General features: G+C 40.9%; 1 pseudogene; it reads left to right on the forward strand.

The window, feature by feature from the left end:
* Positions 1–26,257: 26,257 nt before the first annotated feature.
* Positions 26,258–48,127, forward strand: LOC143157276 (glutamate decarboxylase 1-like; annotated as a pseudogene).
* The last annotated feature ends 23,962 nt before the right edge of the window (positions 48,128–72,089 follow it).

Genomic DNA, 72,089 nt, shown 5'->3' on the forward strand with positions numbered 1-72,089 from the left:
AAATAACCACTAAAATTTGTCTAGAGTCTGTGAATGTCACCTCTCTTTCTTATGCTGTCTTTAATCATAGAGTGTTAATACCGACTTAATTTTACTTTTTACCTCTGATCAGATCTGTTAATGGAAATATACTGTTGATGGGTACAGTCAACCATATGCATTAAAGTGAACAACAATATTTGTGAAGAACTAAAAGCCTCATCAAAGGTTGTAAAAGATAAATGCCAAAATCTCAGGTTCCTATCAACATAAAAATGCACTTGAAATATATTATCAAATATTTTGGGCAAATAGTGGTTCAGACTTATGAAGGCATTGTTGGGTCTTAATATTTTTAACCATTTAGTATAGCAACTAAAAGGGACACTCGGAGCAATGTACCCTGAGAACATAAGGTTAAATTTGGAATGATTACATTAGTTTCCACTTAATTCTAAGATAAGCTATGAAGATCAAGTTCCTGCTGCAAAGTTGGTGGGGTGGTAATAGCAATAGATTATGAAGCAGTGAGAATGTACATGAAACCATTCATTGCTCACATCCATTTTTTTTTTTTGTAACTGGGACTCTATTTCAACATGTAGCATTTTTAAAATCTCAAGCTTGCTTTATGCTAGCTGAAATCTCCATGGGAGAAATTCCATCTCCATTTTTAGGCCACGATCTAGAACCCTGAAGAACCGTACAGCTGTGGCTTGAACCTTTTACAGCAAATGTCACTCAGAAAAATTTAATTCCAGAAAGGTTCACTGTGTCAAACTGATCCAGTGTGGTTTAGTTGAATACATATTTATTTCCTGATTTTTTTAATATGCTATTTATGTCTTTAGCTTCATTAACATGATCACTCTTACAAATGTTTAACTCTTGCTTCTATTAAAAGCTTTAACACTGATAGCACTGATAGTATGTGGCTAGGCCATCTTTAGTGCACCTTTTCTGTCTTCATGGAGCTCCATAAGTCACTTTTATGAAGACATGTAAAGTTCTTGAATGCTGACATTTCTTACAGCAGTATTTTTAATTTAGCATACTCCCCACTCTCTAGAACCTTTCATTCCAAGCAATGCCTCAAATGTTACATTAGAGTAGCCTCTCTTTTCTGCCTCTGTCCACTTTACACACCCCCAGTTGTTAATGCTCTGAGTTGTTCTTTAACCCTTTTTCTTCTTATCATAATGGATTTTTCCCAAAATGCTGAGTTTAATCCTTTCACAACTTCGAAACACTTTCTTTTTTCCTCCGTGACTGCTCCCCCCCTGCCAAAAAAAGGTCTTCTTTTGATCTTGCAAATTTATTTCTGTGGACTCTGGTACTGGTAGAATGAAGCTAAAAATTTCAGTGGAATGTTTCAGTCAAAATGCTAATTTGAATAAATCAGAGTATTCCATAGGAACTACTGATTTGTTAACTTCTGCAAGAAACTATTACAATAGTTTGAAAGCTAGAAATACTGTTTTGGAAAAAAATGTGTCTTGGGGTTTTCTTTCTTAAAATGGGACTTAAATATTTACCTGAATGTGCATATCACATTTTGCGATATTAAAAGTGCAGATATATCTCTCCTTTTTGAAAGTGTCATAAATCACTTATTTTATTATGCTTTAGCTTAAAGCAAACCATAACTGTGAAAACTTCCTTCACAAGCCTGAAGCCAGGTTGATATTTCATCAGGGAATTATCTAAGTATCTTTCACTACCAGTGTGTGCATTAAACAATGCGAGTCATGCCTCATTTATGTTTTCTCTCTCATCCTTGTTGCTCTAGGAAAGCAATTTACTTATACAAGTGGTTTTGGGTGGATTTGTTTTGCTTTTTTTTCATTTTGGGGAAGATTTTTTTTTTTGTGACTCACCTCAACTCTGCCTTTCTGAAGTTGCAAATAGATGAGTTATTCTTTCCTCCTATCCTGTATGTGGGTGGTGGTGGGGGATGTTGATTTCATTATTCCTCATCCACTTTTGGATGTCTGGCCCAGCCTAAAATATCTTCAATTATCATGAGTCTGCAATTTGACTTGGCAGCTCCATTTCTTTACAGTGAGTAAAATTCCCTCCCTAATGTTTAGCTTCAGTATTCCCTGCAGGAACTTCACTCCATGGCTTTGTTCTGCCTGCAGTGACTAATTGCAATGGTCATAATCTGTGGCTAACTGCCTTTTTATATACCTGTATACTAATATCATGTCTGTCTTTTCTGTAGGCTGAATGTTCCCAGTTTTATCAACCTTTGATCACATTTGATTCTATTTTCTGCTTTCTCTTTTATTTAGGTGCAAGTGGCACTCAGAATAAATACCCTTTCAGACATGAAGTTGGACCACACAGCACAGGGTAAAATAATTCCAGTTGTGAGAGCTATTTGAATATCTATCATTTCCACCCCAAAAGTATTTTCAGTGTTTTCAAAGACTGTTATTTTTCCCCAAATTGTGATGGAAGAAATTAAAATACTAAATGCGTGGGTGGAATGGAAACTTCTGGAAAACATACAGTTCAGAGTGTGAAAAGCTGGCCCTGAAATGTCTCATCCAGATTTACTGAAGTAAAAGGAGACTTTTCTTTGTGCGTGGGTTTGGCAGAATGTGCCCTAACTGTCCAAAACCTGTCTTACATGTCCACATTAGTGAAAGCCATAATTCAAGTGCTTTAGGCCATTTTCCCATTTCTGAATTGTGTCTACCAGCCAAACTACATCACTTGCACTGGCTAAAAATTCTTGGTGGGCTTTAATAACATGGTACTATCTAAAAAATACAGATATTGCCAGGAAAGACTGTCAAGCTGTAAATAGCTTCACTGCAGGCAGGACCAGCAATAACAAGCACGTCCTGCTGGGCAGTGAGCCTTCCCCTCTTGGCTTCCTGACTTGGAGAAAATAGCAAATATACCTGAGCTGGCCCACATCATTAAGGAAAATGATTCACACAGCAGATCTGGGGGGGAACCGATGTCGAAGGGCCTGAGACTGGGACAGGGTGGTGGGGATGTTGCCCCCTGGCTAAGCTTTAGCTACAGTGGGACGTGTGGCCGTCCCCTCACTGCTCTCCTCTCCTTGTTGGAAAATGCAGCTGAGCACCTGTAAAAGCCTTTTTGTGATGTATTAAATTTCTTCAGGAGAAAAACTCAGATGTCTGCCTAAAAATGGTGCTTTCGAACAGCTAGGATGTTCTCATTTTCATCATTCACAAGGATTCAGGTACCTACACTAATCAGTGGTTAATAACAAATAAAAAAGCTATGTATATAGTAATCTAAAGACAATATGTTTCTTGAGTTTTCATCATCTTGCTGAAATCAATGTAACCATGAATGTAAAAAAATGACAGATGTTATCATATGAACCATAGTTTCATATAACCATATAGTTTCATATAACCTTAGCTAATGAAAAGCCTGGTCTGATTTTGAGTTAAATTATTTCAAAATATTTTTATTTTGTTTTTCTTCACAGGGAAAGAAACCCTCTAATACCGTGCCAGAGGAATTTGTAATCTACAGTATTTTTATGATAAATTTAAAAGGATACTTTTGTCCCCACACAACCTTTGTTACATCCCCAGTGTGAAAAGTTCAGAGTAAGACAGGCAATAAACCTTCCTTCAGAGTTGCCACCAGCTGGAAGGCACATTTGGTTTCTTCCAAATAAGAGGATAGGTACTGTTGCCAGGTCCATATCGCTCTGAGTATTTGTTTTCCATGTTTAAACTTGAATTTATGCAAAAATGCATAAATTGCAAGAATTCACTAGCTCAAAGTTAACCTGAGTGTGGAACCTAAGGGTTTGGAGTCTGGGGAGACTAACTGCCATCCGACCCATTTGTTTTTCATGAATGGATGGTTTGTTTGTATTTTAATACTTATTTGATTACCTGGTTTGTCCTTTTGATTATATAGCTAGACAGTTACCATCAAAGAGCAGGCTGGAGCTAGCTGTAGTTGCAAAAAATCTTGGTATGTTTCTGACAGATGCAAATGGTGCCTGTGTAGGAGAAGAAGTGTGGCTCCCTCTGAGCTGGTTGCTGGAGCCAGGGCACAGGAACCTGCTCTTAGTTCTCTATGTACCACCACAACTGGGACATACAAGCAGAAATAAAATCAGTGAAGTCTGAGCTGTATGTTTGGGGTTTTTTTACACAAAAAGAAACAATAGGTACTGACCTCTTGAGCAGCTTGGGTTCTAAACTGTAATTTGATTACACTTGGGCTCAGAACAACAACTCACTTAACTAAATGGCTTCCAAAAAAGGCATCTCATCTGATGTGAAAACACCAAGAGATGCCAGATTTGCTGCTATCATTATTACAGTTTGATTAGTCATTTAAGCAAATTAGTCAGTCAGCTTCAATGAAACTTCAGTGGGTGCTACTGGAATTCATTTATTCCTTGTATTTCTTCTACACTAGACTGAAGAACTCTTTAAAATTTTTAGTATTCTAAATTCCTTAGCATTTTCTTACTGTAGAATTAGATACTGAATACTTAATATTACTCTTTGATTTCTCTTCGCTAAACTTTAGGAGTACAATCTATGAAGCTTTCTCTGTAAGAACTCTTTACCACCAGTCAGATCACTTTATCCATAATTTCTGCATCTTTGTCAGTTGCCTAGATATAGTTAAAAATGGCAGTAAGGAAACACATAATAAGGAAATTGCATTTACACCAAATTTTAAAAGGCGTTTGAAGATAAATTTAGTTAAAACACTAAAAGCATGCTTGTTTTACAATATGTTGTGACGTGAATGGTCTAATACAAGGAAAGTAAATCTCAGGCTTCGTGAAGTTCTTTTATCGATGCGTTTCAACATTTTTAGGAAATACAATTGGTCTTGCTTCTTATTATGTGTGCTCAGATGTAAATGGCAAGAATGCACTGTTGTGTCCCATTTCCTTAGCTGAATCAAAACTAGCTGTTCAAATACTTTGGGAAAAAATGGTTTGCCCAATGCCTTGGTTTTAATGATGTAGAATTCAAAGAAAATGGTTTAAAAGTCAGTACTAATCTATCCATGATATGAAAGTAATAGAGGCTTTTGTAACATTCCTAAAGAAACGAAATTGGCATCCTGTTCCATTCGTATGGAGACTGTAGTGTCTGCTTCATGTCAGGTACAAAAATAAAATGTATCATTTGTCAGAGGAATGCTCTAATGAGATATACTGGACAGCACAGCTTCATAGAGTTGGAGACCAACAGCCAGAAAGAGAGGCTGACAGCATTGTACGCTCTCTTTCTCCACTCAGTTCCAGTTGAAAGAAGTCAAGGTTGCGGGAAGGGAGACCTGGGGTGGGGGTAAAGCCCCTCTGCTGATGAACAAACACCCTGTCAGAGAGAAGCTGGTGGTACAGCTGGCTTCCCACTGGTCTGCATCTCCTGTGACAAGCTGAAGAACGAGTGAGCCGCATCCCGAGCTGCAGTGCACCTAAGCAAAGCAGCCTGCATCCTGGCAGTGACCTGGAGGGGCAACCCAGTGGTGAAATCAAGTCTGCAGAGAGGAATGAAGCAATCCTGATGAACTGTGACTAAGGAAAACACATGCCCTCTGCCTCTCTGACCTTACCAGAGTCTTTGAAGTTGCAGAGAATACTTGCCAATGCTTAGTGGCAGATTTCCCTTCATAAACCATGGGAGTTAATTCTATTGTAAATAATTCTCCATCACATCGGAAGGATGTTGTGAGCATTCAATGCCACACGTGAAAGACATGTCCATCCCCTGCTCTGCTTGATCCTTAAAATGCAGTGCTGCACTTCACACTCTGCTGGGTGCTGACATAGTTACAATCAGATGCCCTTTCTGCTTGAGAAGGAGTATGATAGTTTGAGAGCTAACTAGACTGTGCCACTGAAAACCTAATTATGCGTATGCTTTATCTTGCCAGAGCTGACAGCAGGTTGAAGCCTTTGGCAGAGTGTTTCATTTCCATAACTATCTGCGTGCTGCTGTGTGTTTCCTACTGAGCACACACGGTACCTGCTTGTCTGATGACTATGAGGGTGGCCAGCCGAGGTGCCTTCACTGTCTTCTGTGATCACTACTGGTGAACTAAACAGCCTCGGATATGGCAAGACGCACTTTCTGCTTGTTTGTGCATATAAGTATAGTAGGGGTTTTCTTGCAGCCAGGAAGTAAAATTCGTAGGGTGAGAAAATAATTTCTCTAGTGTAGCAGTGGATACAGCAGAAAAAAATGGAAGTGCTTTCGGGTGCAGAAGCACACTTAAAAATGTAACTGGATTGAATTATATGGGATTTATCAGCATTATTTATAAGAAAAGGGCAGACCTAGAGACAGGATCATGTGAAGGGCACTTTTCTGAGGAGACTTCTAGTTGCTCATTTTAGCACATGCTACAGTAATGTAAATGGGAAAGTAAACTGTTTACAGCAGAAAAACTGCAGGCTGCCATTTGGTATCTCTGGGTTTCCTTAGGCATTACTCTTGCAGGGGGGACAGGGGGCTGAATTTTCTCAAAATTAGCTGTTTGCAATAAAAAGTGAGATAGCCCCAAAGAATGCGTGATTTAGTAAACGTTGTCCGTTCTCTCATCAACAATCTTTGCAGTGTTTAGTTGTTTGTTTGCTGTGAATCTTACTGGGAGAAGCAAGTGCAACCTGAAAATGAAGTGGAGGCAGGCAGCCTGCAGAACTCCCAGCAGCTCAAGTGATTACAGCTTGCTCTGCAGGTGTGCAGCAATGACAGCCTATTTACACATTTAACAGATTTAGCCTGTTTATAAATTGTCAGGCAATGGTAAGAAGGGGTATTTATTGCTGGTTGGTAGCTGAGACCATTCTATGCATCCCTATTTCAGTATGAGATTGAAAAACAGCAGTAGATGCTGCCCTGATACAAATGTGGGGAGAGATTATTTGACTGCACCATGAGGCTTGTTATACTTCTTGGGCCTTCCTCTTCCTTCTCAGTAGACCTTATCCTGCAAACTGAAGAAGGCTGCACCTGATGGGTCATCAAAAATGGGTGATCTAGTGCTGCTGAGGCTGGCTGAGTTATAAAAAGAGAGCTTCGATGTGTCAGCACAGCTTTGATTCTCTGTAGAAGAAAGAAGGAGATGATGTCCCATAACTTTGAGGAGAATCAGCAGGAGGTAAGTAAACTGATACAGAATTTTAGGAACTATCAGGAACCTCTGCTTTTTCTCAGAAAACTATTGTGGTTGTCTTGAGGAGCTCCATATGTAGCATGGACCCCTTCTCCAGAACTTCACAGCCAGTTGCTGTTGTTGCTGCCACCCAGAAAAGATGTGAAGGTTGTGGTGGCTGCTCTAAGCAGCAAAAGGATCTTGTATAAAGTAGGCAAGTAAGGATGTACATGCTGGGAGTGGGAGCTGGCGTCTGCTTTGCTTGTCCAGCTCTCTTCCTATGCACATCAAACTACCTACTGCTGCTGCCTGTGCTTGAATTGGCAATCCCTGAGCTGCCATCCTGACCAATGGGGTTGTAAACCACAAGCCCCAGAGAAACCTGGGGAGGGAGGCCTTGAGGGAAGCATACAGGGAGAGGGTGGTTGCAGCTGGCCAGGGATCCCCCTGTTCCTGCTAGTAGAGAAGCCCGGGCTGAGACAAGCAGGTGGTCCCAGGGTGACATTGTGACCACAGCTGCAGCAGCTCCCACCAACTTGCTGCTTCCCCCAGGTAGGGACCGGGGCTATCACTGGGCCCTTGCCTGAGTTACTGCTGTCAGTTGTATGGTAACCTGAGCTCATGAGGAGCGTACTGTTTAAGAAGGTTGTATCAGGACGCCACCAGCACACTACACCACCACCACCCCTCCCCCCCCCCAGCAAACCACCTTTCCCCACACAGAATTGCTAGGCAGAAAGATGAGGAGCTTTGAGTGATAGAGCCATCCTCAAGTGAACTAGTGTCTGTAGCTGATGATATCAAGCTGTTAATATCAGTTTTGAAGTCTGGACTGTCTTTTTTTTCTCTGCATGCGTTGCCTGCTCTTCTCTCCTCTTATCCTTGCCTTCTTGTTCAGTTTTTTTCCTTTGGTATCTCTCCTCTCTTTCTTTTACCCAAACCAGCTTCTGCACCCAGAATAAAAATCACTGGAGGGTTTAATCTGGGGAATTCTGTTTACTTTGATTGCCTGTTCAGATAAGGCATATACAGTTAAACAATGCTTAGAGCTACTGGAAGGTGCTTAACACAGGATTATTTCCAGGTGCCTTTGTTGAGCTGCCCTTAAGTGAGGGGAAACAAAAGTATCTTATTTTACAGCTGTAAAAATTCACATGCTATCCTTAGGCTAGGACCACTCCTGTGGTTACTGGTGTATGAAACCTGTATGCTCTGGCAAGTGAACTGCAGGTGTTGGGAGAAGCAGCAGCGGATGTAGCTATCTGTATTGGAAAGCAATCTATTCAGGTGGGGTCTGATGTGCTCTTTCAGCGTAAGCTTACAGTGATGCTATCTCAGAGAAAAATAGCCCCTCTGTGCTTTTTCCCTTCTGCAAGCAAGGATGTGGTTTTTATTTTTTTAAGAATAAAATGTGCTCCCTTCAATTTAGGTAGGACACTGATCTCAAACTCTTCCTTCTATTCATGAGGTGGGTAAGGGCTGAGGAAACAATCTACTAGTTCTAAACAGGCATCGCAAGTCTCTTTCTGTAATAGTTGGTAAAATATGAAATGTTTCAGAAAATCAGACAGCTAATAATAAGCCTTAAAAATCTCCTACCTCAGTAAAGCCAGTATAAAATTTCACTCAGTTTTGGGCTGACTACCTTGTCACTGTGCTACAGCCTACGTCTTACAAGGGCGTTCTGTTTGAATGAAAAGATTTCCAGTAATGGTAATTGCCATAATCTGTTCTCATGTTTATCTGCCTCATTGTTGGAAATACTTGTCTTTTACAGTAGTAAATGTTCTAGCTTCAGCATTATGGTGATTGTTTTGTGTGCTATATGGGTGCCCTCTTAAATGCAGTGTGTCTCCTCCTTCTCTACTTAAGTCATTAAATCACTTTGTACCTCACCTTTGTACCTTGAGGTCTAGTGATTAAATATGACCTCCCATTTCAATTTCATACACTACTATTGAAAGGTTTCTTTAAGTTATTGGAATTGTGTTTGGTCAGAAGCACTATATAATAAATTTCAGGGAGCTGGGAAGACAAGTAGAAGATGGGGAAAGTTTTCTCAGAACAAAGAAATGTGCTTCAAATTAGGTCTATAACTGTTTTTGTTAACATAGCAATGTAATACCATGACAAAACTCTCTACAGGCATTGTTCCAGGTAGCGTACCTTCATGGTTTCTCATGGACATTGAAAGACCCATCCACAATATTTTTCCTTGTCAAATCCCAGAGTGCGGGGCTCAAGGAGAAGGAAAATTCCACTTGTGTGGTATCTTTTGGTGTCTCTTCTTTGTAGGTGTCTTTATTAGTAGCTTAAAGCATTTTATCACAGGTCATTGCTATATGTATGCTTTGATTTCATTCTACAAGTATAGCTGGCATAAATGTATACAAATCTACTGAAATAAAGTAGAAGGGGATAAAACCATGAGAGGAAACTGCTTATATCATAGATAGAAGTTCTGAGGAACTGGGATATGATTGTAGACTATGTGAAATGCAGTTAGATCAATCAGAAGGCGCTAAAAAAATTCAATGGAAAGCTAAAGTGCTGGAAAGGTCCACCACTTCAAACAAAATAGGATGTCAGACATGTCAGTGCGAGCCTGGTTATTCACCAAAGCCAAGGTCAAAAGACAATGATCAGCTAAAAGGTTAGGGAGAGATTGACAGTCTGGGAGGACTTCTTGAAAAGGGGAGAGAATGTCAAGCAAGGCTGGCTGTTGTCCCAGCTCAGATGGATAAAGCAGACCTATCTCACCATAGAGGCAAAGACAAGCTGGTGACCTGGTTCAGCTCACTGGCTTTCCAGCACAGGTCAGGCTGAGCTCCAGAAGAGTATACTGGTTGGATTGACTTGCTCTCAAAGAATTGTCTGTGGTAAAATTATTCATCAGTGAAAAGAGGTGGTTATAAATGGAGCCATTTAGGAGCTTACAGTTCTGTCAAAGGAAGAACTGCAGGATAACATAGCTCTGCCATGATTCAAAACCTTTGGCTGAACTTCAGACCACCTTGTATTAGCCTGACCTTTGTTTTCTGATTTGTTTTAGATGAGAACGCATAGGTGCTAGTGAGTCAGCTTATTGCAATTGAAGTATCTGTAAGCTCATAAATGCTAGTCTCAGTGTGTTGCACTGCTGTTTCTCAGTAACAAACTGTTACTGAGTTGTCATCTATACAGCCATTGGTGTTCTTCCATTATACTGAAAATTGGTCCTTTGCCTTGATGGACAAACCTTAATTTTCTGATCTTACAGCTCATCATTTCAGCTGTCCTCATATAAACTAATAATCAGCTAGTTCTCTAGAGTTGAGTCATCTTTCACCTTCCCTTATTCCCAGCAACTGGACATCAAAGTGTGTACTTCAAAAAGTCATAATGGAAAATGGCTGTTTTTCCGCCTTCAGTGATGAACTTTGAGTTGCCAGACATTTCCTTTGCTTTTCCTTTCACTAAGCATGCTGTTCCTTTTCCAGCATGCTGTTGGAGCCAATCAAGTAATCATTTTTTTAACATTTTAAAATATTTGCTTTTAGGTTTAGACATTGCATTTGTACTAATTTAGGCACTGTATTTGTATTACCACTGTGCTGGTCCTGAATCTACTGAACTGAATCTCTTGTATCAACTCATTTTCTTGCAGCGTGGTTTACAAAGGATTTCTGTCATCATCAAGGCACGTGTGATGCAAGGGGCTGGACACTCAAACAGGTGAAGTTCATGTCCCACAGAGCTTGTGATCTAAATTACCACATTAACAGGGGATACAAATAAATGAGCGTAAAATGCTCTGTGCTTGAAATACGTGCCTACTGAAAAGCGTGCAAAAGAGTAACCTTCTCTGTTCTTCTCAGATCAAGTTAGGCAGCTGGTAGGCAAGCTCTTTTCCTGTTTCCTTTCAGAAAAGTGCGAAGACAATGGTTATTGAAGTCCCTTAGTGACTACTGAAGCCAATTCACATACTTCATCTTTCCTACCATCACTCAGCCAGGGCTCTTTGTTGCTCCTTTATATCTACACGGTACAGAAGAAAATATGAAACTGCCACTTAAAAAATGTTTTTGTTCTGTTTTTCATCTAGCATTCATCTGCCATTTCTTTAAAAAACAAACAAAAAAACAACCCACAAATGCTAGCATGTCTTCGTGGCAAAAATCTCTACCAAGGGAGTAACTCAACATAACACTTGTGTGATAACTTATCCAGCCAGAATGTTCTCAGCTGTCTCATTGCTGCACTACGGGCTCCTAAGAGAAGAGCTGTGAGCACTATAGTGCAGAGTCTTTACCTTTCTCTTTTGAACTCATGTATGTGCTACAAATACTCAATGTCAAAATAGAATAAGATAAAATTTGTAAAACCATGTAAAGGCAGCATAAGCTTTCATTACTCAGGGGATGTGAACACCTTTAAAAAAAAAAAAGAAAGAAAATGCTTCTATATGACATGGAATCTTTTGTTCTTATACAAAAAAGTAAATCCATTAATAGCATGAGGGTTGGATTTTCAGTCTTGTCAGTCTAATGTTCAAGTAGCAGCTGTTCCTACCTGACTGTCATAAAGCCAACTCAAGAATAATTAGGAGGGAAGGGTATATTTTCAACTGAGTTTTTGACTCACTACCTAATTTTTAGCCTTTAAGATACATCAGCTATATATTTCAAATGCTTCTTCACAGCCATGTTATTTGGGCACGGAGGGGGAGAAGAAAGGGGAACCTATTCCTCCCCCTTCTCCTCCCGCTCCAGAAAAAAGCTTCCAAGAACTGGGGCTTCTAAAAATTGCACAGGTGCTTGGACTTAGAAAGTATTTATTTCTTCTTTTTAAGCCATCTTCCACCCACAACAGGTGGAAACAGAGAAAAGCCTTTGGCTAGCAGAAGCTGATTGGCTCCCTTTGTATCTCTTCACTGGGATACTGATACAGAAGAAATATATTGGAAACCTGAGCAAGACAGCATGAAAGTAGTAACTTGCTTATTGAAAGGCTCAAGCTAAAAATTAGACTCTCTTGAAAATTTAGGGCAAAATATGTATTGGAGAATATTTTTTAAGTGTTTCTTCCCTTTCAGTCATCCATCTATGGACCTGACTACTTTGCCCTGCCACTTTTCCTTGCTTTGAGGGTGGTAGTAATAATATTGACTCCTGCAAGAGAAATGGAAAATGCCAAACTTTGTTCTCTATGCTTCATGGTTAAAAAAATGAGGCCAACAAAAAGTCTCCATGCTAGACTGTTACAACAAGAGTTGATCTTATAATTCCCATGATGCTTAAAACTTACAGCTGGTATCAGGCAGTGAAATGAATGTTTTACTTGCAGGCTTATAAAATAGAAATTGGATTGCTATTAAGACCGTGAAGCTGCCATCGACTCATCTTCACTTTTACAGGCCTGAAAGTGAGTTATGATTTTTTTTTAGTAGTATTTGTCTTTAGCAATTGACAGTAAATATCCTGAGTTTCAGCTATAAGACCCAGTAAAAATACATGGACAATGCCTGATTTCAGAGCTGTACGAAGACCACTGTTAGATGCTCAGTGCAACAGCACCCTCTATGTCCTATGACTTTAAGCGCATCTAAATACATCCCTCGCTCTAAGGTGAGCTGCGTCAGGTGACAATATTATTGATACACTTTCTGGGCATCTACTGGCCTTTTAGTCTGACCTCAACGGCACACAAAGATTAAAAGCAAATTATAAACATAAGAATAAAGGCATGGAGAACAAAGTAAAAAGGAGCATGAGTTCACCACCAGGAGCCTGTTATCTTTTTTTTTGGAAAAAACAATAATCCGGGCAAAGGAACTGAGGCAATGTAATTCATGCTGACTTCAGTGAAGGGTTTGGTATGATGTTTTGTGAAAAGTTACTAATTTACAGAAGATGGAAAGTAGTATGGGCACTTGGACAAAGGGTCAAAGGAGACGCAACAGTGGGTTTTGCTGAAATGAAAATAGGGTGCTGGAGGACAGTTACTTGAGAAATTAACTGCGTATAGTAGTCGTTTGCAAGATAGGGACGCAGGAGGCACACGGGGATGGGAAGGCAAATGTAGTTCTAGGCTATATGAAACATATTATTTCTGCAGAAATAAAGAATATTGAAGTGCTTTGCCCTTGTACAAAACATTGTTAAAACCTTCTCTGGCATACAGTATATAATTGCCTTTTGATTTTTTTTAAGTAACAGTGCAAAATCAAGTTGGAACAATGAAAGAAAATGTATAGTGGGAAAAGAGGAAAAATAGCGAACTTGTTTTCTGAGGGGGGAGCAAAGGCATGCTTGCTGTCTCAGTTTTTGATTAGATTATAAATTTTAAATCTTCATATTTAAATAAATTATCCTACTTACCACAAGCTCTTTGGGATTTTTTTTAAACTAGAGGACGCTTTCTTTTTATGTTACTCTGAACTGCTCTGAATAAGAATCTTCAAAATTTACTATTAAGTGAATGTGGGGAAATCAACTTCACTGTTACTCCCTCCTAGTAAAGTTAGTGTTTCGCTTACTCCGTGTTTTTGGTGGGGAGAGTAAACAGCAAAACCTCATGGCCATAAAAAAGGCAGAGAAGGCATGGAAGTTTTCAGCTAATTTTTTTGACCCACCGATTTTGCTTATAGGTAGTAGAAGAGCAGCTGTCGCTGTTGCCAGTGTTTTCTTCTCCGATGATACCTTTACCACAAGTGGAGTTTTCTTTATTGAAGGGTAAATAGCAAGGCTTCCTCTTCTGTAAAGCAATATTCTGTGACCAGTGGTTTTATGAAGTGATCCAGCTCTACAAAAATTAGTTGCCTATGTTTTCGTCTTTGCGGACAAAGCTAAATAAGGTACTGGGCTTAAAGTTCTACTGCTCTAGCCTTGATATTTCACTGGTATATGGGCTTGCGTTGGCATAACTATTGAAAGGGAAGGATGTAAGCTACATTATTGTAAGGAACTCTTACACTTGTGTATTTGCAGTCACATCAGGGCTTTTCCCAATTTAATTATTTCAATGTACAAAATTGCTCTATTTAAACTGTGTTTTGGTGATGGTGCTCCATGTGTGTGTACGAGGGATACAGTGGCTTTACATCTTATTTGTTTGCCGGGCTCCAAAGGGGTATATTTGTTCTTTGACTGAAGTAGCAGAAGCCGTCAAAGATTTTTGTCATTTCATTCAGAGCTGGACAACAATGCTATTGATCTCTCCACTGCTGCAGGGTTGCTCCATTCCCAGTGAGGTCAGAAATACAGCAGTTTTGAAGGTATGGCTATTATTTAGAAGAACTGTTGGCAGACCCTATGCTGGAGGACTTTGGTAACACTCACAGTATTTGTTTGCATATTCAATATACATAGAGGTAATTTTTCTGGTCTTCATTAATTCCTGTATTCTTTTTGAATGACGTCTGTTTTTTTTTTTTTTTTTTAAGATGACTTTATACACCCTATGTGTTTTGAATCCAAGCTTCAGAGCCTTTGCTCATTTTACTAGTCATGCTCTAAGTCTGATCAGTGTGCTTCCAACTGTATCTTTAGTCTCTTCAAGAGTATTTTTAGGGGAAGCTCACAAGGTGGTGCTGTATCGTTTTCCATGTCAGAGTTGGGCTAACTACTCCATGACACTTCAAATTTCCGTAGACCAGATTCTGCCTCCAAGGGTGTCTTCTGTCTATCTATGTTTTTCTGATGTTTTTTTGGTGTGTGGTTTTTTTTTTTCCCTTTTTCTTGAAGCAGAAGCCTCTGGGAATTGTTTGTTGGTACAGATCTATGAGGAAAGGGGTCAACTCTTTTTGATAACCTCTGAAGTGGCGGATAAGAAACTAAATCAGGTTGTGTCTGGGGTACACCCAGAAAACTATATTGATTTCTCCTCTCTAGGCATGCTCCCAAATACATACTTAATACTTGCTTATTAGTGTTACTTTGAAAAAGGGAAACATTATATTGAATAACTGCACAACAGAAAGTTACAATCCAGCCAACCAAAAATGCTCTGCACATTCGGATGGCTTTAGGGTTGAAATTTTATAGGGGGGAAAAAAAAAATGTGGACAGATTTCAGGTTAAAGTCCTAGAAAACACTGGGATAAGCCCAATACATTTAAGTGAGGAAGCAAAGAATTTGGAAGCTCTGCTCTGACCGCCTAGGTCAGGGAAAGAAAGAGCAAAAGATTTAATTCCCTGCAACACATTTGTATTTTGAGAAATCTTTCCCTTTCCTCTGCCCTTAGTTAATTGTTAACTGTTTCATTCCATGGGTTAATTTCAGTACACTAACTTCTTTTATCATTTTCTCACCACTGCCACCATGCCCTCCAGCTCATCTGATTTGTTGTGTGCTAACAAGCACTTTGAAATAAGGTAGCTCTAGTATTATGAGAGCAAGGCACACATCTTGCCCATTAAAAAAGGGAAGGGGTCATACATGCTTTCAGGTACAGAGGCCCTTATACATTTATAATTAATATTGCATTCATATAAGTATAGTTATATTACATCTTATGTCATATTTTACGCTTTCATTTTATGAGGTTATAGTTACAGTAGCCAAACAGCATGATAGGGAAGCTATGCTTTGTAAACTTCAGAAAATGAAGAAAGTGAGCCCAGAAAAGTCTCTGGCCTCATTCCTTTCTAAATATGCAAATAAGAAGAAGCAGACAAAGGTGTTGAATGCTCTGTGCTTACTAAAGCAGCAATGACTGACGAATATCCTTCCAGCCTGGAGATGCTGTGTGGCATGCTCCTTAAGAGGTGTGGACAGAACTTGCATATTGGTAGCTCTGCTTTCCAACAGCATAAACAAAATGTTTAAATTATATCTTCTTTTGGAACATCTTCTGTGCACAAAATGTGGTTGTAGTGCCAGCCTAAAACATTGTATAAACCACTTTTTAAACAGTGCATGAACATGTAATATCAATTGGATAACAACCTTGCAGAGATACCTTCATGTACTTTGCCTTTGAGCACACTTCAGTAAGAAGAATCAATGAAAACACTAGAGCTGTTGACCAAAGATAAAATGCAGGAGAAATTATTACAATCAGGTTTTTTTTGGGGGGGCAGAAATTAACTTAAGCTTTTAAAAAAAAAAAAAAAAAAAAAAAAAAAAATTTCTTTTAAAATGACTTTGTCTTTAGAAATTAAGCATGATTGTAACGATACATTTTAACCATGAAATGACTGAAATTGGTCAAAATATGTAAACAACTTTAATTGTTCTAAGTAAGGCTTTATGAAAAAAGTGATATTTTCCTTTTTCGTTCTGATTTCTGTTATACCTTTTCTGCTATATTTGTTCTAATATCAGTCCCGGAATAGGAATAAATACTTTCACTCAAAGCGCAATCTCTTAAAATTTCAATCACTATCTTTTAAATAAGAAATTATTTAAGTTTTAATTAAAAAAAAAAATTGAGCTGAGGAAAAGTCATTCATTGTATTTTCCCAATTTTCTATAAAAAATTAAAAACAAACAAAACAATAAAGCACTTTATTAAAAATCAATTTTAAAACACTTATTTTTACTAAATTTTTAAATTAAAAGCATGTTTATCTATTATCAGACTATTTTTATTTTACAACCTCATTTTTTCATTATTCAAGATAATTGCTTCCTTGCACAACTTGAGAAACTCATTATTCTGTGATGCATGGAGATCGCCTGATTCCCGTTTAGTTTCAGGTGCCTTTCAAAGCATATCTTAAGCACCAGTGCTATGGCTATTGCTGTACTACAGAACATTGTTTAACTGCGTGACTTAGTGGGATTGAGTGGGGAATATTTCTGGGTGCAACACACATTGTTGCATTTTTACTCTACGCATGAAAAATGTTTCACAATGTTACTTGGGTTTTACTTTTTTTAAAAAAATACAATTTGAAGTGTAGCTATATCATCCCAATGATTAGGAAAAAAAAAGTATTAAATTATTGTAGTTATAAGAACTTAGACATAAGTGACTTATTTAAAATGTTGTATAAATTTTCCTAAATGTCTGAGTACTATGAGCACCACAGGAAAATGTGCAGTTTTCCCTTGCAGAAGTGCTTTATTTATTAGTTGTTTCATGTCTCTCTGGCTGGTGTTACTGCTAAGTTTGTGTCATTATAAAGCACACATTTTTAATTTAGCTTCTGTTAATGTGTGATTAGTGGCTTTGATTTGTTGTTTCCAGCTGCTTGTAGGTATGTGCTGATTGAATTGGCTTAATTCATACACCAAGGAGAAAAATGCTGTACACTGACATCCAGTGTGCATACTGTTTTTTAAGCAGTACTGGTTTTCCAAATTACTGTGTTAGCAGCATCGCTCTCCAATGGACTGTCTGAAGATGCTCTGCCTCTGTCACACCTAACTCAATTATAGGCCAATTATTTATCTGCATCATAGTTCAGTGCATCAATGAGAGAGAAACTCTGTAGTATTTTCACTTCTCTGCATGATCCATAGCATCAGCTAGGGAGCTGATTTGGGGGGGGGGGGGGGGGGGGGAGGTCAGGCTGTGCCCCAGGAACACCCTGGGAATAAAGAAGATGTATCCCTGGGGGAGGAGGGCCCCCAGTGCCCCATCTTCAGCTGCCACCGGCAAGGAGTCAGGAGAGCTGCTTTCCCTTTGGAGAAGCAGACACAGAATGAGTAGGGGGCAGAAAAGTCCCTGGGGTATAAGACTTGTCTGTTGAAGCCAGGACTGGTTTTGGTTCCTAGTCTACAAACCATAATTATTTGACTTAATTCTTTTGTAGGCCGGTCTTATTATTACTAACCCACTGGTGCTTTGAAATGTCTGACATGCATTTAGCTCTAGGCGTGATCCTCCTGCATTTATAAAGGTTGGGGTTTTCTTTATTTCTGCTGTACACACTGCTCTTCTATTGTTCGAATCTGTACCCTGTTTTGTGTCTTGCCTTTTAGTGTTCACTTGGTCAACCAAATTTCTACTTTACGCTTTTATTATTTGGATGGGGAGCTTTGTTTGAATTTCTCCCAGGCTTTTCTCTTCCTCCCTTCTACCTCCCCTCCTCCTACTCCCCCATTTAAAAAACTTTATTTTGTTTCTGGAACATTTCCCATTGATTATAACAAAAGCTATTTAATTTCTGGGTGAGGTGAATAGCTATCCCTCTATAGCTATCCATCTAGCACGCAGATGGGATAAATGCTTGACCTCAGCAGAAAGATATTAAGACCTGTGCAGCATTCTCTGGAAGCTTTTTTTGGGTGGCTTTGGGGTGTTGACTGTGAGCTCTACACTATGGGCACCAATAGTTATAGCTTTCTTCCTTTTGTTTTCCATATTTCAGCCTTTCACTGGATGCTTATTGTTTGTTGGTTTTGAAGTAGCTTGTTGTAATGCAGAAATGAGAGCTCCCCTTTGTGATTTATTGAAATAGCACTTCCAGTATCAGCTCAAATGACTCGTGTTTTTTATCAAGGACATAATTGTGTGAGGAGATTTGATTATCTCATCAAAGCCTGAGGGTCATATTTAAGTAATGAAAGGAACCTTTCTATCATTTGTCTTTTTGTGATTTGCTGTTAATGGCACAGTTTTCTGGGTACTGGCATAAAAGGCAATACAGCAAGATATCTCATATAAGCTTGATCTGTAGGCATGAATTATAACTGAACCTGTATATGCATGTCACTCAAATGACTTTCTGAAGATTTCAACTTTTTCTGCATTGCAGATTGCGAATTTCAAGTCAGAGGCTGTTTTCTGCAAATAAGCTTTGAATATTTAATTATTCTTATCTAGTGGCAGTCCTAGCCTCAGATTAGATTAAAAAAAAAACAAAACCAAAATAAAACAGTAAGGTTTCTAAGGGGCTGTCAGTTAAGACAAAGAAAGTAGTATGGTATATTATGTCTGATTGCATCTATTTATTTGTGTGGGCATTGCTTACACAAAATGGCAAATGCAACAGGTGATGGCTTTGCAAGTGTCACGACACCTTCCAAATGAAGCAGTTTAACAGATGAAGCCAACTAACCAGCTGGAAAAGGGAGCCCTGTCCTACAGCTAATTCCAGGTTTGAGGATAGGAACCGAATAGTGCAACATGGAGAGAAAGTGGAAGAGTTTGCCAAGGCTGGCTGTTAAACTGCCTCCACAGTGCCCTGGTGATGGAGAAGCTATATGCACGTAAGCCTTAGCCTACACTGAAGACAGAATGCTCCTGAGGGGGTTCTAGGCCTTTATCCAGAACAAGACTGAGTTTCCTGTTGTCCCTAATAATCTGTGCATCAGGCTATCCTAAATTGTGGGGGCATCACCACACAGGGAAACCTGCTGTAGATCATGTTGCTTATAACCATGTGCTCTCTAGACATTTCTGTGTATGTGCATGTATAGGACATTCATCTTATACACAAACCTTGACTAATCTTAGGCCATAGTTGCATGGTCATTTTAAAGCAACACAAATTGCTGCTGGAGCCGAGGAAGCAGCCTTGCCCGTGTCCTGTCTCTGTCCCAAAAAGGAACCCATTCATGGTGTTATAACCTCCCTGTCAGCGATAGGGAGGGAGGGAGGAGTGGGCAGGATTTGGGCAGTAATTTAGGTCAAGCATCTGGCATGGCCTTCTGCAGAGAGTGCTGGGGCAGTGGTGTAATGAGAGAAGCAAATAGATGCTGTGGGTGCTGCAGGGTAGGTGAGACCACACTTCCCAGCTGGAGAAGCTTGTGGGTGGGCATTGGGTTAGGAGGCAAAGCAGCCAGTCTGCAGTATGGGTACTGTTTGACCTTTACTGAGGGAGAATTGAAGATCTGGTGAGGCAGAAGCCTGAACCACTGCAGGCATGGAGTCCGCTCCTTGATGCCTAGTGAAAAGACAATATAGATGCAATTACAATAACTTTTGCAGAACCAGAGAAGATACCTAAGCAAGGATGATCCTCCTGTGGTCACGTGGGTCAATTTTAGGTCCTTATAGGGCATTGCGGGTAGCTAATCTAAAAAGGAGGATCAAGGGGAAAAATTAACTTTTGTAAAATAAGTGTTTGACAAAGGTGAACAGCCCTTTTCTGATGGCTTTACTGCAGTAAGAAGGAGGTCCTCCATCATCATGCAAAAATAAATTGAACAGTCTTCAAAAGCCCTCTTCAGTCCATTTGTTTTAGCAAATTAGGGAAGGGGGTAAGGAGAGAAAAAGGGCATATCTACTAGTTTTCAAGCTTTTGGTGGGCTATATATTTCCAGGGAGTCAGTAATTACCCTCTTACTGTCCTTGATCTATGTAAAGAGGGAACAGGAACAAGCATTTCAGAAGCTGTAAAAGCTTTGTCTTTCAATTACCCTTGTTGAGAACATGGAGTGCTCAAAGGAGTTGTTTAAAAGGGAAACATAGCTTTTACAGCTTCCAAAATTGTTGTGACAGGCTTTATTGTGGTCCTTGTCTTCTCTTTTTCTAAGGAAACTGAAAGTGAGCAGCCACTTCAAAAACTTCTTTTCTGTCCTTCTCCCAGCCTCCCTCCAACATGTTAAATGGGATGCTAGTTTGTGCCTCAAGAATGATGTCTAATCTGATGAGTGTTTTGATCTAAGTGCTTTCCTCTTAACTCTCCAAGCTCCTTCTGTAGAAATGAATTCAGAGGGAAGAAAGCTTCTTGATATTATTTTGCATTTATCTTTCACACATACAGGTATGCTACTGATGCATTATTCCAGTTGTAAAGATAGCAGGATCTCCTAAGCTGTGTTGGAAGCGAATGAAAGGGAGGCTTCATCCCACTTTAAAACGGTGTCGTGAGAATAGCATATGCTTCCTTTTATGCCTGTTTTCCTTGTTCTTTATCTGTGTTAGAGACACCAGCCACGCTAACTTGGCAGTATTCTTGTGCCCAGGGGAATTCAAGGCATCTGTTTGCTTGGTGTTTTGCTCAGATGGGTAAAGAAAGGGCTGTGTAGCACCCAACACACCAGTGTAGGACCAGGTGGACTCCTGACTGTGCTGTCACATCTCTAGATTGGTACATACACTGGCTGAGAGAAGGGATGCAAATGCAGTGAAAATTAACTTTACAGAGGAAAATAGAGTAAATATTTTAGGAGGTTCTGGTCTGGTGTCCTGAAGTTTTGTCAAATTCTAAAAGCAATAGTAAGATCCAAAATTATATTGCAAATTCAGAGAGAATTAGTTGCATTCCTGATAACGTGACATGTAATTTCAACTGCTGATAACCTCTACAATCATTTAGCCTAGAAACTTTTCCACGCTAAACTAAAAGTCAAACATTTTATAATCTAGGCATCAAAAATCTGAGACTTAATACTTCTAGGTCCTTTTCCACAGTTGTTTTAAGTTCATGTTAGCCATGTTTAATATTAAAATTGGTATTCATAATCTTAATGCAATATTTCTTGCTGAATAGTAGTTGGCTTTTCATCTGCCTTTTTCAAGGAAACAATAATCGAAAAATAAACGTGAAGCTCAGAAAGACTTGGCTTTATTGTAATATAAAATTTATATTAGAAGAAATAACTGATAGAAAAGTTAATGAAAGAAAAGGCCAATGGTTAAAGTTTAGTAAATTTTAATGATTTTAATATTAGACAGTCATTAAAGGCAAACATATCATGTTTAGATTTGTATACCTATTTTCTGTTAAAATTAATGGAAATTAGGTAGAGCTAGCTGAGGGATGAAATTTAAAAAAGAAAAATCTTTAAAACCTGCATGTGTAGAATCCATGGGCTTGAAAATGCATGGACAACTTCTGCCAGGCAGCATACTCTTTCACTGCACGTGCAACAGGGAGCGTGTAGATTTTTTTTTTTCCCTTACAGTCATATTTTTGAACCTTCTTAAAACAGTTCCCTTCCAAGCCAACTCTGGAAGGAAAACTGCTAAATCATGCAAAACATGCATCTGTAGGCACATTTATATGTAGGTGGCAATTGATGCCGACAGCTAATATGAAGATGAAACAAATAATTGAATGCATATCTGAAAATGTTCACCTAATTTATTTTTGTATGACGATGGAGGACCTCTTTCTCACTGCAGTAAAGCCGTCAGAAAAGGAGTGCTGCCAACTTGCCAATCGGTTAATGCAAAATATGAGGTTTCAGTTCCATTTCATCAGCTTATGGTTGGAAAATAAGCCCAAACCTAGAATGGGGCATATCAGCAAGACCTACCCCAGCAAATGTTGCTCTAAAGCAGCCTCTCCTGGTGCCCCTGTCACTCAAGCTACATCTAGATCCCAACACTGTCATTTTCAACCCATGATTTGATAAGATAAGGGAAACTTCATGGAGCTATGTAATTGTTCATAGGGATGTAGCTAGGGCTCTGGTGAAACAAGCCTTGTGGCTTCATTCAGGAATTATCTGAAGGCTCTTAAGTGTTGCTATTAATGCTGGCTGGCCCAAGGGATCTCTGCACTTTACTGTTGACGAAACAGACTACATGAACTAAAGTGGTATGGCTTTTCCTGTAGAAAGCTGCTTTTCATGGAAAACCTAGATTTTTTTGATCCTGAACTTGAAATATTTCATCTGAAAATCCAAATTGCTTTACCTTCAAAATATTGTTGTGCCTCTCTGAAACTGTACTTTGCCTTTCTCATCTCCCTGAAGTCCTCTGTAGGACAGGTACTGCTCATAAATACACTTCTCATACTGCAGACAAGGAAAGATGAGGCAGAGGAGTGCTATCTTCTGACAGCTGGAGTTTAGACAAACAGCCTGCACATGGAGGGGAGTGGAAGCTTAAGCAAACTGTGAGATACTTCAGCAAAAAAAGGAAATGTTTTGGGTTTTAGGGAAAAGTTTGATTTAAAGTAACATATGTACTTTCTCTGAAACTTGTAGTGGAAAAAAACCCACTTTTCTAATAATCTCTAATTCTCAGTTATAATGGAGAAGAGAGCAAGAAAAGCAAAACTGCATGCGAGAGTCAGTTTGTTACTATCTTCCATTCAAAAATGCAAGCATACCTAATAAGCATTATGCTACTGGCATACAGATATCTCTACAAGATAGAAAATAGTTACAGAAGAAACAGTTAGGACCTAAAAGCTGTGATTTTGTCTGTGCATATGTTATCAGTTGCACGGCCAGGGTAAAAGTCTGCAAACTTTTCTCTCCTCTCTGCAGTGAGTTTAAAAAAAAAAAAATTTAAGAAGTTAATAACATTTGACAAATCCATGGGAAAGTAAACAGAACATCTATAAAATATCTAGAAACCAGTGAGATATAAATGACAGCAGACGCTTTCCATTTTTCAGTGAGAAATATGGCTAACTGAAAAAGGCTGGGGGGGAAAAAAAGGAAAGCAAGTGAAACCTTTTTTCAAGCCTCCCCTATTCCTTTCATGAATAAGGAGTGAAACAGAACTGAGTGAATCAATATAGTCCTTATTTTGAATTTGTGAAATACTAATCATACCCTTCAAGAGAAAGTGGCATATGTTTCTTTTGATAGCACACTATTTGATTGTTTTCCTCATTAATGTCTAAGATGCAAGTCCTTTTTTCAAAGCAAAAAGTAATTGCTGCAAAAGGTGCTTTTAATAAATTGCTGTGCCTTGTATCTGACATTCTGTTTGTATGGTTTAGTGGTAAATATGCTTCTCTTAATACCAGTAGATCCACTATCAAGTAGGTGTCATGGGTATATTAAAAATCTAGCATGTTGAGAAAGGTATTTCTCTTTATATATAAAAATAGCCAGTAGGAACTTTACGAAAGTTAGATGATTAATCAGAAAGAATATTAAGGCTTCCAGGAGTTTTCATCTTTGGTGCTTATATAACCTTCATTTGGTCTTTAGTATTTTTGTCGTTACGCCATCACAAAAGGCCAATCTCTTATCTAGATAGACCTGTACATGAAGGGAGCTATTTCAGATGCCTCACTCCATTTCCAGCTACTTTATTTGTTTCTCCACATCTTATTTTGGCTTTTCAGTATGCCACCTGAAGTATGCAGCTTCTCTCCTTCATTAGGGAAGGAGCTGGCACCTAATTCAGGACTGAGGATTGCTTCTGGGGAGTCAGACAAGTAAAAGTGAGGTAATGCAATGTGAAGAGCCTCAGTACAAGTGGCCATGCTTGAGATCAGGGGAGCTGTGCTGGTAGAACAGGAAATTGAACGGAGACATTCATAAACATGGGAATATTCCTCTTTGCAGGACTGGATCCCAAAAATTCCTGAACATTTTCAGCTCCTGTTGCACACACTGAGAGTGGAAAGCACTCAACGTTTTTAAGTTTCAGCCACAGATGGCACTGCACTTTCAAATACTTGTTTAACATCACACATGAGAAATGCCATCTCTTTACCTAAACATAACAACGTGGGGGCAGCTGGGGAAAGAAGGGTGCTAAGGAAGCTTTTCTACAGGTGAGAGCTCTGTAAAAACTGACTGGCTCTGGTTGCAATAAAAGCAAAACAAAAGCAAATTTCAGCCATCCAGTTATCTACCACCCACGACTCAGAGTTGTTCCCATTAGATCACGAGAATATAAAATCTGCATGTTGGATATCTGTTCAGATACAGATAAATCTCACCCCTTCTTCAAAACTGTGTGCGCATGGTTCCTACCATTTCCTGCTCTGCACTGTTATCCAGAGAAGCACAGGCGTAGACCACAAGGTAGCTGCTAATAAGATAAGTAAATTTAAAGATGTCATTAAATAACATTTTTGTGGAACCTACTTAGCATTAAAGACTCTCTAAAATGAGTTTTGCTGTTTGAAGCAAAACTGAAAAGCAAATAGTGCCCTTGTGTTCAGTGATTTGTACTTTTACTTGGATAATAAACTTCAACACTTGTTGTGGACAATTTCAGTTATGCACTCAATCTGTGCCTAAAATTCTACATCTCTATTGCTTTCAAGATTTTGTCTTCAGTGCTTAAGACCATTAAACCTCTTTTTTTTTTTTTTTTTTTAATTGTGAATTTCACTGAAGAAAAGCCCCAACTTCATTAAACCCTATGATGTCATCTGATGGACATTAATATAAGAAATATGCCCTGACAGAATTGCTTAATCATTTGAAGGAAAAGCTCCCCAGTGGCCACATCAGTGGCTCCCCAGCAAGTTCAGTAATAACTCCAAGGTCATTGTAGTTACACTGAAGTAATTTGGAACAGAGAAGAAGGCATTAATAAAATTGGTATACTCATAGTTAATATATGGAGCATGACTCCATCTTCCTGAAGTGTCTGGACGCTGCCTGATTTTAAGTGTCTTAGGTGCTTTGAATAAGGAAAGAGCCCAGAAGCAATGGACCTCTCAGAAGGCAACTCAGTCACCTAAGTAAGCTGAATTAAGGTTAGACTGTGTAAACTAGTACCTTCTTCTCCCCCCCCCCCCCAACTTTTTAGGAGTACAGATTAGAAGTAAATACTTCAACATCAAAACAGTAGTGTTTTGTACAAAGGCCAAGTCTTACTACATCTAAACAGTGGTGTGACATCCATTGCTATGAATGCAGCCTAGGAAACCTGCTTGTGGACCAAGCTCTCTTTATGCTTGCTCTACCACAGGAGGAAACAAACCAAACCTTCTGTGCTTTGCCACCGGGGTAAGATACGGAGAGAGAAATTGTTGAAAGCTGACATACGCAGTGATCCATCTATTGAATGGATTTGTTTGATATTTTTCATTGAGTAATTTACAGCAAAAGGAACTGTATGTAACCTTTTCTGATTCACAACAGGAAAATAGTTTAATCCTGTTGAAGGTGCGGTGATAGCCTTTTGTTGTTCTTCATTAGTCTGGACTGAGTATCAGAAGATATTATTTTACTTAAGTTATTAAGCAGATAGAGCATAGAAACAAAGATACCTGTTGGAACAAAGAGGAAATTGAAGTGAAATGCATCAATATCTCTAATCTTGAAAACCATATCTGTGTTTCTCCCTGGTACAGTGAAAGCATGATTTTGTGTTTGGCTAAAGCTGATCAAAGTCTGTGCTGCTGCTGAAAGGGATGGCCCTGCCTTCCTCCTCCTCTTCTCAGCCCTGTGTTTCAGCAGCCTCATAGTGCAGGGTGCTGAGTCAGCTGCTGAACCCTGGCTGTTCTGCTTTTTGCCGTGTCTGTGTCCCCCGTCCGTCCCCTCCCTCCGTCCCCCCCCTGAGGATTGAGGCTTTTAGCTGTATCAGTGATCTGATCTGACATGTTGCATGGCCACATGCCACATGATAGCTAGTGTTGACACAGAAGTTGTCACAGCAAACATTCAGCCAAAGTTTGGGAAAGGTATGGGGAGGGCAGGGGTAGAACCAATCCTCTTCGGTGGCAGCCTCCCACTAGGGCCATGCCACCTTCAATCCTGCCAGAAGAGTTTCCATGATGGGCTGCAAGAATTTGCAGTTTACTAATTTGAGTTTGCTGCTCAGCTAAGTATTAATAATGTCTAACAGGGTAGTCCAACCTTTTCAGCTGTAGAAAACTGTCGTCTTTGCCCCTCCGCCAGCCACAGTCTTGGTTCTTGGCTGGCCATGCCTGGCCGTGCACGCATCAAGACATGTGGACATGACACATCGCAGTCTCCCAGAAGCAGGCTGTTCGCCAGCCTGGGGGGAAACAGGTGTGGGTCAACATCGCTGCGTGTTCCTGTTGTAGTGTGAGGATAAGAAAGGGCTGGACAGAACTGCCCCCAGACCAGCTCATTCCTATGGATGTCAGTGCATATATGCCTGACCGTACCGCTCCGTGGGACAGTGCATGTATGGATGAAGAAGGAAAAGCTGACAACGTAGATGTTGCAGTGCCGGATGTGAGACACTCTACAGACTGAGAATGATGCTCTGCAGTGATGCAGTTGTTTTCCTGGCATGTGATCCCAGAAAACAGGTCTATCAGTAATGGGGAGCCTACAGCTCTTTTAGCCCAGCCTGATAAATCTGTCTGTCACTAACATGACAAGGACAATTGTCATATTTCCATCCTAAATTAAATCAGCAAGCTTAAGACCTCAAGTATAAAGGTTGTTATCTTTGAATAGGCTTGCTGCCAACTATGCAAGTAAGAAAACAGATATTATGTTATTCTTACAGATATTACAGATATTTTTATTGACTTTATAGATATTACAGATATTCTTAAGAAAACAGATATTTTCAGATATGGAAAATGAACTTGGTAAAGCAGATAGCTAAGGTAAGTTTTAATAATAAACACAGAAATAGTTATTGGTGCAAGAGCAGTGCCCTGGCTCCCTACTCTTTGAATTACCCTTGGAAAGTGTGGTTCTTCCTTCTTCTCCTGCTTCCCTTCCCAAATGATTCATCCCTTGCTTGGGGATAAAGCAGAGATAAGCTTTAAAAACAGGTCTTCCACCATCTGGTCACTGAAATACCAAATACAGGAAAGATGCCACCATGTTCTTTGCTCTCTGAGCTTGACACAGACTTTTTCTGAGGGGGAGGTGGGGGGAGATATAGGCACCTTCCTCTAGAAAGGAGTTCAGGGTTGAGTATTTTTTCCTAGGGGAAAATATTACTAAATCCAAGCAGCTAGGGTGGGGAGAGATCTAAGTGGGACCATTTTTTCTGGTTAGCCTGAACAGCTCTCTGACTAGTCTGGGACTCTCTAGACATTTGAACCTTACAGTGTGAGCAGACATATGTCAAATCCAGAGAGGTGGACTCTGCAACCTTCCTAGGAGCGACCCTCCTGATAGTGCTCTGCTGAAATCTCTTTTGTGGGCTTCACCCTCCCTCTCCAAAGGTTGAGTTTCCCAAGTAACACTGACAAGTTTTCATGGCTAGCAAATGTGCAATCAATTGGAAAGCAGAGGCTAAAAGCACAAGACAGATGCATTGAGCTGGGAGTCAGAATGAGTAGGAGAGATGACAAAACAAATATATAAATGGATCACTTTAAGGAAACAAAAATGAAGCCCTCTTTTTAAATTTAGGCAATCAAAAGAACTAGATAAGTATTTTATTTTTTAAAGATTACTTTCACAACTTACAAGGAATGCAACTCTGAAACATAAATTCATACCAAAATTTTTTCCTGCATCCACAGAAATCTGGTAATAAATCTTACTTTGCATGGTCAAATGAGAGACAAATCAGAACAGATTTATTAAAAAAAAAAAAAACAAAACCAAAACTGGAGGAAAGATGACAAAATGTCATATATATTTGAGATAAACAGTGTTTGTGCGGTTGTAACTTCAGCCATATAGAGATTATCCTTTTCCCATGTAAATGAAGTAAGTATGAATAAGTTTATTCTTCTTTCTTTTATTTCCATTAATGCAGTTAAATGACTGATTTATGGGCGCAATTATGTTGTTCGACTTGTGGCTATTGTCATTTGTGCCTGAAAACAGAACTACAAAATCTGAAATCATGGTTACAAATCAGGATGTATATGATGTTTATATGCAGTAAAAGTAAATATTCGGCTACTATAAAACACAGGTTTTTAAAGAAGTTTGAATAGTCTCTTTTAAAAATTCAAAGAAATTGAAATTAAAAATCTACTTTAAATTTCCAGAAGACAGGACAGTTCCCAGGTGTTACCTTTTTATTGCATCTGAGGAGTTGAAGAAATTCTGGCAGCTGCTACAGAAGCTGCTTTGGGCACTGCGTGTCTACTTTTCCAAAGACTGTTAGATTTACTAGCGTCTTTGTAGGCCAGCACTAACAGCATTCTCAAGTTGCCTTTTTTTTGTTTGCGTTTTGTCATTTCAGTGAAGGAAGTGCTTGATTTCTTACCCTAACATTTTGCAGTCAGAAAACACGAGCAAAGGAGATGTTACTATCCAGTAAGGGCTGTGGTATCATCGTGACAGAGGAGGAAAAGTAACACTTGATTCAGTTACATTTTATTATCTTAAAAGCCAAGTGACATTAACAGTCTTCCTTACCTACATTATGAAAACACAACCTAAAGTTACAATAAATGTAATTATTTGATAAAAGCCCATGTAAATCGATCCTGTCTGTGTAAACACCAAGACAGCAAAGCTTTTCAAAAACTGTTCTTGTTTTATTGACTTTCAGAATAGCTGGTCCGTTAGTCCTTTGTAAATTTTAAGCATTAGCTGAGCCTGGATGTTAAGCAAAGCCCAGGACTTAGCGTCTGTTCTTATTACAATAACAGTAATAAGAATAGAAGAATAGCCCACAGGCCAAGTCTGTCTGTCTCTATCCTATGACTGCCCCTTGTCTGTAGTCTACCCTCAGTAATGACTATAATGCAGGAAAACCCTGTGATACTTCCACCAGCATAATCCTCCAGCTTCCAGCAACCTGCAGCTTGGTGACTTCTCAAACCACAGGTTGTATCAGTGTGTTTAACCTCTCCCCTTTGCTCCCCTCCTTCACAGCTAGGAATCAGATTCAGGGCAACATACAGGTTAACCAGTTGCTCTACCATGGCACTACAATCTCTGTGGTTCAGGCTACCCTGCCTTGCCAGGTGCAGCAATCTCACCTGAGATTTTTGGGGTTGTTGGTTGTTTTTTTTTCAGAGTGCTTCTTCAAATCCATCTGATGTTCTTTTCAGCATCAGTGCTACGTGAGACCAAAAAGTTATTTTCATACTCAAATAACATATTCTATCTTCAGCTGGATCAGATGGAGGGCTAATCTCACAGGTATGGAAGTTCTTAGGTTCCTAATAACAATGTTGTTTTCTTATTCTTCTCCCTCCACCTTTTCCCCCATCCTGATGGTATTTCTGCAGATGAAGACACTAATTCTAAACCTACAGATGCAAATAAAATACACATCTGCAGTCTCCAGCAAGGAGGTGAGGAGGAGAGAGAGAGACTCGCATTAAGAGCTTTGTGAATTATTTTGCAAATACCTGTGCATCAAGTAAGGCTAAATTCAAAAAATATTTCCATTTGTGATTATTGCATCTTTCTTAATTGTGGCTGAGAACTCACCTTCTTTGCCTGTTCTCTCAAGATGATCTCACAGGCTTCAATAGCATGCTGTGGAGCTACTGTGGCAGGGTCCTTAGGGATCAGCACCACTCGTGACAGAGGAGGAAGAGCAAAAGACACTGAGCATGATCCCCTTTCCCCAACCTCTGTCTCCGTGCATTATCGCTCTTTGCAGTTCTCTCAGTCTCTTTCCGTCATTGCTATGTGTTCTTCCTCTTCAGAACTTACCTAGAAATAAAATTTCCTTTCTTCTCATCAGGCAAAATCTGAGAGAAGAGTATTTGTCGAGGTTGCTGCCTCCATCAGAGAGGCTGAAAACTGCTGGTGGTGTGGGTTTCTAAAGCAGTTGTGCATTGTCCAACTGTGTCTGTCTTCCATATTCCCCTGTAAATATGATGAAAGGCATTTTCAGGACCATGCTGAGGAAGGAAGGACACATTGAGAAAGGATGTTCACCTTCTGTGTTCTCCACTTCTTCTCTTGAAAGTACAGAGGTCGCTGTGGCAGCCACCTCTCCAGAGCAGCGTGAAGATTTACAGATCAAGTCTCCCTTTCTTGCTGGGAGATGTGTTCTGCCATTGTTGCTGGAAGGAGGAGTTGAGTAGGAGCAGTAAGCTGCTGTGTCCTGGGAATGGCTGCGAAGTGAGCTAGCGCTGCCCTTCTCACTCTTCTTTGTTTTACCCACTGGCAGATGGCCGCTAAGCAAGCCATCTCACGAGCCAGGCTTGCACTCTGTGGCACTTCTTATGCCAGAAGCAAGAAGTACAACATAATTATGGATGTTGCAAAACATTCACGTGCCAAGGCCTGATGTTCTTAACCATGTTTTTCCCTTTCCTCGCTGTTTTGTTATATCCCTGTTCCTGTTTGTCTGTAAAATGGATATACAGGGAAAAACTCAGCAGAATATTCATAGTCACTAAAACAGTCTCTGACCAGCCTGACTGAGCTGATAAAGCTTAACGCTGATTCACATGTTCTCCTCATTTCTGCCTAGGCTTGTTACCTGCTAAGAATGGCGAAGGCTTCACAGAACAATTCTTGCTTGAGATGGTAGAGATTCTCCTGAGTTACTCTAAAAGAACCTACAATGGAGAAAAAGTCCTGGACTTTCACCACCCGCATCAGCTTCTGGAAGGCTTGGAAGGGTTCAGCCTGGAGCATTTTAGAAGAGAGATACTACTTGGGGCCAGTTAACAGATGCAAAGTGTTATTTATGCTGTCTCATTTAGGGGTCTTTGCATGGTCAGTGAAAAAAAAATAGGCTCCTATATTGGGTACTCTAAGTATTACTTCCTTACTTAGATACTAAAGTTTGATATGTACCTATAAATGCAGGAGGAAAATGCCTCTTTCACTCCCTCATTAATGATAATGTTATTTGAAACAGTAATGCTTTTGCAGGACTGGATTGGTTTTTGCATTGTTTCATTTTTCCCCTCTTCATTAAGGCATGGTTTATGACATGGTTGGCTGACTTCCCACGCCCCTTTTTTCCTCTATATCTTCAGCAACTTTTGTTTGCTGTATTTACAGAGGTGTTAAGCAGAGCACAGTACTTAACTCAGTACAGTCCAGGAAGTAGCAGAAATATGTAAAACCATTTGGTTTTGTTCAGGTATTCAAGGACGTATGGAGTTCTAGCTTTGAAGATAATAGGATGCTTCTGAACATCTGCCAAAATGAGTAACTTCAGCAAACGCTTATGTGTAATCCTGGTGTCGATAGTAAATTTAGTTGATTAATTTAATTTTTAGGTTTTTTTAACGGTGCCTAATGCTTTACAACTTCAATTATATCCGTTTCTCAGGGATGTTTGTCTTTCCTAACATTACCATGCAACACACTTTCTTGTGTCCCATGTTGATTTCCATGTCCTTTTAACTAATCGCTTCACAAAAGATAGTAGAGACTGTGCTGAGAAAACTGTCTATTACATAGAATCTGGTTTACTTGCCTATCATTTCGGGACATCCTCGCTACTTGAATCAACTTTCTAGCGGCCTTGACATTATCGGTCCAGCTGGGGAATGGCTTACAGCTATAGCAAATACTAACAAGTATGTACTGTAAATACCATTCTTCTGTAGCAAGTGAAATTATAGCAATTATTCCTTTATCGTGACCTTTTAGTGCAGATAAACCCAAGGTGTGGTCATACATTTGTTTCTCAACAGTGGTGGACGGCATCTGTTTCAAACATTCCTTTCCCGACTATATTCCCACTTCCCCCCTGCTCAGCAAAGGGCGTGACAAAACAGTACAGGACAGACCTCGGCTCTGCCGGCGCAGGGCAGCCAGCCTCAGCTGAGACCCTCAGCTGAGAGCAGCGGCTTCTGAAAACGCTCCCCATTCACTTCCCGCAGAATGTCCGCTCAGGGCGTCAGTGAGTGTTGGCAGAACACTTGTAGACAATTACATTAAGATACTCAACTCTTACATTTTCCTTCATAGCAACTGATCTTACATGTTTGACTTGGGTGTGCTAACCAGACAAATTACTGTATTCCTTTGCAAATACATTGAATTAAAATCTGCTGTTGACACAGATCAAAACTTCTAGTATCTCTGTGCTCTGCCCTGTGAAACTAAGTGCAGGACTAATACATGAGGAATTAATATTTTAGGTTTATCTAAAAACCCTGCTACACATGGCTACATATATATATGTGTGTGTGTACAGGTATACATACAATCCCCCCCCCCAAAAAAAAAAAATTGCCTTTGTAATATTAGTTTCTGGTTTATCAGAATAATATATTCATTATAAGGCTTGTTAGATATTTGCCCTAAACTCATTTTCTTTTTTTAATCTCCATGAAAAGGAGTGAATAAAAGGCAGGCTTTTGTCAAAGATATTTTGATAGGTTTCAGGACTGAAAATACAGCTTTTAAGAAGCGGGGAATGGGTAAGAATGGAGCGGGAATGTCCTTAAGAGTATTAGCAGATATGTTCTACTTGCAGAAAACGAATAATGCTAAGAGATAGAACAAATACAAAGGAGTAAAAGACCAAAGTGTGTTTACATAAGAAAAGAAATCACAGGGTTAATGAGAAGTACTTCCACAGTTGCTAAAGGAAACAGAGGAAAGAACTGAAGGTTGCAGGCTTAGCTGAGGTACCAACAGGATATTCTGTCCCTCCTAGAATTATATCTTGGGTTCTTGGGCATGTAACTCACAAGTTGTTTGTAATGTATTGGAGGGGAAAACAATGTATACTTACTTGCCTGTGAGGAAAGTTTTTGGTTTTGTGTTTTTGTTTATTTGTTTTAATTATTTTTGGAGATGCTGGAATGAGGTTTTATATTCATGGAAGTAGCCAGTGGCTTTCAGGTTTTGATAAACAATGTTCCTACCTCTTTTTCCTGATGAGAATATCCTTTTGGCCTCTTTGGTAGCGTACAAAAAATGGAACAAATCAGAGTAGAGAAATCTGGATAATTATAGTATACTTGATTCCCTTTGGAAAGGGTAGGTGGAGAAAGAAGTATGCAGCGTGTATGTATGTGATAACACTGTCTTCTTTAAGACTGTGGATGTGGCTATTTTTAATTAGCAATGTTACCTTGTCTGATAGCCTTTGAAAAGGGTTTATGAGGCTTCTCATCTATGCTGCATTTATTGATTAATATCAGATAAGGACTGTAGACCCAGTCTACTGATTTTATTCCATATGTTTTGAACATGTAAGTAGTCCTCCTTCTGAGTTGAACTACTTGTATTTGGATAGGGAACTTTTTTACAAAGGACTGAAGAAGTCTCTCGGTCCCCTCTGACAGGCTATAGTATAATTTGCGGGGGGAAAAAAAGGGGCTGGTGTCAGAAACTGCGTGAGCCACCATTTTTCATTCCTGATGTTTGCAATTAAATTAAGCATGCATTTGGCTTCACTGGTGATAGCAAAGCCATTGTTTATAATTAATTTGAGCATCATTCTGACAATCTGGCATGCCAACATAGCTCGCTGCTTATTAACCTAAATTTCTGTGCTCCAGGCAAACTTGGCCGTACGGAAAAAAATTGCACGCAGAAGGCCAAAAAGCCACCCAGAATTCTGCCTGAAGTTTCAGAGGTTTTTTCTTGATTGCTTTAAAACTCAGCTTCTGGGTTTTGTCCTCCAAAGAAAATTCCTATTGCTACTTGTTGCCTAATGGTTAAGGTTATCCTGGTCTGTTTTTCAGTTCAGGTGGTGGTGTGATATATTTATCTGGGCTGGTTAGATTATAATTATTTTCTTTGACATTCTAAGCTAAATTTATAGGACTGTTGTGTTACAGACTTTGGTTTAACAAGAGAATACCAGTGCTTGAGTGTCGTGTCTAGTAAGTCTGTATTGAATAAACTTATTATATTAGGCTGGTTGTAGCCACGTATTTTAAAATAATTGACAGGCAGAAAGTTTATAGGAAAGTTCAATTAAAGGAAAAGCGGAAAGCATTCCCTTGGTCTCTAATACTAGGCAATAGTGCATAACTATACCTTATAAGCACCTCTTATAAATCTGTTTTCAGGTAAAAATCCATATGGCTTTGTAATCTAATAGAGCAGTGTAAACTAAGTAAAAGTGATTTCAGTTACATGCAAGTCTTCAAATAGTGTAGTGGGTTTGCATGTTATGTAATTCACTTTTGCCAAACGCAGTGCATTGTCCTCTGCATTCCAGGTAACAGAAAACAGCCTGCAAGCCTTTCACCAAGCCCATGTAAATACTTATGTTACTGGCTAGGAGTTGTGTCTGTCTTCAGACTTATTTGGAGTTGTGTGGTGAAGTGGGCTGGTACTGCATGATAATGTCAATGTACTAAATGGACCTTATTAGACAGTATTGGTTTCCTGACTGTCTTACAGGTCACTTTGGGTTTAACTCCCTCTACAACACGCGTCGGGTAGCTGTCAAACCCCCTCGCTCCACGGAGCATAAATTGGCAAGACTGTAATTTTACCTTAAATCAGTACTTGATGCTTTGGGGTTATTGTAGTCACCCAACATCACTACAGACCCCACGCAGAGCGTCTCAAATGTGATGGTGTGGCACAAAGACTATGCTACACAGTCCAGTGTAAATTCTCAGCAAAAATAACTTGAGGTATGACTCTGCAAAACTGGAGTGTTTCAGTTCAGGAAACTATAGTTCACAGCTCACACATAAATTAAGTAAATTTTGTAGCAAAAACCTGAATGTGAACTACAGTTTTTAGAAGCAGTAGGTACAATCACAGACTGTATGGTACCCACTTAACATGTCTGTCTATCAGAAACGCAGTATCTTTCTCCTCTGCAGAAAGGCAAATATTAGTGCTCTCTGGTCTTGCTAAATGAAAGCCTCCATTCGATTACATTTCTCCTGGATCATGAAATACTCTTAAAATAAGCTGTTACCTTTGTGTAAAAAGAAAAAAGTGTATATATAGGTTTACATATGAAATGGCTCCTGTGTTCCCTATCATGGAGCAGATTTTTCTGAAGAAGATGCATGAAAGGATTGGATGGAGGGAATTTTAAGCAGATGGCATATTTCATCCAGGTAAGTAGAGCAAGGTAATTAGACCTGTTTATGGGTTGTGTCAGCCTGTGAAGTCTTCTAGCCCCACTGAATCGAGAGAGACTTTGTACTTAGATCAGGCTATAGAGGAGGATGAGTTTTCAAGAGGGCAAAAGAGCTTGCAGTAAGATAGGCAATAACTTGCACTTTCATTTTAATTTAGATGCAAACAGCAGTGGATCTGTTCTGAAGGCAGATAACTTCGGTTATATTTTTTTTAAATACTATTTATAATTTCAACACATAAATTGTGACAATTGAAAAATACTGTAAAAATGTGGTAAAATATTTTCTCAGCCTAAGAAATCCCAGCTAGAAGCATCTCCAGATTTGGAGATACTAGAATTAGTTTTCTTCAATTAGATATCAGAAATCAGCCGCAATAAAACAAAATAATAAACTTTTTAAAAGACATTAACTGCAGTGACAATGACTTGGGTGCAACTAATTCTTCCTCCTCAGTGCTTTGGTGTTCTGCTAAAACGTAGGACTTGATGGGTGAAGGAAGAGGAAGAGGGTCAAATGGGCCTAGGAAGCACAACTGTTTAAATAATAATTAGGAGGAAAAAAAAAATCCTTTCCTTCCCATATCCCAGACTAAGTTTTCTAGCATTATCAAAACTGAGGAAGTACAAAATGGGCTAGAGTGGAGAGGAAATCCTCTGATCTGATGTCAGGTGGCAGACTATGCAAGCAGGCAGCCTGGGAAGTGTTTGGAGAGTTAGTCTCTTGCCTCTCAAGGAATTAATATATGGTTGGATGAATGGTAATGGCTCACACTGAGGATCCTGGCCCAAGATCTCCAAGAATGTAATGTTCAGATTCTGTGAAAGAATAAACTACTCAAAACTCAAACTCCGTCTGTCATTTCCACATCATTAGGTGGGACCATATCAAACCTCTACAGTGTCTTGCTGGCTTGCTACAAGTATTTCCCCAAGGTTAAAACTAAAGGCATGGCTGCACTTCCACATGTTGTGCTGTTTGTTTCTGAGCGTGTAAATATCTCACTGCAGTAGGGCTCCATAAACTGCCTGCCCGTGGTGCATCATCAATGAGGAGTGCTGTAATGCCTGTGATAGAGCACACAGCCTGTGATTTCTGAAAATCCCAAATGTTTTGTAGCGTGTGCATGTGGGGAAAAATATTCTTGGTGATTTAGGAACCTCTGGTCCTAGGTTTGAGCCTGTGGTGCTGTGTGCTTCTGAATCACGTGGATTGTGATGTTCAATGTAAGCATCCACATCCTGCAAGTATTTGAACCTTAGATGATCCTTAAATCATACGATGGTCTGCATGGGAAAGCATGGTCTGCATGAGCACGTAGTCTAGATATCACTGTTACCTGAAGACCGACCCCTTAATTGAGCCTCTTTTCCTGCTTGCTACTGCAGGGAAGGGAAGGAGCAATAATATCCTGCTGACCTGTATTAGCAAATTAGCCTCAAGGGCACGCAGCAATTTTTTTTGTTCTTTTTTACCTAATCATTGTAATTTTGACAGTTTCAAAGAGTAGGTGGAAAAAAATGGTTATTCATTAGCCAGAACCAAGTATGTCTATTTCCTTTACAAATAAGAACATCAAACAGCCTTTTGTTTGAATTAAACATTTAATTTCAATAAAAAAAGAACTGCTAATATTGAATTTGATTTTTTTTTTACAGTACAAACACCTAAAGACATTTCAAAAGTAAAATCATTCATATTCTATATCAAGTTCTTTCACTAAGAATATCAGAATTAAGTGCAGGGGTATTCTTTTTGAGATTTTTTTTCCCTGCTGATAATAAACAACTGCCAAAACTGTCAGATGGTCATGACCCTTGTGGTATCACCGTGTCTTTTTTTTTTTTTTTTGGTCCCTTTTTATTTAAAAAAAAAAAAAAAAAGCTTTTGCTCTGATCATAGAATATCTCAGGTTAGAAGGGACCCATAAGGATCATCGAGTCCAACTCCCAGCTCCTTGCAGGACTGCCTAACACTAAACCATATGACTAAGAGCATCGTCCGGATGGTCCTTGAACTCTGATTCTTTAGCAGGACTAGTACCCAGCCCTTTGTTATGGAGAAGTACAGAGAGCACAGTTCACCTGTGTGAGGGGCAAAGATGGGCAAGCAGGTGACCAGGCTACCCCTACTCATAGCTGTGTGGCACAAAGAAAGTACTGGTAATGCACACAGAGGGCACCTGGGTGACACTGCTCTGCCCTGCAGCCCCTTTGGCTAAGCCACGGAGTGATTGCCCTGTGTTGCTGCTGCAAATACCTCTAAAAGAGCTGTGACGTGCACTGAAGTTTTCCAAGGTTTGATCCCAAGCCAAGGAAGTTGGGTGGATTGTGTGCCAAGTTGAGTGGGCTTCGCACAGAGCTGTTTGGGCCTGACCTTCACCACAGGTTAGGGAGGGGAGGGATTTGTGAAAGGAAGAAAGCAACACCCTCTGGGTGTAAAAGCGGATACTGGGGCCTCAAAAACCTCAGCAAAACTGAGAGTTTCTTCGTCAAGTGTGAGAATCTACCTGGTAGGTCCAGGGTGCCTCACAGCTAGCTGGACGGCCAAGCTGCACTCACTTCTCCTGCTTCCCCCGCCCCACTCCCAGCCCTGCCTCAGGGACTCTCCCAGGACACCCTGCGGCAGCAATGTAGGTGGGATGGATGTGCCTCTCGGTGCTGTGGCTGTGTACTTGTGACTGTTCACTCAACTCCTGCTTAGATTTTGACTAACCCAGCTCATGCTAAGGCCTGATGTATGCTGGGAGCAGTGCCATTAGGTCAAAGTAAGAGCACCGTGTAGACAGGACAGGTGGCCAGAAAGAGCTAAAGGGTCATTATGCAGCCATTATCACCCGCAAATTGCTGTCTCCTGCAGCCATGATCTTTTGTCTGGCAGTTTCCTCAGAATCTGCTAACTTATGGGAATTGTATAAACCAAACCTCCAAGCTGGAAGGTATAAAACAGCTTACCCAAAAAGCTTCTGAAGTGGATCCAACAGCAGCTGGACTGCCGAAGCTTTCATGCTTCCCAGCACCATGACCGAGCAGGAAGGATGAGCACTCTCACAGTCAGCTAGGTGACTGTTGTGGTTTAACCCCAGCCGGCAACTGAGCCCCACACAGCCGCTCGCTTACTCCCCTCCGGTGGGATGGGGGAGAGAATTGGAAGGGTAAAAGTGAGAAAACTCATGGGTTGAGATAAAGACAGTTTAATAGGGAAAGCAAAAGCCACGCAAGCAAAACAAGGAATTCATTCACTGTTTCCCATGGGCAGGCAGGTGTTCATCCATCTCCAGGAAAGCAGGGCTCCATCATGCGTAACGGTTACTTGGGAAGACAAACACCATCACTCCGAATGTCCCCTCCTCCCTTCTTCTTCCCCCAGCTTTATGTGATGATGGGCATGATGTCATATGGCATGGAATATCCCTTTGGTCAGTTGGGGTCAGCTGTCCCGGTGATACCGAAATACTAAGGAGACATACGGTTTTCTTTGTCGAAGTGAAGTAACTAAGTGTTCTGCAGACTGGACATTCCATAGATAAAAGGAATCCTTGAAGCTCTGTGTACAGGGGTGGAATGGATAAGGAAGTTATGCTGAAATCAGCTACTGCAACTAGGTGAAAAGACTGAGTTCAATTAGCGGACACAGTGAGGAAGACTATCGACAACTACCAGATGACCCTGGAAGACCACCAATGAACATAAGAGCGCATGCGTTAAAAACTTTTGCATATGTTAATGAGTTCCAAGAAATAACATGAATATGCTAATCATTTCTTAGAAATTTAATGTATATGTATATTCTGATTGTACATAACTCCCATAGTTGAGCAGCCCGGCGCGCACAGTAGGTGGAGCGATCCCCTGTGCGCCCGGTGCCGCAATAAAGAATGCCTGCTTTCTAAAACTCCAAATTGAGTCTTAGAGAGTTTTTCATCTGCCAACTTATGGTAATACCAGCTGTGTCCCCTCCCAACTTCTTGTGCACCCCCAGCCCACTCGCTGGTGGGGTGGGGTGAGAAGCAGAAAAGGCCTTGGCTCTGTGTCAGCACTGCTCAGCAATAGCTAAACCATCCTTGTGTTATCAACACTGTTTCCAGCACAAATCCAAAACACAGCCAATTTCTTTTTAATGAAGAAAATTAACTCTACCCCAGCCAAAACCAGCACAGTAACTAATTCTCTTTTTTTGTTTGGTTTTTTTTTTTTGCTCCTAGTTGCCCGAATTCAGAATTATGGGTTATAAGTCATGAAACCTTATGACCTGAATGGTGAATAAGTGAGTTCATGCGACAGATTAGTCTGGGCAAAAGGAGGTTGAGCCCCTGTTTGTCATGTTTGTCATAATTCTTAACGAGCTCATGAAATGAAGTTTAAATTGCAGAGTACATAGTTCTGTAAAGTTGAGAGATCCAAACAGACTGTGACAGCCCTCTGTGGGGACAGGCTGCCTTCCTGTAGGTGTTTAGAGAGGAACAGTGTGACCTTGTAGTTGTGCATGCACAGGGTGGGGTGACGGTGAGCGTCACCCTGATGATGCTGCCTCAGCTGTGTTCTGGCGATGTCATTTCAGAGGGCAATGCTCCCTGCCTGCTTTTAATTTTGTCACTGTGAAGGCATGTGATAAAACAATTAGCAAAGTTTTTAGAGGCTTTAGTTTTCCACTTTAAAATCAAGGATATTAATACCCAAACAAAAGCAGTGGAGAATAGTTCAGATAAATTTATTTCTTTATATTATGCAAATCCTGTAATGTTTGATTTGAGAAACTTTAAGTAGTTATATATCTCAGTGCTTTCACCTATGGCTTTAGGACTAACTGCACTAACCAATGCTCAGGTAACCAACCACTTAGTAAGTATTCATGATACAAATGTGTTACTACTATAATTTAAATGGTTAATGATATTGCATGGCTATATAATAGTCATGCTCAATAATAATGCCATCATAAATTATAAAGAACATTCCAAAATTGCTTCTCCCTTATTACTGAGTGAAATTGTTTAGTAAATTGCTGAGTACCATGCTTTAGTTAATTATCTATGATTAAATATGTATATATACACATACGTGACCTTCTTATCAGAATGCATTATGAAACCATCTGAGGTAAAACTGTTAGTTTCCTATATGGCATGGTACAGTGTACACAGCTGAATGCATTACAGAAGACAGACAGCTTCTTCTGAAGGACGTGTTGCTGCTCCTGCTGAAGACACAAACCAACAGAACGCTGGTAAACTTTAACAGGGCTCCTCTTTAATGCTGCCATTTTAACGTGACTGAGTCATGCACAATGTATTTATTTAGGATAGAAAGAATGAAGAGGAACATATACAATATGTAAATATATTTATATGTATATACACTGTTTCTATTTCCTGTATGCACAAACACACTTAAAGCTCCCTCAAACTTCTTGTTCTTCATATTTAAGAGCCACAATTCACTAAAGAAAGCAGCAGCAGTTCTTGGAATTGGGACAGATAATGTAGTTACAGTGAAATAAAAGGTAAGACATGCCATGCCTATCAAGAATGTTTTGTTGCACATAACTTCTTCTGATGCACTGTGCCTTTGGTTCTGTTTCCTAGCGGGAATCCCATTTTATAAAATGAACTCTGACTGTCTTGAACAAAATTCACTGTTCATAAAAACAGGGTTCAGTTTTACAAGTTTCTTTTTGTAGGTCTTTATTCAGGTCTTACCCCATTCAGTTTAAGTAAAACGTGGCTGTCATGCCTGAGGAGAAAAATGAAGTAAAAATTATTGGACTCTCCTAGATATATTCCACAATCTCATTGTTTATTTGCCTCTAGGAGATGGTGCTCTTTAGCGTGAGTCAAGGTGGCAGAAAGTGTTTTGGGCAGAGAATGGGATTGGGTGTTCTTGCCACCTTCTTCTGTGCAAAGAGCAATGTGTTGCTCAGCCATTTCAAGAAACGTGGGGAAGAAAAACCATGTGGGATAAGATAGATTCCTCCTTTCTTAACTCAGCTTTTCCAGGGGTGTGATAATTTTCCAGGTGCTCCTACCTGTAACGTTTGTCTCCTTGGGGCAGTAGCAGCCCAGGAGCTTGGGGTGGGGTGGGAGGCCTTTGCCCATGTCAGAGTGCCTACTTGGGGTGCAGGTGGGAGTGCAAGAGACCTGCCTTTGCTTTCCAAATGAAAGGATTTGCCCAAAGGGATTTGGGTGCACTGGAACAGATGGTGGGGAACTGGGCTCTTAAGCTTGGGTAGCCTTGGCTGGAGCCTATCTTCTTCCGAGATTCTGTCCAAGCACCCACTACCATTTTCAGTCTGTCTGAATTACTTTCATTTTAGACCTCTACTGTTTTGTTTAGAAGGTTTTTTTTTTCTTCTCACTGGAATGTGACCTGTCCTCTACATAAGGCTAGTGGAACAGGTGCAGTAGCAGTTTCAAGGAGAGGTTTACAGACATATTTCTTTTCTATTCATTGCTCTTGGAATATGCGCAGGGCTTTAGGGCGCATCTCTTTAGTTCTGCTTCAGGCTTTTTCTTGTTAAAAAAATATTTAAGTTGCATTTCACTGAAGAAAAGGAAAAAAAACCCACCCACACCACCTATTACTGAATTCTTCATTATTTCCTGGCATTGTCAAAATGTAAACTGGGAGTCTTGCGGGGCAGGGGGGGGAAACCCTCATCCTGTTGTCATTACAAACTGTGTGATGTCCAGTGTGCTCTCAAATTCTGGTGAGAATCATCGTGAAACAAAATCGGGGGACAGGATGAGGGGAGGTCTGTTGTTTCTTAGATCTTACGTAATGGGTGAGAACCAACTGTTCGTGTTTAAACTTTGATACCTTTCTTCACATTTTCTTCTCTGCTTAATGCAACATCTTGTGAATGCTACATGGAACTCAGTTTGTAGTACCTGTATTTAAAAAGCAACATTCCTTTCTGTGGCGCTCTCTACTTCAAGGTTTATCCTCTTTTGCACAATTGGATTATTAAGGTTGAGGCATTTAAGAGGGCAACTCCCACCACTCAACACACATACATGTGTTAGGTAGTTCTTGGATGAAAAGGGGCTGAGGAAGATGAACTTGGGAATCAGGTCTTCCTCTAGTGCTGTTTTTTGTTTTTCTCAACAGTTTTGATGATGACATGAAATTATGGCTGGTAAAATTTGCAGATGATATGAACTTAGTAGCATGGTAAATAATAAAGAACATAGAGTACTATGAATAGCCTTAGAAGTAGAATCTGGTGTCTGATTTCCTGTATATTTAGAGACTAATCAGAAGAATAAATGACATTATTCTCTTTTGTTTTTTTTCTCTCAATATTTGACACTGGGAAAATGATTCCAGCTGATTTGGAGGCTGAAATACTGAAAATCAAAAGACAGGTTGTTGTTTTCACTCTCATTTTTGATGTTAATGTGGAGTTGAATCCAACAATGCTATCTGCAATCTGGCAGCATTAACTCACATAAAATTGTCATTGATGCTGATTGTAAAAGACAGAACAGGATACCCCCCCCCCGAAATAATAAAATAGCTGAAAAACCTGTTTTTTGAAGAGAATGAGAACTGTCTGTTAATTTGTGTCAAATTCTGGCCTGCTGTTTCAGCCAGTTTTCTCCAAATGGAGGAAAATTTGAAATGCTTTACTTTGATATATTTTTAAATGAAACATGTGGACTCTGTGTTGGCTCACAGCTAAGCTATTTTAAAAAGTAACTTAAAATTATTGTGGTACTCGATGCTTACATATTTCATTTCAGGTTGATCTGAAATGGGGGCTTTTATTATTGTTTAATTGTTTTTCACATTGCTGAAACACCTGCATATGTGTTTGGGGGGAGAGCCAAGAAAGCCCAGAAAATGTTCTTCAGCTACATTCCCACCACAGCAGGAATAGGATCTACATTTGCAAAAGCACTTAAGAGCTTGTGGTGTCTCTAGATAGCTTCTGATTAAAAGTAATGGAAGTTTTCTGATGGATGACAATACTTGGGTTATGTTGTGTCATGAATATATAAGATTTTTTCACACACAAATAGAAGCAGTCCTATAGATAAAGTGCCATTACATTTTTGTTTTTTTTTCTTTTTTGGAAGAGCACCCTTTTTTTGCAGTTCACCCTGAAATGGAATAGGAATTTAAGAAATGAGAAGAGATGGAATAGTAAAGAAGAATGTTGTTCATTATTAATTATAGAGATAAGTTCTGCTAGAGATATGAGGAAAGCATAATAGGTTTTCTGAGATGTTTTTGAGCTCATGTGGACTTGCAAAATCTTCTATCACTTTCAGGGTCACATCCCACTTTACCAGTGCCACTGCTGGTATCACCATTTATGGAGCCTTTGATCCCCTTTCTGACATTGCTGACATATGTGAGAAGCATAAGCTCTGGATGCATGTGGATGTAAGGCTTTCTGGAAATAATGCTTGGCATTCTCAGAAGCTTAAAAACTGGAATTAGTTTTGTAGGCACAGCTTTCCTGAGATTATGAAATGAATGGCCTATTTGCCTGAATGGATGCTACTGGAAAAAAATACAGAAGGGGATATAATCTTTCAGTATAGGTTGTGCTTGTTTACAAAAATGGTTGACTGCACTCATGCAGTAATATAGCACATACCACTTATAAGATGGTTCTTCTTGCATCAGCTAAGCCAACTCCAAAAATTAAACACACTACCTGTGCAGCATATAATATTTGAGCTCCTGAGTTACTGTCTGTCTTCAGAGTTGTCATTCGGTTTACCCTCCTATTTCAGGATACTTGGCTTGTAACAAAGTAAGGTTGATTATGCTTCCTAAATAAAATTCTTAGCTCTGGTATAAGTATGTGAGTGTAGGGGGGAAAGTGGCTAGCTTTGGTTTTGGGGTTTTGCTGCTGTTGTGAAGAGGTATGAATAATTATGGTTTATGTCTTTAGCCAACCTCGGTATTGTGTTTACTAAATAGTCTGAATCTTTTTTTTCCAGATTTTGAAGTTTATAGGAGCTCTAGTCCCTTAGCCCTTCCTGAAAACTTCTAGATAGATGCTATAAATAGGTTTGCATGCCTAATAGTAGGACAACATTTTGAGGAAATGTTGGCTGTTGCACATAAAAACAGTTGAATGCTGATGTGCGTAGCATTGATTTCTTCCATAGTACAATGACAGTATAATAGAAGTATAATGAACTTATTCCACTGAAATCCCTGTGTCCTGTAAAGATACTCTAATTTCTGCAAAATATGAAGAGGGTGTCAGCCTAATTATGTGAGGAAAAATCAGAAACTTTGTTGTAAAGCTGCCTTGCTCTGATAGCTGCTGTTTGGTACTTCAGAGGTGGGAGCTCAAGATATTTGAAAAGGATGATTACGGTGAATGAAGAATACAGAATGAATACAGAGGCAAATTCTTTTCTTATATCCACATAACCCAACTATTTGTAGCTAAAGACCAAACTTACTTTCATATGCAATCATGTCTTCACTGAAAATAGTGAAATGCGGATTGACATAAAGGTGACCAGAATATAACCCTTGGTATTTTTGAGTTCTTGTTATGGTGCTAAATCCTGCTTATCTTACTGATGCATTAAACCATGTTGAAGCTAGTAGGACTATTTGTATAACTAGAAGTTGAATCAAATACAATCAGTTTATTTTCTGCTATAATAAACAACAGAATAGTATAGGAAATCACTGGCATAGTGCAGCCCTTTATAATATTTGTCATATGTCATCAATCTACTTTCTTTTTTAATATATTGGTTTTGTCCTCTAATTGTGCTGGGGGAAGAGGGTAAGCTGTAAGTTTCTTTTCCTCTTTGAGTTTCTTTCTGTATAATACTTGAATCATTCATTGAACAGTTTATATTCCTAAGATGAAATATTTAATGATGGTTGCAAATCTTTCCCTATTTTATTATGAGTGTAAGTCAGTCAATCATTTCATGCAGGCTGTATGGGGTGGTGGCCTGATGATGTCTAGGAAACATTCTTTTAAACTCAACGGCATTGAAAGGTGAGCACAAGAACATGTTGTTTTGGTTTTTTTTTCTTTCAGAGTAGATAATCTTTTTTCTCTTGTCATTCTCACCACGTTGCTGCTGCTTTGAATCTCGCCCTGCTTTCTGTCACTATGCAATAACATTTGGCATCTAGGAAAAAACAAACACATGCTAATAACCCCTGCCCCAAAAACCCCAACCCAACAAAACCCAGCCAAAATCCCCCCCACAAACAAACAAAAAAAAACAGGAAAAAAAAATCAATCCTGGCCCCCTTAAAAAAACATCCTAGCCTCTCTCTTTGATTTCTTTGCCTTCTTGCTGTATTAAACTTTTCTTGAACGTATCTTCCATGTATTTCCTTTTCCTGCCACAAGTGTTATAGCTTCATCAAACTCTTGCTTCTGCTTAAAATATCCCACAGTAACGTATTTCTTCATCAACCATTGGCCCTTTTTTCCCTTTAATTTTCTTCTTGGAAGTGCTTTCCTCTTAAAGATGATGTCTCCCAATTTCTGTACCCTGATTTGTTATCTTACGTCCCTGACCTAGAACTGCAAGCCTTTTCAGAGTGTATTTATACTGTAGACCACAGTGCTGCGTGGGTATATGCAAGTAGTTTGGCACAAAATTATGTGCTATGCAAACTGGTGGTCATATATAACTATTTAATAAGCTTCTATCTGCATGGGAATAATTTGGAGTACTTAAGAGATGCAGCCTTTAACATCTGGATAGTGCTTTACATTATATTTGATCTCTACGGCCCATTCTGTTATTTGGAATCCACACAAGCTGATGGGGGCTTCGCTTCAGTGTTCAGCCTTCCTCATTTGTGGAAAGGTAACACAAGTGGGCCCACTTCTCTATCACAATGCACTTTGGGTGACTCCTGTGAGGAAGCTTGAGGTCCCGTTAATGCTAGAAGCATGAAAGCTGGCTTACCGCTCAGACAGAAGCATCAGTTCTTTAACTACTTCTTTCTTTGGAGCTTACTGATAGCTTGTATAGCCAACCTTGTCCTCTGCTGTAGAGCTTATATTTCTGAGGTTTCCCACTCCAGAACCATTACGTGGTCAAGAGGAGAGGCTTTCCTATTCAGTTGGTGTCAAATGAGTAAAGAAACATGTTCCTAGGAGCCTCCTTGAGATGCTACCCTACAGGTACACTCTGTAGAGGAGAGGTGTGCCAGGACAGTGATCAGGTCCACTTCTCAACAGTTTCAAAAAGTCAGAGAGGGCTCAAGAAGAGCATAAAATGGATGCATGTATTTTACATATTCTTAGACACACAAGAAAAGCATTATTTTGTTAGCAAGCACCTAAAAAGTAATGCAATGTATTTGAGCCCACTTCTGGATTTCAGAAAACTCCCCTCAAAAAGGAGCAAATAGTTCTGCAAGGTTGTTTAAGCCAAGCTTACATTTGCTTATGCATTTATAAATTTAAAGATTTAAAATTGAAAGGCAGAATTATCAGGTTTACATGGTACAGTATCTGATTTGGGATTCTTCCAACAAACCCAGACTTTTTTTTTTAAGCTGTTGCAAATATTTGGAAGTACACTGAATGAAAAGGTTTGAGAGGGCTTCTATCGGATCCCAGGGTTAGTTGTTATTCTAAGTATTGTCTGTTTGTATAAATTGGAAGAGCAGACTACCTGCTTCTCTCACCTTTTCATTAAATTACCTATGGAGGCTGCCATTCTTTTAACAGCAAAGCCTGCTTGCCAAACTAATGCCTTGCAAACAGAATATACCATAGTAAAAGTCAAATCATCCTTTGTGCTGCTAGGTACCTTAGTACAGTATGTAGAGTTCAGTGTGTCGGAGAGTTTTATTTGCAGGAGAAGTCAGCATGCAGTAGGGAAAGGTGTGAATTTATAGCATGTTAGTTACTGCTGTTTCCTTATGGAAGTAGTTCCTCAAATACTCAGCATGGGGTAGCTTTCAAAATGCAGCAACCAACCTGTCATGGAGATGCTTGGAGCCCACACAGGGAACGTAGCATTATTTTATAGCCTAGCTAAGTGCTCACTAATTTTCTCATGTAGACAAGCCACAGGATAATGTTGCGGTGGGTGCATTAATTATCTGTAGGGGTTTATAGTCTTTAACCTTGACATTAAATGGCAGATACACTCAGCTTACCTAAGAGATACTACTATGAAAAGTTAACAGGTTTGCTTATTTGGTGATTAGGTTTACAAAGGTCTGTGCTGTCATCCTTCGTCACAGGAGCAACAGGAAAGATATTGTCTTAGAGGTAAAATTAAATGCATGAAAAACACATTTGGGGGAATGATCACTTTTCACATCACATGATGCTTCCTCACATGTTTGATTGGCTGTTAATTTTCATGCGTTTAAGCTGGAAAGATCCTCTTACTGCTTCATTAAGCTTTATTTCTCTTCAGTTGATGGAGGTGTGGCTTTGAGCAAGGAGAGATTTTTTAGTCCTACTTATTTTCTTTTAAACTCCAGTTAGAAAGAAAAAAAAGATTTTTCCTAAAGAGCTATTTGCACATATATCATTACAAAGTGACCATTATATTCTTTTACTAGGATCTTCTACAATCATGTAACCAGATGCACGCAGGCTATCTGTTCCAGCCTGTTTCCAGTCCAAAACAGTAGGAAAGGACTCTGAAAATACAGATTTATTCCAGAAACTTGACACATTTTCTTCACTGTTTCAGACTGAAGCATATTTGAAATTAAAGACAAAAGCAAATTTTAAATTGGAGTACAGCAGGAAATATTAAGAAGCACGTTTTATTACGAGTCCCATTCGAGTTAGAAATTATATGACTGTGGGGTTCATCTCCCCTCTCCAGAGTTATTTGAATTAAGTGTCCTGTTTAAATTAAAGCCTGTAGGTTCCCTATCCCCCTAATGGTGAAGCTAAACATGCTGCTAAATATTCAGCAAGTATCCTTCCTTTAACAGGTCTCTGATGGCTCAGATATCCTAAAGCAGTTTAAAGTACAACTCAAACTTGTAAGTGGCAAAGGACAGGTGAATTGAGTTCAAAAGCATAGGTCACGGTATTGAAATCCTGTTTTGTTGTGGGACCCTTCAGCTGCTAAAAAGCTTTACAACATTCATCCAGGGTAAACATGCTTTTTAAAGCATGGAGAAAAGGGCAGCTGTATTCATTTCTCAAAATCACTGCTGTAAGTGTTGTAAGGAAAGCTATGCTGATGGAGAGTGCTTTGGAAAAAGAACAACTGCAAATAGCATGTAGACATATAGCAAGAATTAAAATTATCTTTTGTCCATAATCAAAATCAAGCTTTCAGGGGCTTAAGAGAAAATAGTAACTTATCGCCTATTGTTTTTTTTAATTTTTGTTTGCTTCTACATAGAAGTTTTACTGAAGAGATGGGATGCATTTCCTGTAATTATAAAAGTCAACATGTCACCCAAAAGGCTCTTTATGCATTGCTTTTGTCCTTTCCAAACTAGAAATGTTTTGGAGGGGGAAGAGGGGGGAACTGGAGGCAGCAGCATACGTTCAGTTTCATTGCTGGTCCAGATCTGTAAACAGAGGAGGTGCACCTATCAACTGCCTACTGAATGAATGATCTTGGTGACTTTTGTAATAGAATAATATCACTCATGTTAATTGACTTACTGCTGACTGGCATCCTATGACTGTGACAGGCATGTGAACTTGCAGGTTCTCAGATGAATCCGGACTCTTTTGCATATTAATGCTCTTAAAAACCTATATTGCCATTTCAAGCAGCTCCAGTGCTGGCACGATCCACAGCAGAGCGCTCCAGCACGGTGCACAGGGGGGTTTCCTGAACCAAGGAAACCTCAGGGGAGCAGAGAGACCCACCAGGAGCCCGCAGCTCATGCGACAGTGGCTGACGAGACCTGGGCAGGGCCAGGAGCAACCGCGGCCAAGCCCCACTGACATGTATAAAAGAAGCCCCTGGGGAGCGCTAGCAGCCAGGAGCGCCGTGATAAGGGCATGGCACATCAGCAAGGGCATTGCACAGCAACAGGGTGGGCAAACAGGGTGTGGTGTGGCAGTTTGTGTGCAGGAAGGGCGCTGTAGCTCTGCCAGCTCAATCAGGGAGCAATGGTAGGCAGAAAGCCATGGCCTCTCTAAACTCTGTACCCGCCGTGACTGATGCAGCTTCCCAGACAGAGCTCCGATGGGAACACGCTGCCAGCCAGGTGTCAGGCTGCAGGGTGAGCCCTACTCTTACGCCAGCACCGGACGGCAGCGGCGAGCACACCTGTGGGAGGTGCGCCCAGGGAGAGGAACTCCTCTGCTTAGTGACAGAGCTCCAGGAGGAGGTGAGTAGGTTGAGGAGTATCAGGGAGCCTGAGAGAGAGATAGGCTACCAGAACTGCACCCTACCATCCCTGGGACAGGCCCAATGGGCAGAGAGGACGCATGATATAGAGGACCCCCTATCCTCTCTCCACGCGGCAGAATGTGGCGATTTAAGGGATAGGGGGCAATGGTGACAAGTTTCTGCCCAGTGCAGCAGACGTGTCTCCTCTGTGACTACCCCACCTTCCCAGGTGCCCTTGCATAATAGGTACGAGGCTCTGCAAGTGGAACCGAACAAAGACAAGGACAATGGTCCATCTAGGTTGGATGTGTTGCCAAGGTTAAGTTGGCCTACGCCCTGCATCAAAACCACTTCCATAAAGAATAAAAGACGGGTCATTGTCATAGGAGACTCTCTTCTGAGGGGAACAGAAGGCCCAATGTGCTGACTGGACCCACTTCTTGAGGAAGTCTGCTGCCTCCCTGGGGCCCGGGTTAAAGATGTGAAGAGAAAACTTCCTACCCTGGTATGGCCCTCAGATTATTATCCATTATTGCTTTTTCATGTAGGCAGCAATGAAGTTGCAGTAAGAAGTCCAAGGGCGATCAAAAGAGACTTCAGGGCCTTGGGACGACTGGTTAAGGGATCAGGAGCACAAGTAGTGTCTTCCTCTATCCTTCCAGTTGCAGGGAATGATGTTGGAAGAAATAGGAAGACCCAGCTGATCCATACCTGGCTCTGTCACTGGTGTCATCAGCCGAATTTTGGGGGTTTTGATCATGGGTCAGTCTACAGAGCACCAGCCCTGCTTGTGACGGTTGGGGCACACCTATCTCAAAGGGAGAAAAGGATCTTCGCATAGGAGTTAGCAGGGCTCATTGAAGGAGCTTTAAACTAGATTTGAAGGGGGAAAGGCATAAAACCAGGCTCGCTGGAGATAAGCCATGGGGCAGCACACCAATGTTTGAGGGACAGTGTTCCTGCGAGGTCCTTCAGTCTGCTCCACGGTGTGCTGAGTACACTGGAGCACATTTGAAATGTCTCTATGCTAGTGCACGCAGCATGAGGAATAAACAAGAGGAGCTAGAAGCTTTGGCCCAGTCCCAGACCTATGACATCACTGGCATAAGTGAAACCTGGTGAGTCCTGTGACTGGTGTGTCTCGATGGGTGGTTATAGGCTCTTCAGGAGGGACAGGCAGGGCAGACGAGGCAGGGGGTTGGCGCTATGTGTAAGGGAGGGGTTGGATTGTATGGTGCTTGCAGTTGGTGATGACACAGTTGAGAGCCTCTGGATAAGGATGAAGGGGAAAGCAAATAAAGCGGATGTTGTTGTGAGAATCTACTATTGACCACCCAGCCAGGATGATGACACCAATGAATTACTCTACAAGGAATTAAGGGATATCGCTAGATCACCTGCCCTTGTCCTTATGGGTGATAAGGCAGCCGACTAGGACAGGTGCCCTCCTAGATTTGTTGTTTGTAAACAGAGAGGGTCTTGTGGGTGAAGTGGTGATTGGTGGCTGTCTTGGTCACAGTGACCATGAAATAGTTGAGTTTCAAATCATTGGCGATAGGAGGAAAACTGCCAGCAAAACTTCGACCCTGGATATGGGGAGAGCAGACCTTGGGCTGCTGAAGGAGCTAGTTAGTAAGGTCCCTTGGGAACCTGCTTTTGAAGGGATTTGGGTCCATGAATGCTGGTCACTTTTCAAGAGCCATCTCTTAAGAGAGCAGGAGCAGGCACTTGCAAAGTGTCGGAAGTCAAGCAAGCGGTGCGGAAGGCCAGCTTGGATGAGCAGGGATCTTCTTCTAGGACTTAGGCAGAAAAGGAAAGTGTATGGACATTGGAAGCAAGGACAGGTGACACGGGAGGACTACAGAGACGCTGTTTGCCACCGTAGGGAGAAAATTCATGCAGCCAAAGCTCAATTAGAGTTCAAGCTGGCCAGCACTGTGAAGGACAACAAAAAGGGCTTTTTGAAATATGTTAACAGCAAATGGAGGATCAGAGATAACATTGGTCCATTACTGGATGAGGTCAGTCACCTCACAAATAGGGACGTAGACAAAGCAGAGACGCTTAATGCCTTCTTTGCCTCTGTCTTCAACACCGATGATGGGCCCTGGGACCCCCGGAGCCCTGTGTTGGAAAACCGTGACTGGTGGGATGGTAAACTCCCAGCTGACTCTGAACTTGTTCAAGTCTTGCTGCTCCAGCTGGATGAACATAAGTCTATGGGGCCCAATGCGCTTCATCCCAGGGTACTGAAAGAGCTGGCCAATGTCATCGCGGGACCTCTCTCCATTATTTTTCAACAATCTTGGGAGTCTGGAGAGGTCCCAGTCGACTGGAAGCTGGCAAATGTTGTCCCAGTTTTCAAGAAGGGTAAGAAGGAAGACCCTGGTAATTACCGGCCTGGCAGCCTCACTTCAGTGCCTGGCAAAATTATGGAGAAGGTTATTCTGGGAGTTATTGAAAACCACTTGAGAGACAATGCAGTCAATGCAGTCAGTGGTCATAGCCAGCACAGGTTCACGAAGGGAAAGTCCTGCCTAACCAACTTAATTTCCTTTTATGACAAGGTCACCCATCTAGCTGGCCAAGGGAAGCCAGTAGATGTGGTGGTTTTGGATTTGAACAAAGCTTTTGATACCGTTTCTCACAGTATCCTTCTGGACAAAATGTCCAGCACGCACCTAGATAAGTCCCTAATACGTTGGGTGAGCAACTGGCTGACAGGTCGGGCTCAAAGAGTTCCAGTAAATGGGGTTACATCAAGCTGGTGGCCAGTCACCAGTGGGTTTCCCCAGGGCTCAATTTTGGGGCCAGTGCTCTTTAATGTTTTTATAAATGCTCTGGATGCAGGAATTGAATGTACATTAAGTAAGTTTGCCGATGATACTAGACTAGGAGGAGCTGTGGACTCCCTCGAGGGTAGAGAGGCCTTACAGGGAGATCTGGATAGACTAGAGAGCTGGGCAATCACCAACCGTATGAAATTTAACAAGAGCAAGTGCCGGCTTCTCCACCTGGGACGGGGTAATCCTGGTTACACGTACAAACTGGGGGACGAGAGGCTGGAGAGCAGCCCTGCAGAAAGAGATCTGGGGGTTTGGGTTGATGGCAAGTTGAACATGAGTCAACAGTGTGCCCTGGCAGCCGAAAGGGCCAACCGTGTCCTGGGGTGCATCAAGCACAGCATAGCTAGTCGGTCGAGGGAGGTGATTGTTCCACTCTACACCGCACTGGTGTGGCCCCACCTTGAGTACTGTGTGCAGTTTTGGGCGCCTCAACATAAGAAGGACATCAACCTATTAGAGTGTGTCCAGAGGAGCGCAACCAAGATGGTGAAAGGTCTTGAGGGCAAGAAGAGAAGGCTGAGGGGTGACCTCATTGCAGCCTACAACTTCCTCAAGGGGGGCAGTGGAGGGGGAGGTGCTGATCTCCTCTCTCTGGTGATCAGCGTTAGGACATGAGGAAATGGAACGAAGCTGCATCAGGGGAAGTTCAGATGGGACATGAGGAAAAGGTTCTTCACTGAGTGGGTGGTCGGTCACTGGAACAGGCTCCCCAGGGAAGTGGTCACGGCACCAAGCCTGTCAGAGTTCAAGGAGCATCTGGACGATGCTCTTAGTCATATGATTTAGTTTTAGGTAGTCCTGCGAGGAGGAGGGAGTTGTACTCAATGATCCTTATGGGTCCCTTCCAACTTGAGATATTCTATGATTCTATCATCTAAGGCTGTTTAGTGCAATAGTCCTCCATCGATGGTGATCAGTATTTGATATTCAGAGAAAGGTCCAAAGAAATCTTTAATTTTCTGGTCATGGCTTAATTTCCCCTCAAGCAATTAAAAATCTAATGGCTGTTTTGGTTTTGATCCCAACCACTTGCCCCAGCCCATGAACAGCTGGGACAATTTGCATGACTGCACCTTCACAGCGATGACTGAATACCGCAGGCAACTTTTTCTGTGCAAGAACTGTGTTTGAACTTGATAGCTGGGCTTTCATAAGACTATTGTTAATTATTACTAAAGAATCAGCTTGAGATATTCTTGAGATAACTTGAGATATTCTATGATTTCTTCCTATCTTCCATATAAGATCATTACACGCTTCTATTTGTGTAGCCTTGTTTTCCAAACATCTCCAGCCTTTAAAGCTTAAAACATCTTGTCCCATTCCTTGAGAGGGTGTTGCCAATTTTCCTGTTCCAAGTAGATATGGAATTTTAGTTTTATTTAGAATATGGTAGCCACTTCTTTGAGTTAGATAAACAAAATTACGTCCCGTATGAAATAGTGTATGCTGCATAAAAGGCTGACATTGTAAACATAGGATATAAAATGTGCACACTCTTTTTTTGGAATTTAGTCACAAACAACAATGACAAGAACCAATGCTTATTCCAGAAATGGCATTGTTTCATAACAGTTTCTTACTTTTATAAAGCTATTGTTGGCATATTCTAGACTGGTATATTCTGCACAACACAAAGTTATCAGGTCAGCGTAACCTATAATTTTCTATCATCATGTTTATCTCTATGTAATATATAGTGAATGACTATCATTGCCATGACCAGTTCTCTAAATTTGTTGATGTTCAACAGGGAACATCAGGCTTTGAGACTCTTACCAACAGATTCCTTGAACTTGCTGAGTATCTCTACAAGGAACTGAGTTCAAGAGAAAACTCTGGGCTTGTATGTGATGATGATGTAGCTATGGATGAATGGAATATCTTTCTGATCTCTGCTCCCTACGTATTGTCTTCTGTTTCTCACATACTCAATATTCTTTGCTAATGTAACATTGTACTTTGGTTTTGTTATTTCTCCTTTGTTTAATTGAAGCAGGCATTTTCCAGATAAGCATCATAGTGTACTGTTGAGAGTCCTTATTGTAAGAGTATTACTTGAAGAAACAAAGCATTTTTAACCCTTCTTCCTCTTATTCACCAAACACTGCTGGTGTTGCAACTAAGGGTAGCAAATCAGATTAGAGTATTTTTAGTGCTCAGCTGGAAGAAGGTAATTGGCTGGGGACAGTTAAGGTACTGATCCTGCAAGATGTTGACTAAAACCTATCATTATTCTGTCAAAGCAGGAAAAAAATCCGATTATTTCATAGTGTTGTGTGGGGATAGGCAGCCCGACAACAAGCATTGCGGCATTTGACCTTGACGACCGAGCCTTGTGTCCGTGAGAAGAGAACAACAAGTAAGAAGAAACTGCTGTGTACCGAGCCTTGTGTCCGTGAGAACAACAAGTAAGAAGAAACTGCTGTGTTTATAGAAGAATAGCCTGTGTGCTTGTGTGTAGATGCGCGTGATCAAAAGGCTGTACCCTATCAGTAAGCTGCTGATAGCGCGTGAACACTTGAGTTTTGTATGCGTGATCAAAAGGCTGTACCCTATCAGTAAGCTGCTGATAGCGCGTGAACACTTGAGTTTTGTATAAGAAGAGAGCTTAATGTATAATAAAGGTCTTTGGTTGCTGCCTGCCAGAGTCCGTGCCTTCAATCCCCACAAATGGCGCCCGAACAGGGACTTGAATGCTGGAACTAAGCACCGGTGGGGAGCCCAGCTGGACGAATAACAGACAGCGGGAGACTCGGAAGTCTCAAGGAGAGCTGTGGTCGTCACAACGATCACCTCGCCAGGAGCAGGTGAGCAGCTGGCGGGCCCAGCTGGACGAATAACAGACAGCGGGAGACTCGGACGTCTCAAGGAGAGCTGTGGTCGACACAACAATCACCTCGCCAGGAGCAGGTGAGCAGCTGGGAACTTAAGAATGGGATCACAACTAACTAAGGAGGAGGAATCTATACTATGTATTCTTAAGAAGCTATTAGAGAAGCGTGGGATTAAGTATGATGATTATACCCTCCGCCTGTTGCTTACATGGCTAAAAAGAAAAGGGATTCCACCGGACTCAGCAACAGCCTTTCGGGTAGAGACTTGGGATAAAGCCGGGGATTTGTTATGGGACGTTCGGAGTGATGGCGTTTGTCTTCCCAAGTAACCATTACGCGTGATGGAGCTCTGCTTTCCTGGAGATGGCTGAACACCTGCCTGCCCATGGGAAGTAGTGAATGAATTCCTGGTTTTGCTTTGCTTGCGTGTGCAGCTTTTGCTTTCCCTATTAAACTGTCTTTATCTCAACCCATGAGTTTTCTCACTTTTACCCTTCCGATTCTCTCCCCCATCCCACTGGTGGGGAGAGAGCGAGAGGCTGTGTGGTGCTTAGTTGCCGACTGAGGTTAAACCACGAAAGTCCTTTTTTGACGCGGCGACGAAAAAGAAGGAAAAAAAACCCCACCTGCTGACTACGCGGCGACTGATAGCGGATTCGCTAAAGCAGTTAAAGACCGACCGCGCCGCCCGTCAAGCGGTGGCAGCGGCCACTGCCCCTGACCCGCCGGTCCCGGTTCCCCCGGGCCCGGCGTGCCCAGCCACCCCATCCGTTCCGGTGAATGATGGGGGAGTGGCCGGGGAGAAAGACCCCCCGGCTGCTGCGTTTGCAGACTTGCGGGTATCAGACAGCTCCTCCTCGTGGCTGGTTAAAAGGACTAGCCAAGCTAGGAGGGATATGTGTAATAGTGTTTATATGCATTTTGGTTTACGTACCCTGTTTGTTGCAATGTATACGAAAAATGATTGAAAGATCGGTTTCAGCAGTGTTTCTAGTAAAACAAAAAGGGGGAGATGTGGGGATGGGAATCTCACTAACGGACATTCCTGAGTTTGATTTTAATGAGCAAGCACTGTACCACCTGGCACGAGAAGGCACATAAGCAGAAGATAATGGAGAAAGGAATGTGCAGCTGGAAGGAGAAAAACAAGATAAAGGCCATGAAGGCATTTCGTGTGATCAGGAAGAACGGGCCAATCTGCTACAGCATAGATGCGTGTGAACACAAGGCTATAACCTATCTGCAAGCTGCAGGTAGCGCGTGTACACTTCTGCTTGCTATAAAAGATGCTAACAAAGAGCAATAAAGGTCTTTGGTTACTGTCTGCCAGAGTCCATGCCGTTAATCCTCACAGTGTTGTGCTTATTTGTAATGGTTTCAATGGGAGAGCAGGAAGGTGCAAGGATTATTATGTTTAGACGTTATTTTCATAATGTCAAGGTAGTTTGAAAAGGTAAAATAAATTCCTTTTGTGTTTTGATTTTTTTTTTCACTGCTTATATAGCAATATATGCTTAAAATGTAAAAGTTGGGATTACTGAAGCAAAACACTTCCATTTAACCCTAGCAATTTTTTCTACTATTTTTATTCTAGGTGAAATTTAGGAATATGGCCTTGTTCTTGTTGCTGTTCTGAATAATTTGTTTTTAAAATGGTAGCATTTCAAAATGGCAGCATTGCATGTGCGGTGGAGATTCAGACTGTTTTCTGTGTGGCATTGTGCTCTCAGGTCCACGTAATGACAGAACAGCTCAACAGTTTAACATTAAACATCTGCTTTAATTTTCTGCTTTATAAGGACCGGAGTACTCAGCATTTTCCAGGGAAAAGTTCTAATAAATGTGGATTTCTGTAGAAAGCAAGCATGATGAGAAGGGTAACAAGTAGTATTTACTTGCAGTAATTATCAGCCTTGGTCAGAACAATAGTTCTTTAGATACAGGTTAGAATTCCTGAAGAATGCAAGTTACTTGGAGTACAAATCATGCAGGTACTGCTCAATATATGTCAAGTCCTCTGACTTCAGACCAAAGAGCAGGAGGGGTTTCTGATGTGATCTGGGATTTCCTAAGCAGAGAAATAACCTTATTTTGTTTTTGAAGCCTGAACTCACCAATGTGTGCTCCTGGTACATACCACCAAGTCTGAAAGGAAGGCCAAGTGAACCAGAACGGGGTAAATTACTTCATCAGGTAATGCTTCTGACATTATTCAGTCAATCTGGAGGTTACTAAGGCATTTAGCAGTAATTCTCAATAGTCTAATCTCTTTTGTTTATTTGAGTGTAACCAGGATTCAAACATTTGTCTGATGTGCAAAGAACAAGTAGAAGTAGAACTGGACACATCCAAAGACAAATGAAATAAAACCTCACACATGTATATTACAATATATACACATGTATATACACATGTATATTACAAAGAAAATAATAAAATATTTTTGGAAGTGTTTGTGATAGTGGAGAGGTTCGAATTAATACCACAGGAGTGACAGAATTCTGAATGTACGTTATACCAACAATAAAGAAATCATGATGTGTTAATACAACTACAGTCCACTCTGACTTTTGCCCTGTGTTGCAGTCTGAATGACCCAGCCCTGCTGAGTCTCTACCACTATCCTTATTCCCAGGGCGGGAATGATGCCTGAATGAGTTTTTTCCCCTGCAGTGGGCTGCAAGTGAGGGACTAAAGGCAATTTATGATCACTTTCTGTGGTGTTTTGGTGGAGTCAGGAGGGGAGTGGAAGGAAGTACATAGCTTCTGCATTCATGGGATCAGCAGGGGGCTGCAAGACCAGGCAGAGAAGAAGGGGAGAAAGGACTGTACTGGAATAGGTGATCCCTTACTGCAGTGGGGTAGGATAGCATCCTTATGACTGTAGTGCCTCCCTTGTTTGTTTAGCCATTATGAAAACTTCTTGGGGTTTGGAACTGTCTGATAAGAAAACAAACAGTAATCTAACTAGTCATAGAGCTCTAATATTAAAGTATGACTACTGAAAGCATTAGTCGCATCAAATACTCATCAGATAATCCCCAGAATGAAACACTTGCATTAATCCTTTATCAAATGATTTCAAATCCAGGGGCTTACTGTCTTTCCTTGTTTTGAATTTACTTCCCCCCAGTTTCTTCAGACAGAATTCTTTCTGGCTTCGGTAAAGGCCATATGACACTTGAAACTATACAGTCAAAATAATGCATTGTTCTCCTCCTCCTGACAAATTCTTTCTTCAGTCAGACACACCGCTGTGAAATGTTCTGATCTGGGTTGAACAGCATGCTAGCTTATATTGCAAAGTCAGGTATAGAGCAGAGGGAGAAAGCAGCTTTGTTCTTTTTTTTTTTTTTTTTTCCTTCAGAAAGGCTATTAACCACACTCATTCCCATCTTGTATGCAGATTGCTTCCAAGATCAAAGCACAGGTGACAGAAGCAGCAATGACAATGGTTAGCTACCAGCCACAAGGTGAAAAAGCCAATTTTTTCAGAATGGTTTTCTCCAATCCAGCTGCCAGGAAACCAGATGTTGACTTCCTTGAAGAAATTGAAAGACTTGGCAAAAATTTGTGATAATTAATCTCTTAACTTTATGAGGTACCTAAATAAAGCAGAATTTTCCTACTTTGTATTAGCTGAACATGGTATTAATAATTCTAAGGCTGGAAATAAACTGTCATCATTGGTATGCACTAGAAGAAGCACAGAGGTTTTCACAGCACTCAGCTCATAAATGAATTTTTTTATTACTTCACAAAGCCTGATATTCATTGTATGATGCTTCCTCAACTGAGGGGTGTTTTTCACTATTTTGCAGGGGTGTCTGAACAAACTTTAATTCTTGTGAATTTGTGTGAATTCTACCTTCTCTTTGGGGCTGATATTTACTTTCTTGTTTGATTTGGGTCCAGTAGCAGGAACTGAGTGCTATAAAAATAGCATTCCCTCTTTCATCAGCAAAGTGAGTAGAATAGAAAGTCATAGCTTGAGAGACCTTTACTTGCAGCTTTCTTCCTTACAGTCAAGCTGAAATTTTGAAGCTGTGTTTGGCCATCTGACTGTTTTAGAGTGCTCTTGTTTGCTTTCTGCTGCACTGCATCATGTCTTTGTAGGAAACGTTGCATCTCTTTGTTTGAATACTTCAGTTCTGCTATGTTTTGTGATATACTCAGTCTGTGTTTTGCTCTCATCTGCAATTTATGTCTGCAACACTGGCTGAGTCTTGTAACTTGTCTTGTATGTCTGTGTTCCAGCATAAGAAGGCTTAAGACTTCCCTCCATGGTTATTCAAATGATGTTTGTTTTTTTTTTCCAGTGGGTCCCTGCTCTATCTACTATGTAGATGAGCAAAGGTATGTCAGTTTAAAACTGCTAAGGGGCAGGGAGGGACTCACTGCACAGGAAGTAGAGAGATTACCTTTCTTTTTATGTAGCATTAGAAATGTCTCAGAGCTTAATGTTGAGTTTCATGTCCACTCTTGGGTATTTCCTTTCAAGAAAGATGTGGGTGACCTGGAGGCAAATCAGTGAAGGCCTGAGAATAGTTAGAAATCTTGAACACATGACTTACCAGAAAACATTGAAATAATTTGACTTCTTTAGGAAAAAGAAAACTGGAAAGAGGCATCATGATGATCTTGAAATAACTAAAAAGCTTCTGCAAAAAAGAAGTAAAGTATATTCCCTTCATATTCATGGTGGATAGGACAAAAAATAATAGGCTTATACTTCAGTCAAGGAGGTTTTGGGTTCAAAATTAAGCAGCTTCCTGATGGTAGGCTTAACGAAGTACTAGAATAGGTTAGTTTATAAAGAAACAGAATCGTCATTTGCCATTTAAGGTTTTTAAAAACAGTTTAGCTAATATTTTCCAGTAATTATGTAGCTCTACTTGATCTTGTCCAGGGGCGAGCAAGCGCATTAGAGTATGTGCAGACCTAGAAGTAACTTGGAAATGGTATCTAAAAATGAAATTGCCCCCACCCACTGTACATATAAAGTGATGTGTGATTAGATCAGTTAAGATCAGTGTGTGTATTCTGATTCCAGCAATTACTGGAAGAATTAATATAAAATATACTATAGAAGGATATCTTGTACTTTTCCAATACGCGGACTAATTGACCTTAAATGGGTGTTCTCCTTCTAATTTTTGTAAGTTGTTACAGTTGAAGCAAATTGAGTCCAATTCATTGTACAAGGCAATAAGATTGAATTAGATAATTTCTAAAGGGTTTTTCTTCCTCCTATTTAAGTATTTTCCCATTGTAATGGTTTAATGTCTACATAATTTGGCATTATAGTAAATTACTCTCTTTTCTCTGAGCCTTGAGCATTTCATGTACACATAGACAAAAGAGAATCTAATAAATGATGAAGCACATCAGAAAAATCACATCTGTATCTGAAATCTTTGTGCATCTCAGAATTTCACACTTTAGTTCATTAAACAAAAAATGTAAAAGCAATGGACTGCAATGACAAGGTTTTTTTGTGGTATGTGCTATCTGCTGCAACTTTGCTATGGCAAAATAGAAAACGGGGGTAGACAAAACTGTCCACATGAATGCCAAAAGAGACTACGGCAGCAAGTGGTGACTATTAGCTCCTCGTTTTCCCTGCACCATTGAAAAAGAAGAGATGAAGCCTCTTCTGAGAAATTCAGAAACTGTAGCAGCTGGGAGAGCTGCTGTGACTCCTCTTTCAGCCCAAGGACCATCACCAGGAATGGGATTGCTGAATGATTCCAATCTCTTAACAGGAGGAAGCTTTCAGTTCCAACTCTCTTCCTGTCACTTTTTCACTACCTGTTGCTAGGGAGACCCAAATATGTTGTTGTGACTGATACCTCAGGAATGAGGCAGTTCCAGAGATTGTTGTTTCAATTTGCTAAACATTATGGACACAAATTTTCAAAGGAGCTTTATGCACTAGTGCTAGAAGTGTGATACATGTTCAGTAATGCCCAGATAGCTATTGGCAGATAAACAAGTCTCTGCTTCTCCCACTTGAGAAAACTGTGTATGTCGTTCTGTTTCAGGATCAAAAAGCTGAAGAAACAAAGATATGATGGTGTTTTAAAAAGATTACTTTAATCAAGTGTCAAATGAATACCCAAGGAAGAGAAATATCAGAATAAGGGTATCAGAACTTGTGTCTGTGCTTACTAGAGCCTTAGGTGGCTTTGAGTTATGACTAGAAAACTAGCAATAAACTAGATTTCTTATTGTTTTTTATTATGTTTCTCTTGACATGCTTTTGTTCTGAAATGCATGTCAATAGGCTTTGCGGTGACCGGCTGGTGATTAATTTGCGCACAGCAAATGTGAAAAATAAAATTATGCTTCCTACAGAGCCTGCAGCAAACTAATTCTAGTCTAGAGAGAACTACCATCCTACTCTTCCATGAGCCCTACAGAGATCTGAGACTTGAGTAGGTCACTCTGAGGAGGAGATGGCAGGAGATGGTTGAGAGGGCAAGGATATTCTGACCCTAAAGCTATGGCAAAATCTAAAGCAGGCATGACAAGATGGTAAGTGCCAGTTTCCTTTCTATTTTGTCAGCCTCCCTCCTGCTCAAGAATGAGGACCATGAACATATTTCAAGGAAATGGATTTACAGGGCTACTCATGTTCCCTCTCATAGCTGGACTTACATTGTCAGAATTTATTCAAGGCTTCTCAGCAGTATGGGCAAAATCAAACCTTGCTGATCCAAGACTGAAAGCAAAATATTGGAGGTTTTAGGGGGAGGTGGGGGTGCTTTCCCTCTCTCTTTATTTTCAACTGGGCAAAATTCATTATGGTGACAGGAGCAGTAGCAGGTGCTTTAATTTCTTTCTTGCTTTTCCAATTATTTTCCAGGATAACTGTGGCACCAGTGCTTTGCTGCCCTTGAGAACCTAGCCTCCTTCAGGTGCACTCACTGCTCATTTCTAGTCTCTCCTCAAAATATCTTCTGCAAAACTTAGAAATGTTAGCTGTCTTTTATATAAGACAAAGTTATCTGCCAGGAAAACTTTCTTTCCTCTCTTTCTCTTGCAATGTATATCCAAATATTTCTCCTCAAGTTCACGTTTCACTGCTGCAGGCTCATCTGAGAAGAATGTAGCAGCAGTGCTGTAGGGCAGTCTGTGTATTTCCAATGTTGCCCCACTGAAGAGTTGCAAAGCATTGTCATTTCCCATGACACTTGGCAGAAAGGTATTGGAGTACAGCTCTTTTTATTGTAGAATGATACAGCTGTTGGATTGCTTCATTAAGTCTCCTTGTAAATATTAAAGTTACTAGGGTTGCCATTGTTTCTTTTTGGACTGTTACCATCCTCTTAAGTAGTGGTACATGCATGATATGCAGCTTGCAGATGCAGTTTAAATTACAAAATTTGTGTTGTAAGCAAAAAACAGTAGAACTGAATGATAGAAATTAACGCTAACAGAATTGTGACCTGGAATGACCTACTTCATTCCCTGAGCACTGTTGTAACTATAATCTTCAAATAAGCTTTCCAGGCTCATTTTAATTTACTCCGTCAATACATTTTCAACTACATCCCTTGGGACATGATACCAGCATGATATGGTTCTCACTCCTTAGGTGCTTTTTTTCCTGATCTTCTTCCTGTGATTGGTACAACTCCTAGTACTGCCTCTACCTTCTTTTTATTAACCTAGTTACTTGTGCTTTAACAGCAAGAGAGCAAATTCAATTTACTGAAATAAACAGAAAACAAAATTTGTGTTTTAACAGCTAAATTAATTTAGATTCTTAATAGGAGGTGTCTGAAAGATCAAGGGGACAGATCACCCAGGGCCTGAAAAAAAACTTATCACATCTCTTACAGGCCTACAAACAGTAAAATATTTTTAAAGTGGTTTCCAAGTAAAGGCTTGGGTTTTCCTTCGCTGTTAAGTCCATGATTCTCTTAACTTGGATAGATTTCCCAGCAAAATGCTGTTTCTTGTTAAAGAGGCAAAGGGTCTTTAAGGGGTCATTGCAATTTCTACAGGACCACTTGCTGGTTAATATGTGCATTTAGAATACAAAGGAAAATACTGTTTGTATGATGTGGGTTAGTGACAGTGATGAAAGACCAGTGGGGTTCTTTTAAAACGGTTGACCCTTTTGTAAAAATGTGTAATGATTTGTGAAAATTGTATCAAGGGGTAATACTAAGCAGTCTTTCTAGCAAACTCTCATCTGTCATTCTTAAGCGCCAGTGAAAACCTTGTTTAATATCTTGCTTTCAATCTGAATGTCCATCTGCTTTTTTAAGGATGTTGATGTAGATGGTTCTGGTCCTGCTCTGAAGCCTGCCAGGCTATGCCTCTCTCTCACACTGAAGTTGTTCAAACTGCAGTAGTGAACAGTAAAAGGGAAAGAAGAGAGACTTTACAGCCCTACGGCAATTTTAAATACAGCTTGCATAGAGAATTGTATGGGCTTTAAATGTCGGTTGTATCTTGACCCAGCTTCATCTCTGTCAGGATGCTATCAGCTTCCCTTCTCTTTCAGCAGTTTGCATCTCCCCCTCAGCACCACTGTTTCCATCCCTCTCTGTCCCCAGTTTCTGTCCTTTCTTTCCCACCTTTTCCATCTAAACCATGTGTCCGTGCTTCAGTTAAACCCCAGAGCCCCTCTTTTTTCCCTCAGGGAAGGCAGACCCAGGCTTTGACAAGGTGATCTCCTGTCAGGCACCCTCGTGGTCCGGGAGGAGGTTGCCATATTGAAGGGTGTTGGTTTTACTGTGCAAAGTGCAGCAACACAAAAGAGATGTAGTAGGAGTCACCCCAAAACCCAGTAGCCAATAACAGAGCTGCATGAGCAGGACAGTGGAAACCACTCTTGGAGTAGCAGCTTTAGGGGCTTGACCCTCATCTGGTTCTCCAGTGTATCCACGCTCTTGCTCATATACCGTAGGTGTTGGGCTACTAACACTCCTGGGGTAGCTCTGCATAGCACAGGGTCTTTCTCCAGACCCGAGATATCTTTCTGGTTGTTAAAATTTCTGAGAGGAAATCTAGCTCGTTAGAATAACTCCTGACCAACTCAGCTCAGGTCTGCAAAACACTTACATTTAGCTCGATAAAGAGCTAGCACCAAGCCAGAAAGCAACTGGATGTCCTTGGAGGGAAGTCTCCTGCAAGAGTTAGTCTGCTCAGGGAGACATTACTCCTGACTATTTATTCTCTTTGTTATAACAGCATCCAGTAAATCCAACAGGAACTGAGGTTGTGTTGGCCAGAGCAGCTAGCAGTTGAAACAACTATAGTAAAAAGTGTCAGGAGAAATGGGGATGCAAAAAGCAAAGTCATAGAGGTAAGTCAGACCGTTGATCAGAAGAAAACAGACTTTAAGCAGAGAAATTATTTTGGTAGTTACCCAACTGGCTAGTCCAGAGGCGAGGCAGAAGAATAACCCTCTTCCGACCACGGCCAAATTCTTTAAACTCCTGTCATTGTGACCCTGTTACTTTGGCTCTTTAATAATCTGATTGATAACCATCTGATTATGGCCATTGGCAGAAGGCTGCAGTGCACATAAGTATGTTATGCTGTGTGCAGACTGCTAATCTAGGCAGAGAAAAAGAGGTGCCACTGAAGACTGGTGTCAGGCTTCAATACAGTCATATTCCACCACACCCATTCATGATGCCTCAGAAATATGTGAGAAGTGGGGCCACGTGCCTTACATGTGTATGCTCAGCATTTGCTTCCATGCAATTTGCAAAGATCACTGGAACTGCTGGCAAACAGTAAAGTTTTGCCTGGGAACGCTGGTATGAAGGGAGGTATGAGAATTTCTTTATTTAAAAAATAAAATTAAATTAAAGAGCGTGTGGATTCATGAGAGGCAGGTCCTGCTTGACCAACCCGATCTCCTTCTATGACCAGGTGACCCGCCTAGTGGATGAGGGAAAGGCTGTGGATGTGGTCTACCTGGACTTCAGTAAGGCCTTTGACACTGTCTCCCACAGCATTCTCCTAGAGAAGCTGGTGGCTCACGGCTTAGACAGGTGTACTCTGCACTGGGTGAAAAACTGGCTGCACAGCCGGGCCCAGAGAGTTGTGGTGAATGGAGTTCAATCCAGTTGATGGCCAGTCACAAGTGGTGTTCCCCAGGGCTCAGTTTTGGGGCCGGTCTTGTTCAATATCTTTATCAGTGATCTGGATGAGGGCATCGAGTGCACCCTCAGTAAGTTTGCAGATGACACCAAGTTGGGCGGAAGTGTTGATCTGCTCGAGGGTAGGAAGGCTCTGCAGAGGGACCTGGACAGGCTGGATCGATGGGCCCAGGCCAACTGTATGAGATTCAACAAGGCCAAGTGCCGGGTCCTGCACTTCAGCCACAACAACCCCATGCAGCGCTACAGGCTTGGGGAAGAGTGGCTGGAAAGCTGCCTGTCGGAAAAGGACCTGGGGGTGCTGGTCGACAGCCGGCTGAACATGAGCCGGCAGTGTGCCCAGGTGGCCAAGAAGGCCAATGGCATCCTGGCCTGTATCAGAAATAGTGTGGCCAGCAGGAGTAGGGAAGTGATCGTGCCCCTGTACTCGGCACTGGTGAGGCCGCACCTCGAATACTGTGTTCAGTTTTGGGCCCCTCACTACAAGAAGGATGTTGAGGTGCTGGAGCGTGTCCAGAGAAGGGCAACGAGGCTGGTGAGGGGTCTGGAGAACAAGTCTTATGAGGAGCGGCTGAGGGAACTGGGACTGTTTAGCCTGGAGAGAAGGAGGCTGAGGGGAGACCTCATCGCTCTCTACAACTCCCTGAAAGGAGGTTGTAGCGAGGTGGGTGTCGGTCTCTTCTCCCAAGTAACAAGCAATAGGACGAGAGGAAATGGCCTCAAGTTGCGCCAGGGGAGGTTTAGATTGGACATGAGGAAAAATTTCTTTACTGAAAGCGTGGTTAAGCATTGGACGAGGCTGCCCAAGGAAGTGGTTGAGTCACCATCCCTGGAGGTATTTAAAAGACGAGTAGATGCGGCACTTAGGGACATGGTTTAGTGGGCATGGTGGTGTTGGGTTGACGGTTGGACTCGATCTTAGAGGTCGTTTCCAACCTTAATGATTCTATGATTCTATGAAAGAAAATGTGCTAAGGATGTCTGTAAATCCCAGAAATTTCTTCTAGATGCTTGATTTCTGGTTTAAAAAAACATTTCTTATGTAAAACCTGTTTTATTAGTCAATGTTTTTGCCCTTTGGTTAGTCACTGCAGATCAGGCTGACTGCTAGCTTTCAGTCTTTCCTGATTTGCAATGGATTGAAATAATCAGAGGTTTTCTTCTGCTTCTAGCCACCTTTCCATTTGTTTTGTTTTGGCTTTTTAACTGATATTTTTTCTTTCTGATTTAAGTGCTCATTTGTATTCTGTCCTTGAAAAGCTTTTTAATGCTGTTAGGCCCTCCCCATACTCTAAGTCTGAGACTCTTCTGAACAAATTTAGTCACCAGTGTTTGGTACCCTGGAATACACAAGACAAAATTAGCCATTCAAAAAACTACTCAATGAACCCTGTCATCATCATAGGGGATTTTATTACCGTGTATCATTAAGATGTGAGAAAAGCCAGCAAACCATTACATTATTACTTGAATTAGCATCCAAGTAGATTTCATTTGCTCCTAAATGCCAACTGTAAAACAAAAAGTGGATTCCTCCTTCTTTCTGCCTGTAACTAGGCTCATTAATTTCAGCAGGGTAGGACTAAGGAATGGCCGTTTCAAAGGAATGATACATGCTGTTAAAAACATGTGAAAGGTTTTGTCTGTGCACTGGGAGTCTTAACATAATTCTTCTTTTTGGCCATTTATGTGAAATGTTACAATGCTACTTTTGAGCACACTAATTCAAGCTCTTCTGTAGTTCAGTGCATCAAATCAAATTTTTTTTTCCAAAAGCCTGCATTTTCAGTAATATCATAAATTTACAGTATGATTTTCTCCTCAGTTAAATTATTCCAACAATAAAATTCTGAACATCTGACTTAAATGCATATTTCAATTTAAAAAAAAATTGGAATTAAGCTATTTGCAGAGTACATGCTATGACTGAGATGAATAGAGACACTTTTGTGCTCAAACACCAAAGTGGTCATAAAAGTAGATTTCAGCTCCAATTTCAAAAGTAAGTGATAGCTTTGGGTACTTCCACTTTTGGAGGTGTTGGAAGCTTGAGGGCCTTTCTGGCAATGGGGTGTAGGAATCCTAGTTGCTGAAGTAATTCTGAAAATCCCACATATTGTCGCTAGTCAAGAAACCAACCAACCAACCAAAAAAACACCTTAAAGAAATAGTGAGAATTACTTGGAATTTTAATCTAGGAATACAGTTCTCACTGGTATTGCAGAAGTGTTTAAGGAACAATTTCCAGTGAGTGGTTTAATTTTGCTGGCTTGTTCATCAGTAACAGAGTTCTGTGTTTTCACACTGTTGACCTAACTACCTGTGTCCTGGTTTCAGCAGGGATAGAGTTAATTTCCTTCCTAGTAGCTGGTACAGTGCTGTGTTTTGGATTTAGGATGAGAACAAAGTTGACAACGCACCGATGTTTTAGTTGTTGCTAGGTAGTGCTTACACTAGCCAAGGACTTTTCAGCTCCCCATGCTCTACCGACTGAGAAGGCTGGAGGTGCACAAGAAGCTGGGAGGGGGCACAGCCAAACTGGCCAAAGGGACATTCCACACCATGTGATGTCATGCTCAGTACATAAACTGGGGAAAGCTGGCCGGGGGGGGCTGCTGCTCGGGGACTGGCTGGGCATTGGTCAGTGGGTGGCAAGCAGTTGCGCTGTGCATCACTTGTTTTGTGTATTATTACTATTATTATTATTAATTATTATTAATAATAATAATTATTATTATTTTATTTCAATTATTAAACTGTTTTTATCTCAACACACGAGTTTTTCTTACTTGTGCTCTTCCAATTCTCTCCCCCATCCCACTGGGTTGGGGGAGTGAGTGAACGGCTGTGTGGTGCTCAGTTGCCAACTGACATTAAACCACGACAACCTGATAGTAATTAAACTAGTCTACATAGCAGTCTCTAAGATGTTACAATAGTACTCTCAGAGGCTGAAACAAGGCAGTTCTGGAATAAAATTATAACTGACATAAAACGTTAATGGAGGCAGAGAGCTTTTCTCTTATGTTTCTCATACGTCTCCAGAAAGACCTTGGATTACCAAATGAAAATTGTTAGTGAGCTTGTTTAACTTTGATTGAGTCTATTTTAGTAGATGTGTTGTTTAAATAATAATAAAAAAGCAATGTGATTAGATTCCCTAACATTAAACCTCTTCTACTTCTACCTCTTGTTTCATTCTTGCTAGAATTATCTTGAAAAGAAAAGATGCAGGCTCTGAACTCCCAAGTCTATTTTTGTATGTGCAGATGTCGTTTTACTGCCCTTACTTAGCAACTGCTACTTCTGCCAGACTCCCACCTCATTCAGGGCATGACTGGGCCTTTAGAGTGGTGTTTGTGACAACCCTCGTTTCTTCCAGAAACCTCATATTTGAGAGATCAGATGTGATATCTTGCATCATGCCTCCATCTACTTTGCGGAACAATGCAGGAGAGATGAAGAATTTTTCCCTCTTCTGTGTCCCCAGTCCCCTTGGTGCACAAGGGAATCAAAGAAAGATCAATGTCCATGCCTAGAAAAATGCAGTGCAACGGTGGGCTAAAACTGGGGCTAACCACCAGCACATGCTATGATATGCTGTATGCTTGCGAGTTTGCCGTGACGTTGCCCACTCCTCCATCTCCTCACAATGCACCTGCAGAAGCTGGCTGGTGGGGGGGCACAAGATTTGTTTGGGGTAAGCAAGGGGTTGGGGGTGTCCCCGGCATGGTGCTCATGCTCTGACCTGGGATGTGGGGAACAGCGTGCTTAAAGCAGAGATGGTCTCTGGCATTTTGCCAGAAAAAGGGGAGCAGGGGGAGCTCTTTACGTTCTTTGCATCACCCTGGGCTAGGTTCTCGCTGCTGTTCTAGCAATGTAAGCTGAGACTGAGCACTCTCAGCTCCCACCAGTGCCAGTAGGACAAAGCAGGGGCTGGAAGATGTGCAGCCAAGAGGCAGGGCTTGTGTGCTGAACAGCATGGGCAGACCCAGCCCCAGTCTCAGCAGGGACAAAGTAGCGGCGACACTGCATGGAGCTGGGGCCACAGCAGCAAACGTTTGTATGGAGAGAGCCTAAGGACCCTTTTGGCCTCTGCTGTAGACAGCAAGGATAAAAGAGGTGCTAGGTGGCTGTCATGCTATAGGCGACTCACTTGTGAGTGCTTTGCATCAGTGTATTTGAGCCTGACTTGGTTTACTCAGCTCAGTGCAAGCCCAGGCTGGTGGATTGTCTTTGCCCTGTGTGGCTTACAAACAAAATAGGTAGTAAAAAGGGCTGGATACAAAACCAGCATCAGTCTTTGGCTGATCAGGGAGTAAAATCTGGATTCTCCTGGCCTCTACCTCAGTGCACCAGGCACCAGAGCTCCTTATGCCTCCAGGGTCTCATAACACTGTAATTGCTGCAGGACCTGTGGCTCACCTTCCTGTGGCACTCACTGACTTGGACAACCTAAGTTCATTCTGGAGAATGTACAGGATCTCAGTCCTTCAAGAGGTTCAGTTTTCTCTGCAAGATGCTTACAGCCCTTACCCTCACAGCTGACTTTTTTTCCCTACAGTGTGGGAAGGAGAGGAAAGTTTAATGTCAGTTTTCTAGATTCATTTTTAATTATGGTCTCTATGTCTGTATGTACCTAATCAGATATCCTCAAATGCTACACAGAAAACACCCAGTCAGGACATAAAGGTTAGCCAGATAAAGATGGGCTATTGCATAAGAAGTCAGACTTAGAAGAAGGTTAACAGTATTATTTAAATGTCATCCAAGTTAAGTAAGACATAATGATGGCTACAATGTAGTGATATTCATGCACCTCTCAACTTTTGTAAAATATACATAATTCATGCAGGGAGAGCGAGCCTATTATTTCAATGATAATCAGATTAAATTTCACAGGACCTCATTCACCCTAGGTCTGGATACAACTGGATCAACATGTTTGCCCTCACATGATGCTGGAAAACTTCAGGACAGTAATGCTGTCCCTCATTCCACCCTCTCTTGTCTTCTGCAGGACAAGGTTGGGAATTGAAGACTTCATCTGCATCAGACAATACTGTCAATAGTTTTTAACCCTTGGCCTTCCTGGGAACCCACTGCTGTCCTATTAGTAGATATTACAATGACAGTTTTTCCTATAGGGAGCTAAGAAGATCTTAGAATACAGTTTCCCTTTCTCACGAGTGTAAGGAGCAGTATATGTAAAAATATATATTCATTTATATATGTACACATTTGTATATGTGTATAGATACATATGTGAATATAAAGAACTAGAAGCAATAATTAACACAACTGGTTATTGTTTTTCCCTATGTTTTAGGGAATTGCATTCGTCTTTATGAAGGGCTTGAGATCTTCTTTGCTTTGTTCTAAGGTATAAAAATGGTCTGCATTTTGAATGAGCTAGAGGAGAAACAGAAAGGACCAGAAGTAAACAATGGTAATACTAACATGCACACATCCCCCCTCTACACCCACTTCTTTTCCAACTAGCTCCACTACTGAGTATGTGATAGGTGCAGAAACCTTGCTGATAGCTTTAACAAACACATGGCAATTAGATATTTTTGGAATGGCATTCATGACAAACTCTCTCTTTTTAAATTATGTGTTAGCATCGCTTAGGTAAGTTGCATGTCCGCAACGGTGCGTAGGAAATAGGTGGCTGAAGGGGTTCACAGCGTACTCGGCACCAAGACGCTGTTTTCTTTTTTGCATGAATATTCTAGTCCATTCAAAATAATCTATTTTTTTTTTAGTGTAGGCATTTTATTTCTGTAACCCTGACTACATCTAGTCCTTGAATGGTTTAAAAATATATGTTCATGGTCCTGGGATTGCCTGCAACTGCCTGCATCAAAACACAGACAGTTTCCCAGCAGATAAACAGCTTTTAATTAATGCATTTGAGCAGTTTCTGCTGACAGTTCCTCCTTTGTCGTTTAAAGTTATGGGTATTTTATTGAAAAAACACTCTCCTTGCTCTTCACTAGTCAACAGTGATTTATGAAGGATGTGAGTGTCTGTGACAAATATACAGCTCCAGATTACAACTGCCACAAAGTTTGTGCATGCTAAAATTCAGGAGTTTTGGGAATTTGGTGGTGCACTTTTTTTTACTCTAATGCCTTGGCAAATAAAACTGAGGAGATTAAGCTTCTTTGACCATGTGTCATTTGGGGTGATTCCCTACAAGCAGCCGGACTGGCAGAGAACTGCAATACTGTCCAGTTTCTTCATTTGAAAGGAAAGGCTTGGTGCAAGAATGCTGGATGCTGGTTACAGGGCACTCCTGCACTTACTGCAAACGCCCACATGGTGGCAGAGGCACTTCACGCTAACAAACTTCTTCATCCGGCTGCAGGTGGACGAAAACCTGGCAATTTTAAATCTGGAAACGTCCTACTAACTGGCTATGGGATTGTGGAAAGCGTGCAGGGGCGCTGCCTTTGAATACCCTCCTC

This window comes from Aptenodytes patagonicus, chromosome 2, assembly GCF_965638725.1.
Source record: "Aptenodytes patagonicus chromosome 2, bAptPat1.pri.cur, whole genome shotgun sequence".
NCBI lineage: Eukaryota > Metazoa > Chordata > Aves > Sphenisciformes > Spheniscidae > Aptenodytes > Aptenodytes patagonicus.